General features: G+C 44.0%; 1 protein-coding gene across 1 annotated transcript; it reads right to left on the bottom strand.

The window, feature by feature from the left end:
* Window positions 1-42,434: 42,434 nt before the first annotated feature.
* On the bottom strand, window positions 42,435-71,770 carry SPP2 (secreted phosphoprotein 2). Its single transcript, XM_045867686.3, has 8 exons — window positions 71,420-71,770; window positions 64,991-65,188; window positions 64,766-64,890; window positions 60,435-60,557; window positions 59,186-59,293; window positions 54,440-54,494; window positions 50,197-50,294; window positions 42,435-43,590 (listed from the first exon to the last, which is right to left on the bottom strand). Exons 2-7 carry the CDS (start codon window positions 65,070-65,072, stop codon window positions 50,224-50,226), a joined length of 564 nt encoding a protein of 187 aa, XP_045723642.1. The 5' UTR covers window positions 65,073-65,188; window positions 71,420-71,770; the 3' UTR covers window positions 42,435-43,590; window positions 50,197-50,223.
* Between the last annotated feature and the right edge of the window lie 319 nt (window positions 71,771-72,089).

Here is a 72,089-nt window from a genome sequence, read left to right as displayed (position 1 = left end):
CCACGGGAATTAAGTAGGATGGTGTGAAATACTGTTGAGATCTTTCTTTGCCCTCAGAAGTTACTCAAGAATGCCCCCTTTGCAGTGAAGATGGCCCCCACAGTGAATTGTTACAAACCTCCAGGGCCACCATCAGAGGCTCTATTGCTTAACATGAAACTTCCTGCGTACCATGGGACAGAGAGGCCAAACTACACTTGGAAGGGGTCCTACCCTTGGAAGCAGGACTGGAAGAGTCAAGGTCGAGTGTCTTTTTTTGTGTGTGCGGACAGCTTTCCATGTCAATAAACATATGGGTGTAGTTGGATATTCATCCCTGTCAATGGTTGCATAGCATTCCACTTTACCAGCGTGTCCTAATCTATTTACCCCAATCCACTATTTCTTTCTTGTTTTTTCAAATTTTTACTTAAATTCTAGTTAGTTAACATACAGTGTAATATTGGTTTCAGGAATAGAATTCAGTGATTCATCACTTGCATATAACACCCGGTGCCCATCATAACAAGTGCCCTCCTTAATCCCCATCCCCCATCTAGCCCATCCCCACCCACCTCCCTCCATCAGCCCTCAGTTTGTTCTCTATCATTAAGAGTCTCTTATGGTTTGTTTCCCTCTCTCTTTATTTTCCCTTCCCCTATTTTCATCTGTTTTGTTCCCTAAATTCCACATATTAGTGAAATCATATGGTATTTGTCTTTCTCTGACTAACTTATTTCCCTTAGCATACTATACTCTAGCTCCATCCATGTCATTACAAATGGCAAGATCTCAATTTTTTTATGGATGAGTAGTAATATTCCATTGTGTGTGTATATATATATATACACACACACAAACACACCACATCTTCTTTACCCATTCATCAGTCGATGGACATTTAGGCTCGTTCCATAGTTTAGCTATTGTTGATAGTGCTGCAATGAACATCTGGGTGCATGTACCCCTTCAGATCTGTATTTTTGTATCTTTTGGGTGAATACCAGGTGTCTTTTATGCAGAAAACTCTGAGTTTGAAGACCCAAACACATACATTCCTCCTCATCTCTCCATGGGACCTCCTTACTTATGCAGATACTTTTTTTCCTTCTTTACTTTTTTTTTTTAGAGAGGGAGATTGGAGGGGAGGGGGAGAGGGAGAGAGAGAATCTTAAGCAGGTTCCACATCCAGGAAGGAACCCAATGTGGGGCTCCATCTCACAACCCTGAGATCATTGCCTGAGCCAAAATCAAGAGTCAGATGCCTAACCGACTGAGCCACCCAAGCCCCCCTCCTTTTCTTTACTTTAATGTCTCATTTACTTTTATTCTTTTTTTTTTTTTTTTAGTGATTCAAGTGTTTCATGTTTTGAGGTTCAACAATATTCCCTGGCCACTCTGGTTCTCAAAGACAAGCCTGGGTTTAGTGGTGATAGTGGGGGGCAACCACAGATGAAATAATCACACACATCAGTCCATGATGACAAACTAAGATGTTGTTTTTGGGGGGGGGGGTTTCAAGATTTTATTTATTTATTTGACAGAGAGAGAGAACACAAGTGGGGGGAGCAGGAGAGGGAGAAGCAGGTTCTCCACTGAGCAGGGACCATGATGCAGGGCTGGATGCCAGGACCACAGGATCATGACCTGGGATGAAGGCAGATACCCAACCACGGAGCCACCTAGGTGACCCCAAACTAAGATGTTGTTAAAGGACAGGAGCACAGTGCTGTGAGTGTCTCAGAGAAGAACTTGCCCGAATGGTGGAGGGGTTATAAGGCTTGGTCATAGGAGGCTTCCCTAAGAAAGTGACATTTTTGCTAAAGTGGTCTTGCATCATCTTGCCAGGAATTTAAAATTTGATGCTCACACAACTTAAGTCAAAAAAGAAAATATTTTGAATCACAACAGCAACAGCAAAAGAAACATGATTTTAAATTCTTTCCAGCCCGTGTCTCCTGGTGGAGGCTGGGCACAAGAGGGTGTCCCCATGCTGCCTTGTGCCCTGTCTGCCTCTCCCCTGGAGAGGACCATGGGGACAGAGTCCATCCATGCCAGCCGGGGACCTTTAGGACCAGGAATTGGACTGAGCCCAGAATGTCTCAGGTGGTAGCCCGGTACATCTCAGGGGGGTGTGACTGCCATTGAGCTGGCCCCCAGGGGCTGTTCACCTTCGTCATGTCACCTGGTGAAGTTTTACCTGACTTAAAGAGCTTTTTAAAGCTTGACCTAATTGCCCTGGGCTGTGGGATTCTTTGTGGTTCCCATTCAGTGTTCCCACCAAGAACCAACTAGTGTCAAAAACTTGACATCATTATAGAAAAAAGAACTCACTTCAGTGAAGTGAATCATGAGTTGCAAATGTAACCTCAGGCATTTGAGGGTGAGGTAGTTCTAATTTCTCAAAGAACAAAGGCATGGCAATTTGACATCTTTTGTCGAGTGTCATAGAAATTTTCCGTGTGAGGAAGCCCATTGCTTCATCCCTAGGAGGTCCAAAGAAGCTTTATCCTGGCCTTAAAAAGGTGGAACTGTAGCAAACAAGGAGTTCTTCTTGACAGTAATTCTGTTTTCTGTCTCAGTGCTCTCTACAAAAGATAGATCTTGCTGATCTTCAGGCTGTTCAGAAATGTTGGCCAGCACTCCTTACTGTGCAGACTCATGTGGGAATCTTCTAGAAAGTTCTCTGACCAACTCATGCCACAGCCTGGGGAGGGAGCTGCGTGTGTCCCACTAGTTGAATTCATCAACAACTCACCCCCAGGCCCTGCTCCCCACCCTCCCAGATAGGACCATTCTGATGGCTATAACTTCAAGGCCAGGGAAAGAACCCTCCAGTCCATAAATGAACTGAGTTGAATAAATCTGTCCATATTGGTCATTTCAAAAGCAACACAAAGCAATGCAGAGTAATGACTCTGGGCCAGGAGCCTTAGGTCTGAATCCCAGCTCTGTCACCCACTAGCGGTGTGATTTTGGTCAAGCTCCGGAATTCCTCTGCTTCCATTTCTCCATCTGCAAAGTGATAGAGAAGACAGTGCCTGCCCCACAGTGTCAGTGTGAGGATTAAATATGTTGATATATGGAAAGTGCTCAAAACAGTGCTTGGCTGGTGGTAAGAGCTTCATAGATGTTGTTACTGTTAAAGCATCCTTAAGAACCATCTGGATGATTGCAGGGCAGTCCTGGGTGGCAGGCTTGGAGCATAGCGCCTAATGGGACTTCGAATGCTCATCACCTCCCAGGCTCATGGGACAGATTTCCAGCGGCTGCAGAGACCTGCTCCTCTGTTCCCAGCTACACGGCACCTCGACCACTCCTGCTCCCTGGCCTAGCTCACTGGCAGTGCCCCACAGCCTCAGGCGGGGCCGGGAGAGCCCACGGAGCAGGCTTCGTCATGCCACTTGGATTAAGAACCAAGGGTATGATCTTCAGGCGATGTCCTCGGCCCCACCGAGGCCCTCTGGTCTCCTGCCCACAGTCAGGATGACAGTGCCTGGCTCTCTGGGGCCACCAGCCCAGGCCAGGTCTGCAGGTCCCAGGCCTGGTTGATGCCTGGCTGCCATCTAGTGCCCAGGAAGAGGAAGTGAGCCTCTCCCGGCACAAAGGGCCCTAACTCCCGGAATGCATGAGGAGGGCAGAGAGATTGTTCAATCTTGAGGACCACCCACTTTAGGAAGCCCTTAAAGAATCCCAGACCTGGCCTTTGCCTAAAGTCCCCCCAATACGGGGACCCCCTACTGCATTTTCAGACAACTCTAAATGTTAGAACCCTAGTCCTCAGCTGGAGTCATTCCTTACATTTTTAACATGCTGCTTTACCCCAAAGTTCCAGAAGAATGACAGTAGGAAGCAGGGAGGAATGCGAGGGGCTGGGTGTGTAAATTGCTTGCAAGCTTTCACATCTGTGTCATTTCTTTCCCCTGCTTGCAGAGCACCTGCCACAGTCCGTCCACAAAGATGCAAGAATAGAAGGGTAACAAAAAAGGCACAGCCTCACCCTCACGGCTCACTGGGAGAGAGCTGCAGTACCTCAGCCGGGAAGGAGGGGATTAGGGGTCCTCATCCCTACTGCACATTGTGGCCACCTGGGAGCCCTCGAAAGCCATGGCCAGGCTGTCTCACAGAGGGTCAAACACAACTTTCCCAGTGTGGTTGCCTCACGGAGGGCAGGATTGACCCCCATCCCACACTGGTTAGGATGTCGAGACTGGGCGCCGGGAGGACATGAAAAGGGATATTACTCACAGAGTGGGATTTGTAGGGAGATCAGCCAGCCCAGGGGCTTGAGCCAAGCAGCGCTGGCGGTGCTGACTTTGGATTTCATTGTGGTTAGGCGTGCGCCAGGTTGGGGGTTCCTGCGCACATGCCAGGCTTTGAACTTCCCACAGGCCAAAGAAGGGGCCATCAGCCTCCCCGTCAGCTTTCCCAGATGTGGGGCAGCTGGGGAGCAGGATGGGTGGGGCCTGAAGGCTGTCAGTGGCTAAACATCACAAATGGGGTCTTTGTCTTGATTACACCCCCAGGCATCCTCAGCTCAGAACCACCGGCTGAGACTCGTGTTTCCTCAACGCCCCAGAGAGAAGGATTATCAGAGGGAACTTGTTAAAACACAGATTCCTAGGTCCCAACCCAGCCCCACGAAACGAGAATTTCCAAGGAAGAGGCTGGTAATCTGCGCCTCTATCCAGGGGGTGCTCAGCCTCTGGGAGTGCTGGGCGAGATGCTGCGGATGGGCTCAGCCTCACTGCAGCTACTTGGCTCTGTGAGCCCCTTTACAGTTTACACAGAGCTTTTACACACCGTATGACTTGACCTCCACATGAGCTATGAGGGAGAGAGGGTATGTCCATGCTTGTTAGAAGGCACAATGCCGTCAAAGGCCGGGGGACCCGGCTTCCGAGTCACACCCCCACAGACATCGGCAGCCCCATCCGGTCATCTGGATGGGGGTCCCAGGACAGAGTGCCTTTAGCGTTCTGACCTCACACCTCATGGGTGGGCCGTGTTTTCTGCATTTCAGATCTCACTGTTTTCAAGCTGATAGGCATGACTGTAAATCGGTAGAGTCTCCTATCAAAGGGAGCACAGGAGGTGAATGCTCGCCCCTTGGGGCCTCCCAGCCACACTGTGGTTCTGTGGTCACCAGCCTGCTCATGTGAGGGATCAGTTGGATTTGGAGAGTTTGTGTTAGTAATTTAGCCACTCCAGAAAGAACGTGCCCAGCGCTAAATCAATCATTACGCACACACGCTGTTGCCGAGCCAACACCTCTGACAGGACCAGACTTGCTTGGCCAGGCAGCAAGCTACATGTTTCTAAGGAGTTCGCTCACCTGGCCAGTGGACAGGTCTGTGAGTTCCTGCTGGCCCACCCCACGGTTTCGAGGGAGGAGGACCGTGATGGTAGTGGGAGGCCAGGTGTAAAATAATAGCCTCAGCACATTGTGTGTTTGAAAGGAATGAAAGTCTGGTTGGGTCGGCACAGCCACTTCTGAAAACAGTTTGTCAGTCTCTTAAAAAGTTAAGCACACACTTACCCCATGACCCAGCAGCTCCACTCCCACATACGCATCTGAGAGAAATGAGGACGTGTCTACACAAAGACAAGAATGTGAGTGTTCACAACGGCATTACTCATGACCGCCTACAGGCAGAAACAACCCAGAAGTCCTTTTGTGGGTAACAAAATGGCGTATATCCATGCAACGGGAAATTACGAAAAGGAACAAAGTACTAATACAGGCAACAATGTGGATGAGCTCCCCAACCTTTGTGCTGAGGGGAAGTAGCCAAACACAAAAGACTGCACATCTCATGATCCCATTGATATGAAATCTCTAGAAGAGGCAGAGCTGTGGCAGCAGAAAGCCGGCCAGTGGTTGCCTGGGTGAGGATGGGAGGAGGGACTGACCACCATTTTGACTGGATGATGGAAGTGTTCTTAAATTCGACTGTGAGGATCATTGCACAGTTGTATAAATTGACAAAATTATTGAACTGTATGCTTTAAAAGGGTAAATTTTACCTCGATAAAACTGTTGCAGAAATCTAGTTGAGTAAAGCAAAGTACAAATTAGGAAGTGACTGGTGATGACATGGAAGTCCTCACATTTTCAGGGTATTGCTTAATTGTGATCCATCTTTGTCTTCCCCAAAGTAGATTACACAGTGTCTGTGCCCAGAAGGACATCAACAATGTGCAGAATGGTGAAGATACGTGTTGGAATGCATGCTCACCCTGGGCCAGGCACTGATCTGAGTGTCCCACATGTTAGCGTCCCAAGGTAATCCTAGGGGGGCACCATTTTAGCATTATTGTCTCCATTATACAGCTGGGAACAGAGAAGTTGTACAGCTGGGAACAGAGAAGTTGTGTAGCTTGTCCCAAGTCACAAGCTGGGAAGCAGGAGGCTGGAACGGCCACTCAGAGCCACCTTCCAAGTTGTCCCTATACACACTGTGCCCATTTATTAAGGGCTTCAGCCTTTTCCCATTTTTGCATTTTGCCCCAGCCTCGGCCCTGTGGGGTAGATATCACTGCACACGAGCCTCATTCTGCATGGGGCTATGTCCAGAGTCTGTCTGTGGCTCTGAGTCAGCCCCACCAGCCACAGCCTTGCTGCTTGCAGAACCACGGCATCACCTGCTGGGTGGAGGAAACCCCGTAGGAACACCCTGCTAGCAGCTTCTCCTTGCAGGGGCCAAAATCAAGTTGTTTGCCTCCTCTGGTCCTCCTCCTCCAGTGTCTGTGCACTAGTATGCTTGGGCTGCCAGAGCAAAGGACCACACACTGGGTAGCCCAAAGAACAGAAATTTATTCTCTCACACTTCTGGTGGCTGAAAGTCCAAGACCAAGGTGTCAACAGGGTTGGTTTCTTCTGAGGCCTCTCTCCTTGGTTTGTAGAGGGCCATCTTCCCATGGTCATCCCTCAATCTGTGTGTTTCTATGTCCTAATCTCCTCTCCTTATAAGGACATTGGTCATATTGGATTAGGGGCCACCCCAATGACCTCAATTTAACTTAATTACCCCCTCGAAGGGCAAATACCGACACATTCTATGTGTACTGTAGGTTAGCACTTCAGCATATGAATTCGGGGAGGGCGGGGAGGACACAGTTCAGCCTATAACACCATGCCTCAGTTAATGGCACCATCACCCTCTGCCTCCAGGACAGAAGCCTTGGGCACTGCCTTCTCCCTCCCTCCTCCTTCTCTAATATGCCCACACTCACTCCACCCCTCCATTATGAGCACCAACTCCTTGGTATAGACTTATTACCTCCTTCTAGATGGTGACAACAGCCATCCCAATCCACTGATGTTCTGCTTCTGAATAACCTCTCTGCAACACAACTCTCTGACCTGACTGCAGATCACCTCATGTGTTGCACAAGGGCCTTGTCTTGTCTTTGCCCCCAAACCCACAGGATCTGTTGTGTCCCACTTCTTCCCCTCCCCTACCCCATTAAGTTCTGAGTAGCTCTTCCACCTCACTGACGATCAGGACTACCAAAGCCACCTACAGATGTTTGGTGAATGGCCATTGAAGATAAGAAGGGACATTAGGGTAGTTGACAGCAAATAAGAGATATCCAAATGGAAGGAGGCAAGTGAAATGATCAGGAAAGATGCTACCAAGAAGGGCCAGAGGATGTCTGTGAGGTTTGGCCCAGAGATGATGAGGTTGCAGGCTGTGAGCAATGCCATGCATCCAAAGCTCACTTGGACTCTGTGCTCATGAGGACAAAGAATGAGCTGTGGTCCTTTGAGTGGCTGGTTCTCTGCAGAAGAGCACAGAAGTGACAGGAACCATGCAGTCTTACAAAGATTCCAGAAATCCAGGATCTACCAGGGATCTGTGGGAGCCATGACAAAGACTGGGATCACAGAAGAGATGTTTAAGGGCACTTTTGAAAATGTGGACAATCAGGAAGAAAAGGAAGAAGTAGCAGAATTGGAAACTGACAAAATTCTATGTGAAATTGCGGGAGGGCTTTGGGCAAAGCACACAGTCAAGGGACCAACACACCTTTCTAGGGCCAGGACCTCCAGGAGTGATGCCCGCCTCAGAAGAGGAGCAGGAGGATGAAGAGGCACTGCCTGGCTATTCACTGCTGCTAGCAAGCACCTAGCTGTGCCCATCCCTAAGCCCCCCACCCACAATCTACCCTCTGCAATGGTCACCATTGCCTATGTCTCTTGCTCTGCACCTGTCACAAGGCATTGCATTTTGGAGAAGATTCTCTGCTAATATCTTCTCACTCTTGGCAGAGGTTTGGGGACTGTCTTGGATCCCAAAGGTGTTTCTTGTGAGAGATGGTATAATTAAATGCATTATTTCCAGGAGTATAAACAGAAGTATCTTGCTTGAGGCAGGGCAAAGAATTCTGCCTTATCACAAAGTAGTTCTGAATGTTCTTGCCTGAATGTTGAGAACTCTGCACATTTTTTACATCAGTTAAACACTATATAAATGGATTTCAGTACATTTCTGCTTTACAAAGAGGGAGTGGTACCCAGGGGTTGGGATATACCTGAATGCTGGTCATATCTTGAATGTTCCATGTGCCCAGCATATAGTAAACACTAATACTAATAATAAAAGTTAAAAAAAGCTAACTATGAAACAATGATGATGATGTTAGTAGTGATACAAGAGTTGATTCTGTTACTGATCTAGTCTCACCTCCAGTCCAGGCCCGCTCTGCTCCCTTTGGCCTCCTTGTGTTCCTGATGCAAGATGCTCTTTGCCTATTTGAGGCCTCATTCTGGTTTCTATCTCTGCCTAACCAGCTGATGGACATCTGGAGTCTCCTCCTAAGAAATTCTGTTCCTTTCTTCACTTCCTACCTTCTGATCTAGCCCTACATTTTTTTTTTTTTTGGTACCAGTTTCCCCCTGAATTTCTTTTCTACGTTCCAAAATCCTTACCTTGAGATCTTTGGGTAAAAGTTCATGAATCCTAAGTCATTTACATGGGTCATAAATAGAAAGAGAAGGGACTGGAAACTGAGACTGAGAAAGATGGTGGAGTTAATGGCAGAGATGTTTACAAAATGTCTTGGAAAAGATGAAGAAAACAAACCAAGGCTTGGGCACATACCTGGGCAGTCTGTAAATGGGGCCCATGGCCTGGCTTTGGCGTGAAGCTCTCTCATGGGCAGAGCAGGTGGATATTAGCCTATGTCTGCTGGTCAAGGGGTCTGAGAAATAGTGAATGGGAACCAGAAAAACTCATTGGGAAGCTTCTCACCTAGACAAGGACCCTTACATCTATCAGTGCCTGGAATTCGTACAATTAACAAAACCTTTGTGGTTTGCTGCCCTCTTCTTAGTGCCATTTGAGCTGAAGCAGCAATGGCCACCCCATTCTACCACAATCTCATTCCCATATTGTCTATCTTTCTTCTCCTCTCACTCAACTTTTCACTCTTCCTCTGTTTCCCAAATAAATAACCTCCATGGTTAATACACCAGCCTATACCATGAAATACTTCACCAACTGTTCCTTCTCCACCCTTGCCTTTACAGAATTCTGACTGCATCTTGGGGGCAGTGCTCCCCAATCATCTTTTAGCGGAGACTGATGGTTCTCCTATACCCCCATATTCTCTCCCTTCCATGCTACACCAAGGCTATTATTCCTCCCTCTTTATAGCAATTTTTCACCAGACATCTTGACCTGAATGTCCTACCTCAATTCACCATGGCCAATCTTAACTCACATTCTCATTCCCCAACCTGCCTTTTCCACCATGTCCCCATCTGAGCAAATGACTCGCCATCAATCCAGTTGCCAAACACAGAACCCCTGGCCCCATTCTTGATTCTTCTCTTCCCCCTACAAGTGGTCAGTTATCAAAGCCCTTGGCTCTGCTCTCCAGATATCTGTCACAACTTCTCCACTTCTCTCATCCACCCATACAAGCACTATATTAAATCAGGGTCCCATTACCTTTCTTTTGCAAACTGCAACAGCTTGGTATCATTCTACCTGCCTTCCCTCTCCCCTGACAATCCATTCCCCACATAGCTGAAGATTTCTAAAATGCAAATCTGATCATGCCATTTCTCTGCTTAAAACATTTTAATGACTCCCCACTGCCTAGAGTAAAATTTAAATTTTTGCCATGGATTAGAAGGTCATTCATAATGGAACAGGGATAAAATAAAATCTACTAGGTAAGTATTTACATTCTTTCTCCCCAGTGAGCCCTCCTGCTGCCCTCCACACACATGCACACCTTCTAGTGAAGGAGGTAACTGTGATCTGAGCTTTAATTTGGTGCTCAGGGCAATGAGTGAGCAGCAGAACTGGAAGAAATCCAGAATGCCTAGATTGATTCACTTCAAAAACAAATGAGAGCAAGCTGCTAACAAATTCAAAGATCTGGCTCCAGGTAACCAAAGGGAAGGTGGGCTCAGACCTCTGGCTTTAGGTCTACCTGGGAAGTACAGCCAGCTTTGTTACAGGGGCCTGGGGTCCAGGGGCAGTGCCTGAAAGAGGCAACTTCCAATGGGATCCCATTACCACAAACACCAAAAAACAAATCAAAGCCACTACCTGGAGAACTTGCATAATTATTTGAGATGTGAAGAAAAGCATATATGTGGAGCTTAAAACTTTAATAAACATATTTCCTTGAAAAGTGTGTCTACAGACTCACCTTTCTTTTGGAAATAACAGTAATAATAAATGTCCCAGGCACTTACTCTATGAGGTGCATTTTAAACATGTTCTCTCTTCACTCCTCTTACTTTTGTTATGTCCATTTTACTGGTAGGAAAACAGACTTACAGAGGTTAAGCAAAAAATATACATAGCTAGTAAGTGGCAGAGCCAAGAAACAAGCTCCAACTTGCCTGGTCCCAAAACCTAGGCAGGTAATGGCTGCACTAGAGTACCAGACATTTCTTTTGAAACAAGACAGATGTCTCGGGTGAAATTCCCTAGAAGCAGAGCCTGAGTCAGAGATTCAGGTACAGGTGATGCATTGAGAAGGTTCTCTGTAGGAGACAGCTATAAGGGAGGGAGAAAGCAGGAGAGGAAGGGGAAGATGCAAAGCAAGAATGTGCCTTCAGATAAAATCTAGCCTTGGATTAATCAACAGAATGGAAGTAGGGGTGTCTCCATAAAATTGTTCCACCTGGAGGCAAGGGGAGCAGGCTATGTTAGTCAGCATGCTGGAGGATGAGTGCCCAGTAGGTAAAAAGTATCTAGAAGATTCTGTACTCCAAAAGCACATGAACAATTAAGCAAAAAAGCTGCGAAATTTCTCAAATTCTCTAAATCTGAGTTGGGAATAAAAATGCCATTCTTCCCTGTCCATCAAAACAAGTTTGTAACCCCGTAGATATTCCTAAAGCATTGGGCTGGAATCACAAAGAATTGGCCAGTGGTAAACAGAATCCTAAGGTGGCCCCATCATCTCCAACCCTGCATTGATGCCCTGAGTAACCCCCTCCCCTTGAGTGCTGCAGGGAGATGCAGATAGCTACATTGTGAACTGGCTATGGAGAGGGCCATGTGAAAGAAAGCATGGGAGGCATCTGGAAGCCACCAAGAGCAGTTCCCTGCTAATGGCCAACAAGAAAACCAGAACCTCTATCCTATTGTCCCAAGGTCAGTCTTGCCAAAAGCAGGAGGGAGCGTGGAAGCAGATTCTTCCCCAGTCGAGCCTCCAGATGGGAACACAGCCTGACCAACCCATAGAGTGTGTAGCTTTGTGAGACACCAAGCTGAGGACTCAGCTAAGCCATGTCCAGGCTCCTGGCCTATGGAAACTGTGAGATGATAAAAGTGTGCTGCTTTAAGCTGCTAAGTTTGTGACGATTTGATAAGTAGCAACAGAAAACTAATATAGGGCAGCATTGAGTATTGGGCTAGATTTGTGAGTCATGTGATGATTGACACTTATATATGTGTAAGTATATTCCAGAAGTACAAGGGCTATTATTATACCTGTAGGAAAAGGGCTCAGAAAACTACTGTCAGGGATAGTGTAATGTGTTCATTGAACAACATGCAATTAAGTGCAACAAAGTTCATTTTGGAACTCTATACAAGACTTCATACATATAATTTCAAGCACATCAGCACACAGCAAATCATAATTTAGCATGCTTCAGAGACATTTTGATTCTCTAATTTGTTAATAAAACCCCACATTTCACATCTCAGATAATTGCTCTCTATCATTTATATTATAATTATAATTGCATATTGTAGCAGTAGGAAATTTCCCATTTTATTTTCTTTTTAAGAAATACAATTTAAACCTTAAGGTTAGAATAACAAAAGTTGACTCGCTATATTTTAAATGGCTTCAACCCACTTCTCATTTTAAAAATTGTAAAGATAGTCAGATATGGAGAGGAAAAGCCAAAGGTCAATTTCAAGGTGAAATTTCTGCTGTGGTATAGACTATGTAGGTGGATTGGGAAATATATGCTCCATCTTCTGAACTTAAAAAAAATATGTAATTGATTTTCTACAATTTCCTGCAGTCTATTTTTTTTTAATCAGGAAAATAAACAAGAGTCAGAAAGCCACGTAGCCATCAGTCAACTTTACAGACAATTTTTCCTGAATGAGGCAGGTCAAGGGCATCTTCCTTGGATGGATGGGCATCCTCCCCACACTCCCCCTTGCAGACTGTAACCCTCTGCAGGTTGTAGAAGGGCAAGAGGGGGGAATGTGCCAAGGCCCTACTTTCTGGGATGCTCTCTAACCATGAGTAGAGTAGCTTCAAGCCAGGAGCCTGGACTGCAGGGGAAGCCCATCCTGACAGCCGCAGCACCTAGCCAAAGAACCACACCCTAGGCATCACCACTGATTTAGTTATGAAAAATAAAGTGACTGATGGAGCAGGACATGCATCAATGATAGTCATGCACTGGAAGTAATCAGAATTTGCTTGCTGTAGCTCTGCAGCTGTGCTCATTTGGTTGAGTTTGGGGTCTAACTCCACAGCCTGGACTCCAAGCCACCAGGCCATTTGGCCTCCCATAATTGGGATTACCTGAAAAGCTTTGCAAATTGGCTATGGGCCTAGATACATAAATAAATGGTAGATAGATAGGTGATAGATAGATAGATAGATAGATAGATAGATAGATAGATAGATGATAGATACAGATGATATAGATAGATGGTGTAAATACAGGTGTAGGTATAAATTAAGCTGCATTTATGTTTAGATCTGAATGCTGGAAGCTGCCTGCCTTGGAGAGGGGCAAATCCTGCTCCAGCCATCCTGTCTGTTGGCAAAATCCTCAGCCTAGGTGGAAGTCTCCACATTCCTGAATGAATGGGAGGAAAAAAAAACCCAACAGCCTCTGCCCTCTGTAGCTTCTGACTCATAATGGTATGCAAATAATGATGCAAGTAATTAGCATTAGTAATTAGAAAATGTGCTGGAGATGCTGACGACCTCTCCCAGAGATGCCGTTTGCATTCCGAGCAGAGGAAAGATTTGTTCGCAAATTACTTCCCAACAAGTCTATTAGAATTTCATTTCTGGGCCATTTATTTATTTATTTATGCTGCTCACGATAGTCAGGAATCAATTTATTGCTACCTGGAGATGACTTTCACTGATGAGGACAAAGACATTTCCCTGTCACTCTTAATACCGTCATTAGCATGAGTCCCAGTGGCCTCACTAGCTGCTCAAGAGCTGGTTTTGACTCCTCGTTGTGTGATTTGCAAATTCAATCTTTGCTGAGATCTCACAGCTCTCCAGGTAGAGCCTGGGTGTGTTGCCAGGAGAGCCTCTGGTACCCTTGAAATCCCTGCACTTACCCCCCACCACCTCTGCCTCAGGGCAACCTTGACCCCGTTGGAGGGCCACCATGCCCCTCTGTTCCTAAGCGACCTGGCAGACAGCTCTGGCTCTTAGGACAGATCTCCTTTCCTTGATTCCCGGCCTGCCTTCCATGACTCACACCCCAAAATTCTTGTTCTGCGGCCCTTGCAGAGCATGGAAGGTGCTCAGGAATCCCCGGAGTTGTGAGAAGGAAACACAACTCCCATTCAGAAATGAGTCAAGTTATTTGGCACAAGACATGCCTCGGTATACTGTACAAACAAAACAAATTGACAAAATGATGAGGGAAGCCCCCAGGGAGAGCCGGTCACAGCTCGGTGCGGAGGCTGGTGATGAGTGGCAGGGCCAGCTGCAGGTGATCGGCAGCATGGAGAGCCTTCTTGAACCCAAGGACCCCCAACCACGGGAAGGGGGAGATGGCAGATGGTGGACACCCACCCAAGCTTCTAAGGACAGCAGCAGGGCGATGTGAGAACCACCCCCTTCTTCCACCACGGACTCCAAGAAGATGTGATTGGGCAAGAAAAGGCTAAAAAGAGCTGGCTTTGCCATATCTATGCTATGTTCAGAGCATAGATATTTATGGCAGTCCCATAAAGTGATACTTTTATAATCATCGCTGGGGGCAGCTGGAAAACCAAAGGACTCCCCCTTAGCAGTACTCTTATTTTGAAAAAGATGGCCCTTCAAAGTATGGAAAAGTTAGTTTTGATACCTACGACCATTGTTTTATGTAATGATCTAACTCGTGTACTACTAATTAAAGTCTTTTAAAACTTATTATTATTAATTGTCCTTCCTCCTCTTAAGTGAATCAAAAGAGGCCATCTATTCCTCCCCCAAGAGGAATCTGGAACCTTTGGCAAATATCTGTCTAATGGATAAGAGGTATTTAATAAAACTCCAGGCTTGCAAATAAAAATATAAAATCCACTTAGCTCAAATGATCTCTTCAAAGGCCTTTGACTCCATCAGATTTGGCTATAGAAATCTGCATACTCAGTCAGGAAGCTAAAGAAATGGAGGCAGAATGGGGCTCAGAGGGGTGCTTTGGATGTTTCCTTTTCTCCTTCTTTTCTGGTTCAAGCTTTTTCCAGACTCCTGCTGTTTATTGGTTGTTTTAGCAGTCTGATACAATCAACCAGACCACACCAGGAGCTACCCCGTGTGATGAAGAATGGACCATCACAGCCTGCACTCCTTCACCACACAGATGAGGTTTCTCCAGCTACGGGCTCCTTCATTCTCCCCATTGTTCAACTACCTGGTTTCTTATCTCACCTTTCCTCCAGAGATTCTCTAGAGATCATTTATATGATTCTATGATAGCCTTGCAATATCCAAATTACCGAACATCACAGGGAGTGGTCTCTGAGGAGCATCTGCAATCAGAGCTGTGAATGTTGATCTTTCATTTCAAGACGTGTAAATCATGGATTTGTGTTGCTAGGGATGAATATCTGTGTCTTTCTTCGTTGTAATTGGCAACATGGATTGTTTAATTCGTTACAGGGCATCCATGCCTTCAACCTTTCATTTGGATGTTACAGAAATTCACATCCCCATCTTTGCAATATTCAAAACAAGCTTGACATGGAAACTTTCCCACTTTTAGATTTAAGCTGAAAGTCGGGCTAAAAGCAGGGGAAGAGTGCCAAGTGGCACAGAATTTGCTGTGCTGACCATCCTTGTGCCCAACACCGTGCCGGGGACAGGACACACCACGTTCCGTGTCAGCTCTCCTCGTGGCTCTGTCCAAACACACAGTTTGTACACATTCATCTTCCCATTATCCGTGGGAAGGGGCGGGGTGTGCGGAGAGGAGGAGAGGCAGGAAGTTACACAGATGTCAAAATCACCCCGGGTCATCCAGAAGGTCTGGGCCACATTGACTTCCTTTAAAACACAGGGGGAGGGGGGCAGGCTCATCTTCCCAGTGGACGGTGTAATCAGGCAGTGCCGGCCTGGTACTGATTTCTTAGGATCGGGCGCTGGCAGGAAAATGGGTGGCCAAGCCGGTGGGATCAAGTTCAACTGAAGCAATTGTAAAGCAGGTTCAGGACCTCTCAGACGCGTGGGAGAAATGGGGGCCCCACTTGGGCATGCCTGAGTATGCCACAGATATTACTGAAAGTGCCTAAAGCCAACTGAAGCAGTATTGTTGAATTAGGAGAAAGCAGTCACTCCTGGATAAACACAGCAGCTGTTGGATGCTTTAAAGTTAACATAATGGGGCACCTGGGTGGCTCAGTCAGTTAAGCGGCTGCCTTCGGCTCAGGTCATGATCCCAGAGTCTGGGGATCGAGCCCCACATCAGGCTCCCTGCTTCTCCCTCTGCCCCTCACAGCACTCATGCTCTCTCTCTCACTCTCTCTCTCTATCAAATAGATAAATAAAAATCTTTAGGAAAAAAATTAAGTTAAAATAATGAAACACAATGATACCCGCCCTTTCTAGCCCCTGTCCTAATTCTGGACAGTGAGCTAAAGTGCTTTGTGGACAGTCACCTACTTAATCTCAGAGCAAGTCTATCCGGTGGGCATTTATACCCCATTCGACTCAGGAGGAAGTGGTATGACCCACGCAGTTCTGCTGAGGTCACACAGCTACCAAGCACCAGAGCACAGGGGCCAGCCCAGCCTGCTGGACTCTCCTGTCAGTGCTCCCCGGGAAGGCGGGCTCCAGCAGGACAGTTTCTCAAAGGGGCTCCCACTCCAGAGCCCATGACAGGCAGGCTGCCTCCACTGGCCCGGAAGAAGGAGAGAGTCGCCGACACTGTTAATTTTGAAAAAAACCAAATTTCTTCAACTTAAAGAATACTCCTTTATATTGCCCTTCTGAAGTTTTCCTTTATATTAGAATGTCCTTTTTTCAGTAAATTGATAGTGCTAAGGGAAGGTAGTTTTTTTGAATATCATTTTTAAAAAAATAGAAATCTGCCATCATATATGGTAACCCCAAATATATATCTACACCATGTGAGCCAGGTTATCCGAGGGTCTGTGAGTGACCCAGCCAGCATCTGCATCTGTCACATGTGTTGGCAAAGAAAGGATGGAGACGGGTGAGGGGCAGGTGTTCACCATTGTCCTGGCCTCAGGGCCATCCTCAGGCCATCCTGAGAACATCCCACTATCTCCCGGTCAGAGGTAGAAGATCTGCTTCACATCCCATTCCTGGTACCAGGTGCCCAGGTCCACCTTGTACTCAGAGGCAGGATTACAAGTGGCCTTGCCTGCTAGACAGCAAAGGTCTCCAGAAGATGTGTCAGTGGGGTCCATACTCAAAGAGGCTAAGTGGCTGTTACGTTCCTTCTACTCTGCCCTCAGGACAACCTGCAGGTCCTTCTTCCTTTTGTGCTAGGAGGATTCTGCCCCTTCTTCTATCTACCCAGGACCTCTTTCCAGCAGACTTCCCCTCCCCGCAGCTGACCTTGCTAGTCCCTGGGAGTGGAGAAACTGGTTCTCCAAGAATCCTGTGGCTTTATGCTTTTCTTGATTTTTCTCCAGAGATTCCTTTGAGTCTTTCTCTCTGCTTTGGTGTAGGCTGGGGTGACCTGGCAGATGGGGAAAAGCAGAGGGGAGGACCAATATTCCAGCTGTGCTATGGACTGAATGTGTGTGTCCCCTCAAAGGCATACACTGAAGCTTAAATCCCAATAAGGTGATGGTACTTGGAGGCAGGGCCTTTGGGAGGTGATTAGGTCCTGACGGGGGAGCCCTCAAGAATGGGATCGGCACCTTTATGAGAAGAGGAGGAAACTCAGGGTCACCTTATCTCTTCTCTCTGCCACTGAAGACACAAGAGAAGGCCATCTACAAATCAGGAACCAGGTCCTCAGCAGATACCATGTCTGCCAGCGCCTTGATCTTGGACTTCCAGCCTCCAGAACGGTGAGAAATAAATGTCTGCTGGTTAAGCCCACACCCCCGCTCCCAGGTTGTGGTAATTGTTACAGCAGCCAGAACTGACCACTAGAGGCGCCACCTGGCCACCACCTGAGCAACACCTGTCGTTGTTCGTTGTTCGGGTGGGAAGAAGACTTGCGAGCAGATGCTGAGCACTGGCCCAGCCCCGGGTGAGGCACTGACTTGCACTTCATTTAGCGCTAACAACTCTGTGTGGAAACTTTTATTATCCTGATCTTGTAGATGAGAAGGCTGAGAAATGATGAGTTTGGGTAAATTTTTCCAAAGGGTCATAGTTGGAGAATCAGGATCAAGTCTCAAATCCACCTAACTCCAAGGCCAGCTGGTCTCAGTCCATGCAAACAGCAACTGTGCATACAGCGCGCACTAGTCTCTGCCACGTGCCTCCTCCCCCTGCCTGGAGGCCCTTCCCTTATGCATCACAAGGTGCCTCTCCTCTTGGCTGGCTGAGCAAGTTCAGCTCTGCGCCTACTACAGCAGAGCCCCTCCAGAGGGGAAGTTTCCATGGTGAGAAAATTCATCAACAGGGCCTGGGCCTTCTTGTCTTCCTCCTTATTCAGAATCCCAGATGCTTCATGGGAAAGTGTATTCAGAGGATAAAGCTTCCCCGTGGCCTTCCTTACAGGGTCTCCCTCCATCTGCACATTGAACTTAATCTTATAAAAAAAAAAAGCCTCCTCAGCATTTTAAAGCCCTTGTCCTTTGTAGTCAAAGGATCACAGACCTTGGGACTCCTTGTTGTCAAGAGTAAGAGCGAGATATCACTTACCTCCCTCTACCCACCTACTTTCACTACCTCTCTGGGGAGGTATTTTTTTTTTTTTTTTTTTTTACTTGAGACTTGGATGCAATTCTGTCCACATGTCACCAGTGATGACAAGACCAGTCAGGGGTCTTTGGGTGGATCCAGGGTAAATTGCAAAGACCGGTGCCTTTTGCCCAGGCAGTCTGAAAATATCACATGGATGCTGGGAATCCATATATTGGAGCAAGGCAGAGGCTCTGTGCTTCTATATCTGGTTTATGGGGATCAAATCCAGAGCATAGACCCCCAACCTAAAGATCGGGACACATGGACACAGGGTATTTGGGTCATAGGTAACAATGAAGTCTTCTTTCAGAATATACATATAAAAAAGATTTCAGGCCAATTGCAAAATGTCAAAGAACCCTGAATTTCAGATTTTCAGTAGTTTGAATATAGTCACTAAGGGTGTGTCCCTTTAACATTTTACTCATGCCAACTGTTATGCCAATAAGAAAATCAGTTGTGCGAAAGAATTATTTATAATACAAGGAGTTTCTATCTGGGGGAACAACTCTAGAAGTTTTCGACAAATTTGAAAAGAAATATCTGAAATATAACAGAAATAATGACAATTTTGGAGTAGGAATTCTTTTGAAAATTAAGGATTTGTAGATGAAACTATAGCTAATAAATTACCATCTACTCACTCAAAACAAGTTGAGAAAAATAAAATAAAATATACCTGAAACAGTTGAAAATATTTATTTTTTGGAAATCTGTGTTTGCCACATTTTTGTTTTTCTGGAGGATTTTACAAATTATTAGAAATTGACCAAAAGGTAAAAAAGAAGAACGAGCTCAAATGATGAACTCAGTTTGATTCCTATAAAAACATCCAAAATTCTAAAATGTATCATTAGCATACCTATTATTTCCTATTGCTATATAACAAATCATCATAAAATGTAGTGGCTTAAAACCACCATAATTATATTTTGCCTCTCATGGATTCTGTCAGGAATTCAAGAGCAGCTTGGTTAGGTGGTTCTGGCTCTGAGTTTCTCGTCAGGTTAAGTTAAAATGTTGGTTGGCTGTAATCAGCTGAAGGCTTGCCTGGGACTGGAGGACCCAGTTCCAAGGTTGCTCCCTCATATGGCTGGCAGGTTGGTAAAACAAGTTATTTCTTCACCATGTGAACCTCAACATGGGGCTTCCTTTACATGGCTATGGCTTCCCCCAGAGTAAGTGATCCGAGAGATCAAAACAGACACTGAAATCCCTTTCATGACCTAGCCTCAGAAATTACACGTTGTAATTTCCACCATACTCTACTGGGTGCACAGGGCCAGCCCTGAGTAATGTAGGTGGGGAGATACAAGGTGCTCATACAGGGATGAGAATCATCGAAGGCCATCTTGGAGGCTTGTTATTACAGAATAACAACTGAAATGTATGGGTGAGGTCACCATTATCTAAGATTATAAGATGATACATAATAATATATTTTTCAAGTGCAATGAAAGAATAATAACCAATCTAATAGTGAATATTTTTTAAAATATTTTACCTATATATCTATTTATCTGAGAGAGAAAGCACGAGGTGGGGGAGAGGGGAGGAGCAGAAGGGAGAGACATGGAGGGGGAGAGAAACTCAAGGAGACTCCGCACTGAGCACAGAGCCTGACATGGGGTTCTATATCACAACCCTGAGATCATGACCTGAATGGAAACCAAGAGTCAGTTAAACCAAGCTTAACCCACTGAGCCACCGAGGTGCCCCAAATAGCTCTTTTTTTTTTTAAGATTTTATTTATTTATTTGAGAGAGAGAATGAGCTAGAGAGAGAGAGCATGAGACAGGGGAGGGTCAGAGGGAGAAGCAGACTCCCCGCCGAGCAGGGAGCCCGATGCAGGACTCGATCCCAGGACTCCAGGATCATGACCTGAGCTGAAGGCAGTCGCTTAACCAACTGAGCCACCCAGGCGCCCCAAATAGTTCATATTTTCCATGGACATTTTAGTAAATGTTGCTGTTGCTATTATTGATTTTACTAATAAAGAGGTAACTAGAATCTACACACATCAATTATAAAAGTATTTCTACCAAAAAAAATCAAAATTGATTTTGGTGAAATGGTGGCATGGTCTGGGATGCCACTACCCACAGGAGATAGGGCCACTCAGTTGGGGAGGAATTTTAACAAACTTCCTGAAAGATATGTTAATCACTATATATGTATAATTGCTCTATAAATATATATATTTCTTTTATATATATTATATATTTCCTTTCCATGAATGTAATTTGAGATTTTGTGAGAAGCTGAGTAATTTTCAAAATGATATTAAGATTGTTGTATTAGTATTGGTCTACGTTGTGTATTTTAGAATATGTAAAAAAAGTGGCTTTAAAAAACAGAATATCTCTCTCTGTTTTTAGAAAGAAGACCATAGATCAGCAGTCTAGGGCTGATATAGCAGCTTTGTGATCATCAAGGACCCTTCTCTCTTCCTGCTCTACCCTCCAAATGCCTGGTCTCCATTTTTATGTTTGCTTCATAGTACAAGAGAGATGACAGCTAGAGCTCCATCAGTCTGAATTCCAGGCTATAAAGGAGAAGGAAGAGGAGGAGGAAGAGAAGGAGAAGAAGAAGAAAAAAGAAGAAGAAGAAGAAGAAGAAGAAGAAGAAGAAGAAGAAGAAGAAGAGGAAGGAGGAGGGGGAGAAAGAAGAAGAAGAAGAAGGAGAAGAAAGGGAAGGGGAGCAGCAAAATAGGGGGTATACCTCCCAGTGCAGCTAGTTTACTTGAAGGAGCTTCTGAGAAGTCCCACTTGATACTTCTGCTTGTACCACACTGATAGGACTTCATTACATTGCCACATCTGCCTACAAGGAGAGTTGGGAAATGTAATCTTTGTTTTAAGTAGCTAAAATCAGGGTTATTTCTCTTAATTTTCTTTAAAAAGGCAGTAGAATTGATATTGCATAGGAAAATAGCAATCTTTACTATAATTGTCAATTTTTATAAGACGTGATTTATGCATTTATAAAAAAAGATTGACAAATTAAAGATATCAACAAAGGAAAGTAAAAATATATCATACTGGAATCTACCTAATAGTTCCAAACATGTTGGGTTGTTTGTTATTATAATAAGGATTGAGGACATTTTTAAATAGTTGAAATATTGGGAGTTTATTAATATTCTACAGTGATACAAGTGACCAATCTAAATTGTCATGTCTTTATCAAATGCTGAGTGTTCCATACTTTTAAAAATATGCTTCAAAGAAAAATAAGAGATATTATTTTTCTTTTTTTTGCAAAAGGAAAGAGGGAAAAGAAATACTGTATTTATGATTTGAGAGAAATGATAAAATTTTCAAAGTAACTTGGAGTATGTAATTGTACATGTAATTTTGTAATCAGTAAATATTACCAATGTCTGGAGACTTAGTATAAAAATACATTGTAATTGGGGCACCTGGGTGGCTCAGTCCTTAAGTGTCTGCCTTTGGCTCAGGTCATGATCTCAGGGTCCTGGTATCAAACCCCACATCAGGCTCCCTGCTTGGCGGGAAGCCTGCTTCTCCCTCTCCCACTCCCCCTGCTTGTATTCCTGCTCTCGCTATCTCACTCTCTGTCAAATAAATAAATAAAATCTTAAAATAAAATAAAATAAAAATACATTGTAATTAAATTTTTTTCATTATTTTTTTGTTGAAGTATAGTTGATGCACAACGTTACATTACTTTCAGGTGTACAACATAGTTATTTGACAAGTTTATACACTATGCCATGCTCACAGCAAGTGCAGATACCATCTGTCACCATACAATGTTGTTACAATACTATTGACTGTATTCTCTGTGCTGAGCCTTTTATCTCCATGACTTATTCATTCCATAACTGGAAACCTGCATCTGCCACTGCCCTTCACTCATTTTGCCCGTCCATCCACCCCGTCCCCTCTGGCACTACATTTTAATTTTTAAAGTAACTAAAAAATGAAAAAAAAATTCATTTACTGAAAAAAGAAAAAAACAGAATTATATTTAAATAAAAAGGGTCCCTGTATGAGGTATATAAAAAAATCAAATGTGTGTGTGAATTTTACAGATTTATTGCAAATTCCAGTCAGAGAAATGCAGTATGCTTGCACTCTGAAACTCTCTGTTGTTATCCATGTAAGTAATTTTGGCTGTTTGTGATATGGTCCTCAAAACAAAGTTACTGCGTTGTCAGCGCTACCAGATTTTGAGTTGACCTAGCCAATCATGACAAGTGAGGGCAGAGGGCTCATTTTCAATTCTAAGTTGCCTACTTAGAATATACTTACACTGCTCAAGGGGGAATGGAAGCTAGATGTTTGGAGACCTGACACAGATTCCTACTGAGTGGAAATTGTAACCACATTCATGGAGCCTGAAGGACTCGCTACTGGTGTATAAAATCTGGCTGCTACAAAAGAGTGAAGGTGACGGCTTATTAACTTAATTTCCCCGTGAGAGTTTTATACTTCAGTTACTGTGAGTTAGAGTTAGAAATGGGAGATAGAACTCCAAAATGTGAGATAGAACTCCTGCAATTGTTCCTGCGATTGTAATTGTGCATCTTTCCTTCTCTCTGTGAGATCACATTTTAAAAATTGAAAGGCCATTTTATGAAAATATTTAATACCATCCAAAAAGAAATAACTAGTTATTTCTGGCCAAGATGGATTAACAGGGAATGGTTTTTAGAAAGTAAAAAACTGAAAGTACAGACTCCGATACTTCAATCAAATAGTAACCCAGGTGGTGCTGTATTTTGTAGATGTCATTAGAGTCCATAATCAGTCAACTGTCAGTCAATGGGATTATCTTAGAAGATCTGGGTGGCTGGATTCAATCAGTTTAAGGTCTGAAGAGCAGAGCTGAGCTTTCTTGATGAAGAAGAAATTCTACCTTTGAATAGTAGCTTCACTTTGTGCCTGAGAATTCTGATCTGTGCTCCTGATGGGCTCTTCTATAACTCTAGATTTGTCTGGCCCGTTCCCACACTCACGTAAGCCAATTCCTTACCATAAAGCTCTTAATATGTATTTCCTACTGACTCCCTAACTCTAGTTGAACCCTAACTGATATGCCCTTCAATTAAAGGGCAGAGATTTTCCAAGTAGGTAAAACTGCAAACTCAACTATATGCTGCCTACAAGAAAACCACCTTAAAGATGAAGACACAGGGGCACCTGGGTGGCTCAGTCAGTTAAGCATCTGACTCTTGATCTCAGCTCAGGTCTTGATTTCAAAGTAGTGAATTCAAGCCTCGCATTGGGCTCCACAATTAGGTGTGGAGTCTACTTAAAAATATATAAATAAATGAATAAAAATAAAGATAAAGACACGGGTTAAAAGTGGAAGAGAGAAAAGATATACACTGATCAAAAGAAAGTTGGAGTGGTTTTATTAATATCACACAAAGTAAATTCCAGAGCACACAATAATAAAAGGGATAAAGAGGAACATTTCACAACGATAAGGGAGTCAATTCATCAGGGAGACATAGCAATTTTAAATGTGTATGCATCTAACTGAGCTTTGAAATACAAAAGCTGATTTGGCAAAAGCACAATTACAGTTGGATTTCAATCCTCCACTCAGTAAAAGAAAAAAATAGATTATAAATAAGTTCAAAGTAAAAATTAAAATATCTTTTATGACTTAACCTTAAAAGTAACACACTGTCACTTCTGCTATATTCGATTGGGTATACAGATCCAATGTGCAGGGTAGTATACAGGGTACAAATACCAGGAGATGAGAATCATTTGTGGCCACGTAGAGATGGGCTATTACAGAATAACAGGTAATATGTCCTGGGTGAGATCGTCATTATCTAAGATTATAAAGTATTACATAGTACTATACTTGCTAATGCAATAAAAACACTAGCCAGTCTAATAGATGATATGAGCATTTTAATCATAGCAATGTTGTGATTGTTTTTTTTCTCATTAATAAAGAGATAACTGGAATCAATGCACATTGGTTATAAAGATACTTTTACAACTAATCAAAATTTATTTTTTTTAAAGATTTTGTTTTTTATTTATTTATTTGAGACAGAGAGAATGAGAGACAGCATGAGAGGGAGGAGGGTCAGAAGGAGAAGCAGACTCCCTGCCGAGCAGGGAGCCCGATGTGGGACTCGATCCCGGGACTCCAGGATCATGACCTGAGCCGAAGGCAGTCGCTTAACCAACTGAGCCACCCAGGCGCCCTCAAAATTGATTTTGATAAAATAGGGGCATGGCCTGTGATGGCACTGCAATAGGAGCTGGGGCCATACAACTTGGAAGGTATCTTTATTAACAAACTCACTGAAGTGTATATTAATCACTATATATGTATAATCACTCTAAGTATATACTTTGTCATGCACCTCATTTGAGATTTTTTTGTTAAAAAACCCAACAGGACTTAGTGAGGCAACCTGGAAATTAGCATCAGCCAGGAGCTGATGCCATTGCTAGCTGGAGGAGCAAAGAGAGAAAGTGGACCTACCAAAGCCCAGAGATGGTGTCATGTGTTAGAAGCTGGGTATGTCTGGTCTGAGCTGGGTCCACGGAGGAGACATGGCCCATGTTAGTGGTAACACCAAAGGCAGAGAAAGAAGAGAAGAAATGCTTTGACTTCTCCATTCCCTCACCCTCCAGTCTCTCAACAACACCTCACTTTGGCCAAATCCATTTGGAAGCCAGTTAATAAATGTGTTAGTTTCCTATTGCTGCTGTAACAAATCAGCTCAAACTTTAAACACACCATGACATAAATTTATTTTCTTATAATTCTGAAGATGAGAAGTCCAGAATCAGTTTCATTGGGCTAAAGTCAAAGTGTTAGAATGACTGGTTCCTTCTGGAGGCTCTAGAGGATAATCTTTTTCCTAGCTTTTTTCCAGCTCTAGAATAATTCCCTGCATTTCTTGGCTCACAGCCCCTTCCTCCATCTTCAAAGTCAGCAGTGTAACATCTTCAAATTTCTTTCTCTCTGTCCCCACTCTCTGCTTCTGTTGTCACAACTTATTCTCTCTGATTCTATTGGTCACATGGACCCACCTTGATAATCCAGGGCAACCTTTCCATCTCAAGATCTCTAGTTTAATCACATCTGCAAAGTCCCTTTTGCCATGTAAAGAAAGATATTCACAGGTTCTGGGGACTAAGACATGGACATCTTTGGAGGGCCATTATTCTGTCTACCACAATAAGGGAGACTGGGAAGTGTCTCCTGCTCAGGCCTCCTGGGTACAGACATAAAAGGGATTGGAAAAAGAATGGATCTCAAGGCAAAGAGACCCCAAGCCAACGCTCATTTAGAGAATAAGTTCTCTAAATTTTCACTGTTGAAGTCTTACACAAACGACCTCATTTCTTTGTCTTTCTCTTCCTAAACACTATCTATTAAGGAATTATTGTCTTCATCACATCCTCTACCCAGAATAGAATAGACACAGGAGACAATGCTGCTCAACTGCAAACGATTCACTGGCAGGCAATGATAACACAAGCGGCAAGTTTTTCCTCTGGTTTTGAGCTTGTAGAAACCAAGTGGGTTTTTTAAAAATCATATTTGGATTTTAATCTTTCACTTATTCCTTCCTTTCCAAACTATATAGGTTTGCTTTTCCTATGTTGGGTTTGCTAAAGAGGAAAAGGAGCAATCCCCACACACTGTCAACTAGGACATTTAAAATCTTTAATCAAAAAACATGTTATCACAACAAGAACATTGGGTCTTCTTAACAGAGGTGGATCCCAAATTGTGACCCATGCAGAGCCTCAGCATCTCTCTGTACATCACCTTCTTACCTTCGTATCCAGGTTTCCATGATCCAGCATTACACCTGCCCACTGTCAACCCACCATCTTCCACCATAGCACTGTCCTGATATGCAACTTTAGAGGCTGACCCCTTGAGAAAAAGGGACCTTAGCAACTACCATGGTTCATTTGCTTAGGTCAGTTTTACTGTCTGTGTACAACTGAAAGACCATAACCCAAAATGGTCACTGGCATCTTACTCATTGATCATGCCAAGCATCTGATAGGGTCTAATTGGTAAAAAAGGAAGGTCAGGTAATGGCTAGTCTTCAGATAGTAGAGGAAATTTGTGATTGGTTACTCCCACTTGCATTATTCATTGATATCAAGAGTGGCCATGAGGAGCCAAAATGTTAAGACTGCCAATGAATTGTAGATGTTTAAGAAAATACTAGAATACAAACTCCATGAGGGCAGGAACTCTGATGGTCTGTTTATCATAGAATCCAAGCACCTAGGACAGTGTCTGGCTCAACTGAATGCTGTCTCAATACTCATTGAATGAATATATTACTTAATTTAACTTTAAAAAAATCATTTGCTACATTACTCCCTTTGGACTGAAAATCTATAAACTTTACCCATTACTACGACTCATTCTTTCTTTCCCCAAATCATGTATATAAAAAAGTTCAAACATACAAAAAAGTTGAAAGAATAGTAAATAAATATTCATACAGATGCTATTTAGTTCAGTAATTATTATCAGTTTATTGTGTTTATTTTTTTCAATATTTCATTTATTTATATTTGTAGACAGGCATGTGTACCAGTTAAAGTTCAGAGATACAGAACCACTACACGTCTATATATCTTCATATCTATATTTGTTTTTATATATCTGTAAGGCCATTATCTTCATGTCTGATGCTGGAGCTCGAAGTCCACAGGGCAAGAGTCAGAAGGGAAGACCGATGTAAAATGGAAGAGAGCAAAGCAGGAACCACACAAGTATGGACAGATGGCTACTGCTCAGAGAACAGCAGAAGCCTAGAGTTGGCAGACTCAAGCCATTCTTGCTGCCTCCAGCCTTGATGAGGCGGGTGTCCTGCAAAAGCCAGGTTCTTTCTCATGAAGCTGAACACACTCATCTGACCCAAGAACTGGAGAACCTGAAGGGAAATCCAAGGGAAGGTGGACTGGTTGTAGCCCCAGATGCTCATTCATGCCAATGAGGGGAAAGGTGAATCAGCTGCTCCTCCCCTACAATTGTGCAAGACCCAGAGATGGCTCCTGTGTCCCTGTGCCCTCAGAATCTCCCACAAATGTCCTTTGTGGGAAACATACAAGAAAGGTGATCCTGGGAAACAGGTCAGCATAGCCAAGGAAACACATTACAAAGCCACCATCTTGAATTAAGCTTCAAAAATGCTACCATTCCACCTCTAAATTATTCAACTTTCATCTCAAGTTTCCATTCCAAAATGACAGAAGAGCCACCTGAGGAATGAAAGTGGCAAATGTTCAGCTCTTGTGAGTGGTATGGATTAAGTGTTTGAAACAAGCCCTAGGCACTGTTGCAGTTCGATTTTACTCTCATTTGACACAGTATCTTCTGTTTTTGGAAAGATTTTGTTAAATTCACCTGGCCTGGTCTAGGATTGATTTTTACTTTGCTCCACCAAACAATAGAATAAGATCATCAGAATCATTTTGACAAATACTAAACTTTTCTTTTCTTTGGGAAAAACAAGTTAGCATAAAATTTCTGATGGGAGCCTGCCTCCCAACTAACAGCTTGAGTTTTAAAATGAATCTTTTGACAAATGGCTTTTCTCCTGTTCTCAAGCTGCTACGACAAAATCTCCATCCTGAAAAAAGAAAACATTCCGAATGTTTCTTCTCGAAGATCTGTATTATAGCTCTTACGAAGTATCACCCTCTCCTGTTTTGTTTTTGAAGGGGTTCAGAAGAAGCCTCCCCAAAATTTGCTACTATGGCATGTGGACTATTTTAGATTGAAGGCAATCAAGACCCAGCAGACTCAAGAAAAACTTCCATCTCTCCTTTAAACTACCTAAAAGAATTTGGATAGGGGTCCAAGCCCAGAAAGAGAGCTATTACCAAGCGATCACATTTTTATCTTAATGACCTATCCACATGGCAGGACATACATCTGATTACCAAACATCTGATCTCAACTTCCTGTGAATTGCCCTCCTCCCCTTTGAAGCCCCAGGCCCCATCCTTTTTCTCAACTCAAGATGATATAAGCCTCAATTGTCCAGCTTGTCCTCAGGTCTCATATTTTTAGAGCCCCCCCCCCAACATACATAATTACATTAGTTTTTCTCCTGTTAATATGTCTTATGTTAATTTGATTATTATACCAGTCAAAAAACATAGAAGGGTTTTTGGAAAGGAAAAAGGAAAAAATCCCCCCTACCAACATTTTCTTTTCTTGGCACTCCTTGGGTAGACATTGCTGGAGTGAAGACTAAACCTGTTAAAAAATTTATGTATTGTCTCTCATTAGAATCAGACTATCCCTTCAGCTTCTGAAACTCAAGTTGAATTAGGAACAACAGATGAAGAATTTGTAACCAAGCAAAACTCCATAGCAACAAGTAATTAAAGTTGATTATAACTGTAAGACATTTACTCAGGATTTTTTTCAATTCTTAAGAAAAATTCAATATGAAAGAACATCTCAGAATTTCAAGGCACATAAGTTGGCAACAAGTAAAAACCATTCATGTTAGGTTCAGTCATTCAAAAAATGGGTGCATATTTTAGGCCTGATAAAAAGCTTTGCTTTGAGAATTCCAACAAAGTCAGCTCCCCAGTGAAGCCTGGGATGAATTCCGTATGTATGTTTCTAATCTGCGTGCAACCCCGAGTGGATTCTTCTCTAGTGACAGCTCTATCCCTGGTGGTTTGGTTTCCAGACTAGTCCACAAAAGCTTGTTTCACCCACATACACCCAAATTACAGCTCTAATCATACTATTTCAACTACATCTAGCTGCATTGTTTCATGGAAAATGAATCTTGAATTCTAAGTTGCCATGCCAAGAACACATCTTCCCTGAACTTAAGAGCCAGAACAAGCAACTGTAATGGGTTTAAATTTTACTTAGTAAAATATAACTCTAGATTAGCACTTCCCAAAACATCCCTTGGAAAGTTCCCCAAAGTAGAAAGGGAGGGGAAGTCCAATCAAATAAGCTTAGGAAATTGTAGGGGAGGAAAAATTATTTCCCCCCTACCCTTCTGAGGTCCTAGTTAAGACCTCTAAATAAAAGACAGATGAACAAGAGAAAAACAAACTGAGGTTGATTAACATGTGTAACTCACATATACACAGGAGATACCCGAGGAAAAGTGAGTAACTCCCCAGGTGGCCTAAGATACCATCTTTAGCTTAGATGTCATCTTTAGCTAAAGATAAAAGGAAGAAAGATATGTGTTGGGGTAGGAGAGGCCAGTCACAGAGAGGTTGCTAGGAAAGCCATGGTAAACAAGGGCAAGGATGTTATGCAGATTTGAGTGGTGACTTCTCCACTGATAGAAGTTTCTCATGATTTAGAGCCATCCTTCTCTTCCTGGTACAGAGAAAGAGATACCCATACAAACGGAGATATCCTTTATACATGTTAATTTCCCTTTAAAAACGGTAATTTCAATTCCATATTCAGAGCTTTTCCTGTGTCGGCTGTGTCTCAAAATAATCAGCTCAAAATAATCCTTATGCCAAAGAAATATATTTCGGAGTAGCATATTCTGCTACCCTTCAAAATGCTGCACACCCTCTCTGTGTCTCTGAAGACTTCAGTTCATATTAGTATATGTTAAAGAATGATTACAGCAGACAATTTTGGTGATATGAACAAATTTTATTTAACACTCCATGGTGTGAGCAGTCTCCATGAGAACTGCAAAATGGGGCAGAAGGCAGGAAGCTTTCATAGCGTAAAGATCAAGGAGACTGGGCCTCCTCTTTTGCCTTTCAGCTGGAACCAGATGCCACCATCAGTTTATGACCGACCCTGTCCCAATCGAGCCTTCAGATGAGCACCCAGCCCTTGAGTGCAGCCTGTGAGGGACAGGGAAGCAGAAGGCCTAGCTAAGCCACCCTCAGGTTCCTGACCCATAGAAATTGTGAGATAAAAAGTTGCATTGTTTTAAGCTACAAAATGGAGGTAATTTGTTACACAGAAACAGATTAAGTAATACAGCTGCATTTGGAAAACTTCCACTTCCCAAACTTCTTTTTTTTTTTTTCATTTTATTAACATATAACGTATTATTTGTTTCAGGGGTACAGGTCTGTGATTCATCAGTCTTAACACAATTCACAGTGCTCACCATAGCACATACCCTCCCCAATGTCCATCACCCAGCCACCCCATCCCTCCACCCCCCTCCCAAACTTCTTATATACATATATACTGTATTAGTTTTCTAAGGCTGCCATAACAAATTTCCAGAAACCAGGTGGCTTAAACAAGAGATATTTATCTGCTCACAGCTCTGGAGGCTGTAAGTCTGAAATTAATGTGTGTGCAAAGACATGCACTCGTTGAAACCTGAAAGGGGATCCTTCCTTACCTCTTCCCACCTTCTGGTGGTAGCTGCAGTCTTTGGTATTCCTGGGCTCACAGCTGCATTACTGCATTCTCTGTCTCCACCTACACGTGCCCTTCTCCGTGTGTCTGTCTGCACACGGCTATCTTCTTATAGGGACATCAGTCATACTGGACTCAGGGCCCACCCTACTCCAGGATGACCTCATCTCCATCACATCTACAATAACACTATTTACAAATACGTTGGAGGCACTAGGGTGCAGACCTCACATATCTTTTTTATATATAAATTCCACCCATAATATATGAAAGGTTGCTTTTAACTACATGATGCCATTTTCTGAATTAAACAAGCTTAATCTGACCACTATCTTTTTATAGAGAGTAAAAGTTTATATTATTCCTGATCCATTTTTGACTGATTAAATACAAAACAAAAAGTGAGAATTGTCAGGGACATCAATCACTTATAAAACCCAATGATGCACAACGTAGAATAAATACCCTGGCCAGATGACCTTTATAATATTTCCGGTTGACACAATTATTATTCAGCAGAGGAAACTGGCAGGGCATGAAAAGGATAACGTTTTGTTTCTACCACTGATGTGAGTAATAGGGCAGCTGGGAAGTTTATGGATCTGGAAGATCCAGTTTAAGAAGAAATACAATGTTTGATACAGTTTCCAAATGAGGGTTTTTATAATGGTAGCAAGATACCTTAGATAATGCTCCACAATCTCCTTTTATACTTCCTCCCTGGCAATGTGCCTTTTACATACTGGACACCCAACGTGTGTCCATGAACTAAAGGATCAGCATAACAAGACTGGGGGTGCAGAACAGTTTGGGCAGAAGATGTGCTCGGAGAGTGTTGTTGTCCTCATTCTCCTATGAGTGAGGGGAAGCCTGGGAACATGAAGTGTTTCAGGGTGTCATGGAAATGACCTGCATATGGCCATTTCCAGGTGTTAAAACCACATTTTCTGATTCAGGGTCTTGTACCTCTGTCCTTTAATATATTGCCTAGAACAACAACAAAAGGTGTGCTATTGGGAGGTTGAATCAGGAGTAAGGTAACATAAGCCACGAAGAGGAGAGGAACAAAGAAGAGAGTGTCTACACTTCTCTGAAAAAAGTCCAGGCTTGTGGGAGAGGGGCTGTCTGCAGCCCCTCTTCTCCTCCTCTTCCCTATAAGGCAAAGGCTAGAATGGGTATGTGTGCAAGATGTCCTGAGGAACCTGAAACCCTTTCTGAGCATTACAACAGCAACAGTCAGAAACACTCTAATCAAAAGGCAAGAACTAATTGGAGAACAGGAATCTTAATTAGCTTGCCCATCAATAACAAAACTCTAAAATGTTATTCATTAGGCAAGTACCTTGGTGCGTGAGTAAGGATTAAGAAAATTCTCAGTAAATTGGGTCATCAAGATATGGTCTCCCAGACAAGCACTGCTCCATTGACTTTATCTATTTTCTCTGATTATTAAAGACCCTCACCAGAAAAGCCCATTGATCCACCAAAGCATAACATTCCAAAAGCATGTGCAAGATCTGTTCAAGCTTATACAGGCTGCAGTCTGGTCATCAGGAGACTGGACCCTGGTGCTGGTCTTTGTGTAAGTAGCTGATGATCTTGGGCAAGCCCTGTAGCCATGGCCTAATGGGCTCTGGTATCTTGTGTAAAATGAGATGAGCCAAATGTGATAGTCTATCACACAACCCCCTGCCATAATGGCCCACCCAAAATGACTTGAATAATAAAGAATGGATCGGCTCTGGAAGTACAGGGATAGGATGGGCTTGGGGCTTCATTGAACCCACTGGCTCTGGCTCCAAGCCTCAGATTCTTACCTCTGCCTTCTGCCTTGCATCAGCTTCATCTTTGTAGAAGAAAGACCCATAAGGCAAGAAGCCATGAAGCCATACCCAGCAGCTTCTAGCACACTCCCCGTTGCCGGTCCCTGGCTGGAATGGATTCACATGCCCCTTTCTGGAGCAGTCACTGGGTGGAGTTGGCAGTCTGGCAGCCCGCTATGGTCACTCTGCCCCCGGCTTCCAGGGGCACAGAAGACCTCCGCACTTCTGCCACAAGTGTGCTCTGAAGCCCACCCAACTCCGAAGACTCAGCAAATTTTATGAAATGACGTGAACAAGCCAAAACTTAGAAAAACTAAGGAAACCAGATAGCAACGTAATATGAAGGAAAAACGATTTAGCTAAGTCAACCCAGAATTTTCTAGTGATACTGCACACAGCCTGAGGACCCATATCTATTAGCTCCCCGCGAACTTCAAAAGGGTGTTACATGCACACGTCCTCTTCCTCTGTGACGGCTTTACCACCACAGGCCTTTCCTCATGATGCATGTGTGGTTGCCTCTTCCTAAAGAGGCATTGGCAGAAGTTGCTAAGAGGAAGGTTGCATACTTTTTAGTGTGTGTGGCTGTGCATATGTGTTGTGTTTCTTTCTTTGAGTCAAGAAGGAGGATTGTCCGATAGTTATTGACCGAACAAATAAGGCATCTCATATTTAATTACACGAATCAGCTTCTTTCTGGGCTAAATTTTTAAGGTCATTTTCAGATTCCAGGTCAGAATTATGTGGACATATTTTGTAAGTTTATGGCAGGACACAGTCTCTTATAAACTTACAAATGAGACGCAATAGTTAGTTCGGTAATGATTCCGTGATTTATTTTACTGTCTCTAATTATAACCTTTCATGTCAAGATGGTAGTTTGTATAATAATAAAATGTTTCATTTAGCTGAAAAACCGAGGTAGGCTCCCAGAATCATCGCTTCTGTTTAATACAATCATGATCTTTTTGATAGTGATTTTGGCAAGAGCTTGACTTCAGGTATCACCTTTGAGCACATAGGACGGCTTGGTGTGGCTCAGATACGTTTGCTCCAATACTTAGCAATGAACGTGCCAATGTCCTTCAAATGGGCCTTTCAAACATTAGCAGGGGAGCAGAATCTTGGAATCTTCGAGTTTATTTAGCCCACCGCTCTCATTGCCCAGATACGCCACCAAGGTGAAGTGAAACTTACAAACATTCCCAAGGTAAAAATAATTTGATGTTAGCCAAATACAAGTAGAATCGCAGATCCTTTGACTCTAGATAAATACAGTTTTCAGTGGTTTTTCTATGCTGTCTTCCTCAGAACAATGGTGCCCACAGACCTCTTGGGCTAACGTTTTGTGCAGTAGCCAGTATGTTCATGTTATTCCAACATGGGGACTAAGGATCGTCCCCATGCCACTGTTATTCCGGCTGCTTAAGGATGACTGGCTAGAGCTAAGGATTTGCTTTAATTTGTTTTTATTTTTTAAAGATTTTATTTATTTATCTGAGAGAGAGAGCACGCATGAGTTGGGGGGGCAGGGGCAGAAGGAGACGGAGAAGCAGACTCCCCACTGACCCCAGGACCCCAGGATCACAACCTGAGCCAAAGGCAGATGCTTAACCAACAGAGCCACCCAGGTGCCCCAAGGGTTTGTTTTTAGAGTGGAGACCCAATAAAAGAAGAGGTCCAAAGAAGCACATTTTAAATACGTGTCTGGCACCAAGATGGAGGGACGTGAGCTGATGTTGACTAAAACATATCAGAGGGAAACCCGGACAGCTAAGTGTTATGTTACCTGGTCCTCAGAGAGTTATTTTTCATGCTCACAAGGACAGCATTTGTAAACATTGTCATACAGATGAGTCAAAGAGTTATTACATGTCTTATACCAACTAGTGTAAAATAGTATGTACAGAAATTACAGGCTTTGAGCGGTCAGCTTCTTGCAAGAGAGGTGCGTGTGAGTGGAGGGTGTGTGCTTTGACCACGCAGTTCTACTTCTGGGAGATCTTCCTGAGGACATCATCAGATACTCAAAATGCATGTTATGTTCAAGTGTATTTAATTCCTTGCTATTTAGTTAGTTCAATTTTAAAATATTTAATAATTTGCAATAGAAGATTGATTGGCTTCCTCAAATTATAGAATAATGTGCTGTCCTTAAAGATAATTCCCACAGTGTCTAGTAGCATGGGAAAAATGTTTACAATATAATTTGTGTTAGGATTCTAGGGCTGTCATAACAAATTACCATAAATGCGTGGCTCAAAACAACAGAGATTTCCTGACTCACACTCATGGAGGCTGGAAGTCTGAAACCAGGGTATCAGCCAAGGTGTCAGCAGGGCCATGCTCTGACCAAGTCTCCAGGGGAGAATGCTTCCTTGCCTCTTGTAGCTGCTGGTGGCTCCAGACATTCATGGTCTTGAAGCTACATGGCTCCCATCTCTGCCTCTGTCCTCACGTGGTTTTCACCCCTGTGTGTCTCTGTCATTGGATTTAGGACCTACCCTAAAATTAAGACGCTCTCACCTTGAGATCCTTAAATGAATTCTGTTGGCAAAGACCCTTTTTCCAAATTAGGTCACATTCATGGGTTCTGGGCAGACATGTCTTTTGGGGGAGGGAGAAGTTATGATTAAATCTATTATAATTAGTCAGAAAGGCAGTCTATAAACTTTATGCAGTCCTACCTCAACAGTGTACATATATATGGCCGGTAACACGATGTTAGGACTGGATTGGGGAACTAACACAAATGTGAAAAGACCCCGGGCGCCTGGGTGGCTCAGTCGTTAAGCGTCTGCCTTCGGCTCAGGTCATGATCCTGGAGTCCCTGGATCGAGTCCCGCATCGGGCTCCCTGCTCAGCAGGGAGTCTGCTTCTCCCTCTGACCCTCCCCCCCTCTCATGTGCTCTCTCTCATTCTTTCTCTCTCAAATAAATAAATAAAATCTTTAAAAAAAAAAAAAAAAAGACCCCGCCACTGCCCCCCTACGCAGAGTTAAGAGAATGAAGGAGTCCTGGAAGCTGGAAGTCCCCAGTCAAGGTGTTGGGGGGGTTGGTTCCTTCTGGAGGCTGTGAGGGAGGATCGGGTCCAGGCCTCTCTCCTAGCTCCTGGTTGTTCCGGCAATCCTTGTCTTTCCTTGGCTTGTAGGCAAAAACTCCTATGTCTGCTCCATTGTCATGTGGACTTCCTTCCTTTCTCTGTCTGTTTTCTCTTAGAAGGACACCAGTCACTGGCTTAGGGTCCATTTGAATCCAGGATGACCTCATCTTAACTAATTACATCCGCAAAGACCCTATTTCTAAATCAAGTCACACTCTGAGGTTCTGGATAGACATGAGTTTTGGGGGAACATTGGTGAACCCAGGTCAGCTGGCATGGGGTCATCTCGAGTCAGTCCAGCATGGGGGCCACGGATGGGCAAGGAGACCCGGAGAAGGAGGGTGAGGTGTGACGCGGGATGCCCTGGGGATGAGCGATGAGTCACAGGGACAATCTCGAGTGCAGCTCTGTCTGCTCCAGGCCCAGGCCAAAGGAACCCAGGAGAAAAAAAGAGCACTGGGCATCATTTCTAAAGAGCCCTGAGTGGAAAAACCAGACATACCATGAGCCAGGCCCCAGGGCAAAGCCACCCAGCCCCCAGAACTGTCCGGTTCCCCCACACACACTGCTTGCAGGGCAAGTGTAAGAACAGAAGACCATGCCTGTCCCCTTCCCCATTGCAGGCTCAGCCCCAGGCACCTCTGAGATGAGAGAGAAGGTGGCGATACCCGTCTTAGAGTCTTGACTGGATCATAGGACATGGGCTAACATATATATATTAGTATGTAATACGCGTTACATATTGTATGCAATGCATTTTCTTGAAAATGTGAGTTTTGCTGCCACAAAAACTCACTTTGAGAGTTGAGACTGGGATGTCCCTAACCTGACGTGTGCCTTGGAATGGGAAGCAGCAGAATTCCCACCCTCTGAGCCGCCAGGTGTTAAACTAGCTGATGACCCAGCAGACGCCGGTCCACTGGGGGGACATCGCAGGGAAACACATGACAAAGCAGAAAAGAAAGGAGAGGAAGGAAGGGTGGAAAGAGCAGGCAGCCTTGCACGTTGGCTTCAACCATGCAGAGCTGTCTTGGCGAAGCAGGAACAGCCCTGTGCTTCTGCTCACAGAAGGACACACGTTTCCCAATTTCATTGTGACCTAGTTCCCAGGGCTCACTCACCCCGCTCACCGAAGGCCAGGCCGGCAGAGCCCAGCTTAGCAAATCCTGCCACCTAGCGCCCTCCAGCTCCGAGCGCCCCAAAGCTGCTGGGAGTCAAGAAACAGCTCATTTTTCTTCCCCTCCCCCACTGTACCCACAAAGCCATTACCTCCACCACATCCGAGTTCAGAGAAAAATAAGGCTCAGATGTCTTATCTGCTCACTAATTTTGTTTTTTCTTCTGAGGGAGGTTTTGTTTGGCTTTTAGGAATGCCAGTTTTCTGTTGAGTGAAAGCCAAGGGAGTGTCTATTTGGATATCCAAAAAAAAGAATGCCAAGGTCATGGGCACAGCAAAACTGGGAATGAACCCGGCTCCTCATCTAATTTCATAAACTGGGAACTCCAGGCCTTCAGTCTAAAAAGAATTAAGTAGATGGGGCAATGGTGTGAGTGTTTAACAGAGAGCTTTAGGGTAAATTAATTCCCCACCTCCACCTGTTTGGAGTCCCCATGGCTGATGCAGAGAACCATGCTCCCTGGCTTGGCATATAGAGTTGCTTAATGCACATTTATCCGAGGGATAGGTGGGTCTGCAGAGTGGGCTTGCAATGGTTTTGTAAGAAGTTACACTGGCAATATCTGATGGCCAAAGTGGTCCATCAGGCCAACAGTTTGGCTGTCATTCTCTTTGCTTCCTATCTACTGAGAGAACTTCAAACCCACTGGTTAACTTTCTAAAGATTTATTTATTCTTTTTTTTTTAATTTTTTTAGGGAAGGGAGAACACAATTCAGAGAGCTGAGATGTAAGGCCTGGGTTTGCCTCTTACTAACAATAGGATAAGTTTTCTCTAAGCCATGCCTTCCTCATTGGTCAAATTACAGTTATAGTGGTAGGTATCCAATAGGGTTATTTTAAGAATTACATGATGGAATCCATGTAGAGTGCCTGCCTGGTCTGTGGTGTCCAATAAATGATAGCTATTTGGCTGTGTGATTTGGTTATTGTGGTAGGGTGAGTAATGGCCCCCTAAATGCGTCCACATCCTAATCCCTAGAGACTGTGAATGTGTTATCTTATGAGGTAACAGAGATCTTATTTAAGTTAAAGATCTTGAGATGAAGATATCCTGAAATATATGGGTGGACCCAATGAATCACGAGGTTCCTTGTAAGATGAATGCAGGGTGGTCACAGAAGAGCCCATGAATGATGGAAGTAAGAGGCTGGAGCTTTGTCCTTTGAAGATAGAGGAGGGGCTCTAAGCCAGGGAATGAGGAGGGCAACCTCTAGAAGCTGAAAAAGGCAAGGAAATGGATCCTCCCTGGAGACTCCAGAAAGAACACAACCCTGCTAAAAATACCTTTATTTTGCCCCAGGAGACCCCTTTTGAACTTCTAACCTTCAGAACTGTGAGATGATACATTTGTATTATTTTAAGTCACTAAAGTTTGTGCTTTAGCAGCAATAGGAAACGAATATAGTTATAAATAGCAAAATACTCCCAATGTGGCTGGTCTCATGACACTGGTTCAGAATCTTGTTATAAAAAGGATTCCCTCCCTGTCACCAGCCCAAGGATCCAATCAGGGTGAACATATTAGTGAGTAACATATTGATTGAAAAAGCTGACCATTAACTATGGTAATACAGTCAAATTCAAATTGTATTTTAGAAATGAGTAGACACCATTTGGAAAAAAAAATAGGCCTGTGCCCCAAACAAAACAAAACGATAAAAGACAGAGGGGAGAAAGCTCAGCTCATGTGAACACTGACTCAAGATATAATAGAAAATAAATGTTTGATACTCAGCCTAATTTGGCACATGGAAGGAGAATGGCTGAAGCAATCTACTACCAAGGCAAGAGAGCATGGGAACCAATACAGACATTGGGACCAACCTTACGCCGCATCAAACATGGAAAGGCCTGAGAACACCAGGAGGGAGAGAAGCAGACTGAGCTGGGCAAGGGAGAAATCAGCTCTGGGGGCCTGCCAGAGCCAATGCAGAAGGTCTAGCAACGTGGAGGATGGAGAGGAGACTGGAGTCAAAAGGGGGAAAGAAGACAGAAGAAATGTGGGGTTTGGACAAATGTGCAAACTCAAGCATGTGAATTTGAGAAAGCTGAGGGTCTCAGATCTGTGGCTTCTCTCATTGATCTCTTGCTGTTTCATGTAAATTCTATTGGCAAATCCATCAGAATGAGCAGCTTTGGATGGCTTCTCTCCTTCTGCTTATTGACGTCTCCAGGAGGATGGGTGCTTACAATTGGGAGTCCATTCCCAATTGTAGGGTGGCAGAGTGAGCCAATGGGTGGAATCAGGATTACAGCATCCATGACAGCTCAGAGATAGAGCAGAAACATCCTGCTGTTCTGTAGAAATGGCTCTAGCCAGGGAACATAGTGGGTGGAGGTTGTCACAGATTAAATCGGGGATTTGGTGTCTCAAAGTTCCCAGGGTGGGGTGGAAGTTTTAATCCCTCTGATGTGTCTAATTCTCTCGACCACCAATGCTCACCTGTCTGCATGGGACTCTGGCAGCCCCCTGTAGTTCACTGCCTGATCCCAGCTAGAGATGTCATATGCTGTGTGGACTAGGGGTCACAGATGCCACCATGGCAACTGGCTGGGCTACATTATTTGCCCTTGGGCAGTAACTAGGGCAACCATAAGAAACCATACAACTTAGTGAGGGTGTTGGGCTACCACTCTGGAGAAGTCTAACCAATCACTTCCAGAAAGACTCCAGGGAGCTTCAGCTCCCACCATGTTCTAGGCTCCCTATGTCCCAAGACCCACTCACCCCTACCCACCCAGCCCCTACACCTGCCCACTGCAGCTGCAGCCCCAGCTGAATCCCCTTTGGGCTTCTCCTCCTCTCCCCACTCACACTCATCCACAGTGGGCCCCACATACCCTCCTTAAAATCTACCATTCACATAAACAGAGCTCTTCACATAGGACAGTTGAGCGAGATGGAAAAATCCTCATTTCCCTTCCTTGGTACCACAAGAAGCACAAAGGTACCATAGCCTAGAGAAGGAGAAGACAGGTGTTGAGGAAAGACAACAGAGAAAAAAGGGGAGACGGTCCAGAAAACTCAGGGTTGATCAAGCTGAGCTTCATTTTAAAAGGCCGGAACATGGCTTCTGCAGTGCAGAGCATTCTGTAGAATGTTTCTTACTTTGTCACTGTCCTACATCTCCTGAGCCACTAATGCCTAATAGTCGCTGAAGAAATCAGGCCATGTGTTGCGAAATGTATATAAAATTAATCTTAGGATCAGAATTAAATCTCCTGCTGCAGTCTGGGAGGAAAATAATACAAAACAGAAGACCCACAAAACAGTTTGGGAAGTTGCCCCAAACTTGAAGAAGACACCAGCAAATTTTCAGGCTAAGGCAGCCCCAAAGGTAAGACCTGAGCATACAGCTTTCCTCTCACACGTCCCCTGGACGAGGGAAAAGGGGCATGGTGTGCAACAGGTTGGCGACAAGCCAAGCCACACCGAGACATTCCAGGACAGAAAATGAAAAAGAATGTTAAATGTTGGAACCCTGGGCGATTTTTCATCCAAACTGTGAAGGGACCAGGGAGGTAAATGCAGTCCCTCTGTAGAGGGGTGTGCATGTTCCCAGGGGCTCACAAGAATGCAACATTGTTATGCTTGTCCACACGGCTAATGATTCCCTAGCCAACAAGTCACCTCATACAGATTGGCTCCGGTCACACCTGCCTCTGGAAAGAGGCCAAAATTGTTCTGCAGCCAGCCTCAGAGTGGCACAATGACATTTTTAAGGAGAGGTTTGTCACTGTTTGTCTTGTACTGGGATTTCTATAGAAGTGGGAGCTGGGAGAGGACATGAGTGTGCTGATCAAAGGAAACCCATGAACTCTCTTTGGTCAACAGAAAATCACTCACCTGAATTCTGGCCTGAAGGAATTAGAAACAGCCCCAGTGGAGCATGTGCAGAGCTTGGGGGTCCTGCACTCGGTTTGTATTTTTGTAGTCTCTGCCGTTGCCAACGGTGGTTGAGCCCATTTCCCCTGCTAAGTGTGTCTCTCCCTGCTGGTCTGCTGACGCCCAGGGTACATCAGTGCTTGGAGAGGGCACGGGCTGAGTGAGAGCACGGTGCCTGTGCTCAATGAGGAGAACGGCACACACAATCCCCATGCACACATTTACAGAACAAATCAGACAGTTTCTCTACCAGATACATGACCCAGCAGACTCCCACCCCAGCCCCCGTGAGGGTTGCTAAGCAGGGATTGACCATTTCAGGCCGAGGTCTGTTTCTTACTCTTCTCTCCTTCCAGAAGACAGTGGAAGAAATGTGTTGGCAAAAATGTCTGGGGAAGGCAGATGACAGAAATATTTAAATTACTTAAATGTGGTTAATATACTGTTGTAACCACTAAAGAGGTCACACCTACCCTCCATGGATGTTCCTTTATTAGACCAGGGCACAGGGAGATGGTGAGCAGAGGGAGGGACCACATACAGGCTGTGCGGGGTTTCACAACACTGATACCCAAACCAGGTAAGACAGCGCAACAGCACAAAAAAGAGACTACAGATCACTCTCACGTATGAAAGGTGATACGAACATCCTCAGTGAAGCAGCTGGCATCCGGCAGCATATTTAAAGAATAGTAAACCACGGCCAAGTGGGGTTGTTCCAGGAATGCAAAGATGGTTCAATTTAGGCAATATATTAAAGTGATTCACCATGCTTTGTTAACAAAGAAGAAAGACAAATTCCAAATCTCCAACTTTAAATTCACAAAAGAAAAATTTCAAAAGATGTTTGAGAAAGCTCCATATACATTTATGTTCTAAACTCTTAACAGTGGAAGGATGGATGCAACCTGAATAGGATTGAAAATATAAATACCACTTACACCAGACCAGGAGGCAGCATGGCGCTTAAGGGTGCAACACTGAAATGCTTCTCAGGACGCTATCAAAGTGAGGACTAAGACAGGATCCTTATCACCGTAGTGTTGTGGTCTAACCCAGTTGGAATATACTCAAAGGAAGTAAGAAAAAGAAAGAAATGACCCTGAAAAATGACGAGGGGGATGCAAAATTAATATTATTAGCAAAAGTTATATGGTATACCTGAAATACTCTGGAATAGCAACTGAAAAACCTACTAAAAACAATATGAAAATTGTTGAAGATAGACTAAAAACTTAACATATATTAGTGAAGTTTATATTATAAGATAGAACAACAGAAGATCTCATTTATAATAACAAAAAGAAAATACCAGTAAACATTTTTTTACAAAATATGACAAACACATCTCTTATCACAAAAAAACCCTCTTAAACTCTATTAAGGGTCACATAAGTAGACTTCGGTAAGTGGAAACGTATGGCTTATTCTCACAGAATAAAACTCAGAAGTCGAAAGATGTCAAAAAACAAGCTACAAATTTGGTGTAATTGATTTCAGAGTCCAGACTGCTCATCATTACACCATGGAACCTTGGTGTAATTGATTTCAAATACCAACAGAATTTTTTTTCATGCCTTGACATGCTGATCTTAAAGTGGAAATAAAATAAGCATATGAGAATATCCAGGAAAAATAGAGAAGATGGGGGGCAAGGCACTTTCTAGCCTCAGCAGATGCTGAGAAGCTGTAGGAAGTGGGGCAGTTTGCTACGGGAGGAGGAGTAAGCAGTCCACTCCTTTTTATATATATATATTTTTATTTTTTTATTATGTTCAGTTAGCCATTGTATAGTACATCATTAGTTTTTGATGTAGTATTCAATAAATCATTAGTTGTGTATAACACCCAGTACTCATCACAAGTGCCCTCTTTAATACCCAGCACCCTGTAAATGAAGGTGCAAATAACCAATAACGTCTTTAGTGTATCATCCATTCAGGAAATAGTTTTCAGGAGCTTGTGACGTCTTCGTGGAAAGCCAGGGGGATCTGACAAGGGTTTCAGTCTTGCCGGAAAGGGACTGCATTGGATTTGTAGATTCTCACATCCTATAATCCTCCCAGGACCTGCTGCAGAAGGGCCAGGCTCCAAGAGCGTCCCCTAACTGAGGCATTTGCCAAGCGGCCTGGGAACACAGACCTCTGTCCTTGGGTACTTTCTTGGCAATATCTGTTTTGACAGAAAGCTGGCTTTGCTATATTGATGCCCTGGACTGAGAAGTCTAGAGAAAAAGAATCCACAGAGACATTTTGGTGATGGGGAGGCGACTGCCTTTCATCCCTAATTCACCAGATGATTTATTATTTTTTAATTAAAATAAGTCACAAAAGGAAAGACACTCTTGACACCAAGCTGTCTGGACTGATAGTCTTTTTAAAAATAAGGAATTTACAATCATTGCATGTTGATCTAAAACATGCATTTGACATCATTATGCTAAGCATGGCCACTTTGTGAGTTCTTAGCTCCTAAAATCCTTAGGTAATATTAATCTCCTCATGTCATTGCTTCTTATCTAAAAATTTGATAGTTATACCTTTTTTTTATTTAATCAGGCAATGAAAAAAGAGGAAGAGTAAAGCATTTATTAAGGACTGGAACCGATCAAAAGAAAAATCACACAATTCATAAAGTATCTTTCTTCACTGGCACTTCTATTCTTCCCGATGCATTTTGCTGTGAAAAGAGAGAGGGGGGCGATTAGACTCCATGGCATGCATTCCACATTCTTGCTATGGAGACACAGGACCCAGCACTCCTGGGTGTATTCAAAGGGAATCCAAGGGGGCACTAGAGTCTGGAGCAACTATGCGAAGTGGCCAGCTCCTTGAACAAAGAAAGGAGGTAAGAGATACCTGCAGGGGAAGGGGAGGTCGCCCCAGAAAGGAAACTCAAGTTTCAAAAAAGGAAGGGCCAGAGGGGCCCTGAGCCAAAGCTGCAGCCAGGAAAGACAGAGCCACCTGAGCTGGTAAAGGGGTAGACAGACCTCAGCTACGGCCATCTGTGGGTATGGGGCTGAAGATGGGAGTATTCATTCATTCATTTATTCATCCATTCATCTGTCCAATAAACATGTATGCATTAAGTATTGGGGATTATAAACATAAATAAGGTGTAGCCTCTATCAAAGGAAGGAAGGAAGGAAGGAAGGAAGGAAGGAAGGAAGGAAGGAAGGAAGGAAGGAAGGAAGGAAGGAAAGAAGTAGGGAGGGGGGAAGAAATCATCAACCATAAAGAAGCCATAAGAGACTAGAGTACAGTATGGTAAATGTAATTCCAGGGATACTCGCGTGCAGGAGATGCCGAGGAGAGGGGTTCCTGGAGAAGACATGTGAGCTAGACCCCGAGGACAAGCTGGGGTGGGGTGTTGGAGCACAGCAGCAGGGACCTGGGAAGGGAGGTCAGAGCCAGCCTGGGGGCCCGGGGCAACAATCAGCCATGTGACTCTCCACGTCAGGTGGAGGCAGAGAGAAGCAGGGGACGCAGACACAGACCACACCACCGTGCAGAGGGCCCGATTCCTCCACTAGAGAGTTTAGACCCCACTCCCAACCCCACCAGTGTTAACATCACTCTGATGACACGTGGAGGTGACCTTGAGGGGAGCAAGATGGGACCATCAGGAAGATGCTGACTACACCAGGCTAGCAAAGGGACAGAGCTGGGAAACTCTTCAGAGGAAGACAGCAGAATGCAGTGGCTGGGCAGATGAGGGCAGGGAGGAGGTCCGAGAGGATTCTGTTTCAGATCTGCGTGACCAGGAAGATGGGTTGGTTACAGGAGGAAGACTAATCCTGAAGGGAAGAATTCTGGTTTGAGCATGTGTCCGTATATCCAGATGGAGGCGTCTGGCATGCTGTTGGCTAGGGCAGACCATGGGAAAGGAGGGTGGAATGCCCTCCCCCCGACGGATGGGCATCAAAGTGCCAGGGGTGCCTGGGATCACTGGGAAAGAGAAGACCGTGAGTAGAGGAAGAGCCAAGGCTGGAGTTCCGGGGACCACCCCCATTTGGGGCGCAGGAGGAAGAAGAGAGATCCGTGCAGAACAGAGAGAAGACGTGGCTAGGAGGAGAGCCAGGAAAGAAGCACCAAATGCAGCCACAAAGTTCAGTGGGCAAAGGGGCTGGAGGCACCAGGAGGCGGATGGAGAGCAGGGCAGAACCAGTGGAGAGAGGTCCTGGGATGCAGCACTGCATGTTGCCAGCCAAGGTCAAACAAGGTGATGCTCTGCCTCCTTATTTCAGCTCATACTGTAAACAAGTGTCCTTCTTGCAGACCATTTAGGGCCATACTTTGGGCATCTTGGTGCTTTTTGTTGGTGATTTCGCTGTTCCCAGTGGCGCCTCCGCATGGTGCCGAGGTGGTGTCTAGGACTGTTAAGCACAGAAGGCTCTGGCGTGCCTCACGGGGAATACGTGTGTGTTCGAGGAGCGTGGTTCAGGCCTGAGGTATAGTGCTGTTGACCGTGAGTTTGATATGAACCAATAGTGGATGTTAAATAAGGTGCCTTTCAACAGAAACACACATAAAACAAGGTCGTGTGCTGACCTGTTGACAAAAGGTGACCAGAGGCTCACGGGAGCCTCACCCTTACTTCCCACAGGAGCAACGGCTCAGTATTCGCTAATTCGGTGTTGGCAGCAACTTTGCAGATCATAACTGCCAAGATATGAGAGTGAACTGTCCTTCCTCCTTCAGGTATGCTCAGTGAAGGAGCATCAGAGCGAAGTGTAAGTGGACAGAGTCCCACACGGCTGGCTTTCCACCTCCCGAGCACTGGCTGGACTTTTCTAGCTCAGACGTTGGGCGGCGGGGGGGGGGGGGGTCCTGGCTCTCCCAGTGAGGGGGGGCAGCCATGGGAGATCATGACAACAAGTTGTCATTCATGGGTCTGACACCCAAATATGGAAATCACTCAGCCAGCTCACTTAGGGGCCCACATTGTGGGGTCACCCCTCCTAGCTAGCTGATGATAGGTAGGTGTGTGTTAACGCTTCCAGGTAACTAGTCTTTGACTTCCAGCTGGCAGCTGCCTACCTAGCTTCACCCAACAGGTGACAGATATAAATAATCCTTGGGCTTTTGGGGTGCATGGGTGACTCAGTTCATTAAGCATCTGGCTTCAGCTCAGGTCTTGACCTCGGGGTCTTGAATCAAACACTGTGCTGGGGGCTCTGTGCTCAGTGGGGAGTCTGCTTGTCCCTCTCCCGCTGCCCCTCCCCCTCTCTCAAATAAATAAATAAAATCTTTAAAAAAAAAAAATAATCCTTGGGCTTTTGCCCCCTCCTGCTGTTTCTTAAACTTGGAGATACTGACATGAGGTAGAGTGTCACAGGGCAGGGAAAGAAAGACAGACAGATGTCTGTAGCTAAAATCCCAATCTTGGAGGCACCTGGGTGGCTCAGTCGGTTAAGTGCCTGCCTTCAGCTCAGGTTATGATCTCAGGGTCCCGGGATTAAGCCCCGTGTTGGGCTCCCTGATCAGCGGGGAGAATGCTTCTCCCTCTGCCCCTCACCCCACTCCTGCTCTCTCTCTCTCTCAAATAAACAAGTTTAAAAAAATCTTTAAAATCCCAATCTCAACACTGCCTCTGAGAACAAGAGCCTCTGATACCCCCGCTTCCTCATCTACAAAACAGAGAAATAATGACGAAACTTCACAGGAGTTGTTGCAAGATTTATAAAAGGCAGTGCACGGGATGGGTCCAAACACAGACCCAGGCACCCCTGAGAGTTCTGATCTTCCCTGGTGCAGGGCCCAGACACATTTGTTGAGCAAACTGACAAACTCGTGAGACTGACCCTTCTCAGCATGCAGCTGTCCACCTCAGGCCTCACTAGCAACAGCCTGCTTTGCTGCTCTGGGCAGAGTTTCAGGGGTCCACAGGAATGACACTGCAACGCAAAGGAAAACGCCTCACTCATGCCGCTGTGGTTTGGGTGCACTCTGTGTGGTTTGTGGTCGTCTGGCCACTGCATAATTAGAGAGTGTGAACTAGTCCAGCTATAAAGATCATGCAAGGGCTAGATGCTCAGATAGATCCCTTACAGCGTGAGAGTTGGGACCTGATCTTCATGGCCCCTGTGTTAGAGTAGCAGATAAGAAAATATTCCAAAGCTGGTGGGCCCTTCACTCCCCTACAAGATGGACTTTCAACGGAAAGACAGAGGGAGCAGATACTCTGCCTTGAGCCCATGAAATCAGAGCCTCTGATAATAGATTGTCTTTTGGCTTCAGGGTAGGGCATGAGGACTGCAGACAAGATTGGAGTCACATTCATATTTGTTTTGCCTTTCTCAAGAGAGTCCTTATCCTCCCCCAGCAGGAGGCTAGGCGGTGCTTGCTATTGGGAAAATGATAATGAAGACATTAGAAATAAAAAAAAAAAGAAAGAAAGAAAGAAAAAATTCCAAAGCTCGTGTTGAAATACTACCTTTCGCTATCTACTCCTATCTATGAAATGATTTTTTAGCAACCTGAAAGAATCCTAGAACAAGTGTTTATTAAATTACAAAAATACTTACTCAGCCCCCCTATTAAGCCAGGCTCTGAGGGTTCCGTGCTCCCTGAACCAAAGCTTCCGTCTTCGGGGAGCTCCCCCCCAGATAAATGTCATCCACAACTTGAACACAGTCATCCTGATTTGGGTCATGCATGTGTTTCTTCCTTCCTTCCTTCCAACCTGATTGAACCCTTATTATGTTCTAGACATTGTTCTTAACTTTATAGTAGTAAACTAAAATAATTAATAAGGATGACGAGGCCATGCATCCCCAAGGAGTTCACGGTCTAGCGGGAACAAAAACAAGTACGAAAATAATAATAAACCTTTGAAGGAAGTGAGCCGAGAGGCGAAGAGACTGGAGCACGATCTCCCAGCTCCTGGTGGCAGAGCAGGCCTGGAGCCAGGTCCTCTGACTCCAGTCCCTGTGCTGGCCTTCCCAGGCTCATTTTGGGATTCTAGGAAATTCGGAGCCCAGTGGGGAAATCTGAAGGTCGCAGGAGTGCAGGGACAGAACTGGGACTTAAGTCAAAGTCGATGTCCAGGTGAGGGTGGCTTTGTCGAGCCTTTCATGGGCACTGCCTTTAAAGACACAGTTGGTAAGCAATCAATTTTGTTATAGAAATCAAATCAATAATCTATATTGCAATCCATGTATGTGAATATGCCCAATATAATCATATTATAAATAAATGAAATACAGACAGTTCATTGAGAATTCTATTTTGCCCCTGAGGATGCTCTATAAAGCAAAAGGAAATGATTTAAATTTGTAAAAAAGGAATACGATGAGTCCATTTCTTCATAATGAGTAGCTTCTAGATCTCCATATGAAGCCGGTGTTTATTTTTAGGAGGCACATAGATTAAAAAGAAAACCTACCATTTGCATCTTTCATCCAATACAGCCTCGCTGGTAAATTTTCCTTCTATTTTTGTAAAATGACAGTTGACTTCTTTCAAATTCCAGTGGTTGAAAATTAATTATACTATGCTTAACTGATTTTTTTTTTTAATGACAGTCTCAGGAACCTAAAGTGAAGGATTCCGTCATCCACTCAAAAATAGTTGCCGAGTGTTTGCTGGGCGCCAGGCTCTGTGCAGGGCACTAGGTGATGGTAGCATGTGATGTGCCTGCGCCCTGCACATAGGGAGTCTGGTGCAGCCTGGTGGGACAGAGAGGAGATGAGCAACTGCAAGCTCTGTGATGAAGACAATGGGAAAGGGGTCAGAGTAGACCTCCCATGAGACCTGACTGGTGAGGAGAGATTAGCCAGGTGGCTCTTCCATGCAGAGGTCTCAGCAGGACAAGCTATGGGATCTCAGTACTGCTGGAGCTTAGGATCGAGGCAGAGCAGGAGAAGTGGGCAGGGGCCAGATCACCAAGGCCTTTGTGGGCCATGCTAAGGAGCTCAGACTTTATCCTGATGGTATACAGTGTTATGCAAACTAAAGTCTGTGAAGGCTCAAGCTTTGTTATTAACGTGGGGGGGGGGGGTAAAAATGAATGTGCATTGAATCGATGTCTATAATTGCATCTGAAGATTCTTTTCAAGTGTGCCCTTTCTACTTTCAAGTGTCCCCTTACTACTTGGGAACCTTTAGAAAGACTTAGTTACATCTGCTTCAATCCCTAGTAACTGGGAATTCATATACTCGGTGATACTCAGTGCAGGTTTGGTAAACCAGGGCTCAGTCTTCAGCTCCCCACCACACTAGGGGCATATAGACTGTTCTTCCTTTTGGCTTAGTGTCTGCCTTTTGCATACCTCTGCTTTATCCCCAAATGAAGCGAGCATTAGGGGGTTTATGTGGAAAGGATCAGAGACTCCTCTTGTGTTTCAAGATAAGCTTGAGGATAGCATGTAAGGTGGACAGCATGAGATCAGGACCTGGGGCAAGAATGTATGCACTGGTCAGTGGTGATGGTACTGAAATGATTGGCCAAAGCCAGAGAGAATGTGTGGCCAAGATCAATAAGACTGGACCCCCGTGGATGTGGGGAGAAGAGAAAGGGGAAAGAAGAGTCAATGATGCTCTCAAATTTTGAGCTTGAGTAAATTAGATGGATGGTGACTCCCTCAATTAAGAAAGGCAGTTGAAGAAGGGGCCGGGTGAGTTCCAGGCGGTCACAGGTACCCATAGCAACTGCATCCAGTGAGCCTGGATCTCAGGACAGAGCCTGGTAAGAGATGTGTGCTCGGAAATAATTGCAGATCATTGATGAAGTCGGGTAGGTGGAAGAGAAGACAGAGCAATCTGTGGAAGGAGGGGGTAGGCTAAGGACATAACACAAGTGGTCACCAGTATTTAAATTATTGATTGAGGAAAGGAAGGCAAATCTGATTTCATGGATCTGAGGCCTGAAAGTCCAGGGTGAAAAAAGTAGACCACGAATGGGAGGTGAGCAAGGTGGGGCAGCAGCCAAAGACCACGACTGTGTGGAGAAGCTCAGTGCACAAGGAGGGAGGGAGGGCAGTTGCTGGGATAGGGGAGCGTCAAAGGAGGGGCTGTTCTGTCTGTCTGTTTGCTCTTCAACTGGACACTTGATCATGTCACTGGTGACAAATACAAAAGCCACAGGAGAAAGCTCAAGGTGTGTGGGATGGGAGAGACGACTGAGGGACAGAGTCTGGGAGGAGACCAGGCAGTGGGAAGGTGAGCAAAGATGAGAGCTGAGTGGCAGAGTTAGACATTTGAGGGCATGAGGGCAGCAGTGTGAAGGCACTCACTCCAAGCAGCTTCTATTTTTAAGTACACATTTTTAATTGCATCCCCTTACCTTGAGGCCATTACTCAAAGCCAGCATTTATTCTTGAAGTCTGCGCCACTTGTTCGGGTCCCCTCGATTCCCAGGAGGGAAGATCCCTCTCAGGCTCTCTACAGATGAAAGGACATATAGGTTCTGTCATTCACACCAAGGTCTGAGACAATGTGGACCCCGCAACTATGAACAGTGGGAAGAGGTGTGACTAGCATAACCAGACCCACACTGATGAGAGATGCCCAAGAACAGGACAGTTCTGTCTTCCTTACCTGGCTCTTCCTCACCCTCCCCTGTGTGATGTCACAGCTGAACCCATGCTTATTTCTCTCCATGTGTGATCTGTCCCAGCCACAACTATAAGCCTCGAGAGCAGGGACTGTCATATTTGCCTTTCAGTCCTCCATGAGACCTGCCCAGTGCTTGTGACACACATTTGGTGAAATAAATTAAATTGTTGTCTTCGAAGAAGTCTCTGAGATGGCTGCATAGCTGCATCCATGATGTTCCCAAGGCCCAAAATGTTTTTAAAATTCAGCTCTGGAATTACCTTCTGAGCCATATAAAAAGGATCAGTCACATTAATTTATATCCATAAAATATTTTTGGTCCCAAATGGCATTTTCCCAATGCAGTAGCCAGCCTCCAAGATGGCCTCCTGTATTCACACTCAGGTATTCCCCTCCCACACTGGACCAGAGCTGGTCTGTGTGACTAATAAAATACATAGTAGGGATAATACACAAATTCCAAAATTAGGTAACAAAAGACTGTGTCTTCTGTCTTGGGTGCTCTGTGTCTTGCTCATTCCCTCTCCCTCTCTCTCTCTTTCTCTCTCTCATCATTGTCTCTGGGGGAAGCCAACTGTCATGTTTTGAAGACATTCAGACAACCCTATGGAAAGGCCCACAGGGGGTGGAACTGAAGCCCTCAGTCCGAGAGCCCATGAAGAGCTGAGGCCTGCCAACAAACATGAATGATCTTGGAAGTGGATCTTTCAGACCCAGTCAAGCCTTCAAATGAGATCGCAGCCCCAGACAACATCTTATCTGCAACGTTTTTAGAGACTGAGTCAAAACCACTCGGTTAAGCTGCCTGTGGGTTCCTGACCTTCAGAAACTGTAATATAGCAAATGTTCGTTATTCTAAACTGCTAAGTTTGGGGATAATTCACACATAGCAATATACAACTAATGCACCCAAGTTGGTTGTTAATTTGATTAATCACATTTATTTTGGCTATTTCCAAAATCAAATCCAAGGAAAAATATTTTCCACCACTACAGTGATTCAAAAGAATGGGCCATAGATTCTGAAGGCAATGCCAAAAAAGAAATATTCAAAAATGTCCCCATCAATGGTCACACTGTTTGAATAACTGTATCTTCTCCCAAAGCGACAACTCAGAGGGTGTCTAAAATCTTTTTGTTTTAAATCAAGCCTCAGGGGGCACCTGGGTGGCTCAGTCAGTTAAGCATCTGACTCTTGGTTTCGGCTCAGGTCACAATCTCAGGGTGGTGAGATCCAGCCCCACATCAGACTCTGGGCTCAGCTCAGAGTCTGCTTGGGATTCTCTCTCCACCCCTCCTCCCTGCTCTTGATATCTCTCTCTCTCTCTCTCATAAATAAATAAATAAAATCTTATAAAAAATAAGTTAAAAAAAATAAAAAATAAATCAAGCCTCAGATTATAAGCCCCAGCACTTCAAATAAATTATAGTATGCCTAGTGAGGATCAAACATTGAGCTCAATGAAATATTAATATCTGTGTTATTCATTTTAATGAGGAACTCCAAAATAGGGTGAAATTCACAACTCTTCGGGAAGACGGCATTGCAAAAAACAAAAGCTGGAGTGTGTGACAGGTCTGTATCAAAGTCCTATCTCTGCCACTCACAACCTGGATCCAAGTCCCATGTTGGCCGTGTAGCCTTGGACACACTACAGATACTCACTAAGCCTCAGTTTGCTCATTTACAAAATGGGAAGGAACACAGTGCTGCCTCACAGGATGGTTGTGAAGAGAAAGCTGTGTCAAGCAATTAGCAGAGTTAAGTGTCTTGTGTATGATATAAACACCAAGAGTTATTGTTCATTTCTTCTATAGAAGCAGGTCATAGGACACGTGGTTCACAGATCTATGCTGAAAATTAAATGAGAGGGAAACTGATCTGTAAAAGGGAGGAACTATATTACCTCTAACTTCACTTGCTGGTCCCAAAGTACCGTTGAGGGTGGAGGGCAACGAGGGGTTCAAGAGAGTTTGAGCTTTTTCAGAAAATGCCCCAAAGTGAGGCAGGAGGAAAGGTCAACGCTGATATCCTGAACCAGATTTGCTATTTTGATTCCTGCTAACGTTTAAGTGAGTTGTGATGCCTCAAGTTTACCGTTTCAGTGATTTGCAAAGCAAGTTTATGCAGTACTGTTCTCTTCATTTTCATTTAAAATAGTTCGTATTTCAGGGGTTAATCTACTATGAAATCGTTTCAGCAGACTCTGGTTTGATCCGAAAGCGTCTGTTGGTGTCGTATGGAAGAAAGTAGGACTATTTACCAAGTGACCGCTCATACAATTCACTTCTGGATTTATCAGAACTGAAACCTGTAATATAGGAACAGTCATAAGGCAAGGCCCTTCTCTCCACTCCAGAATGTTCCGTGATCTTATTATTGATGCCCCCAATATACCTCTTAAGCAAGGAAGCAATGGAAGATCACCAAACAGTTTTGCTGCCATCAGCACCAATAGGGAAAAACCTCAGGAAAGTAAAAATGTCTCCTAACCCAATCCCACTTCAAATGAGAGGCCACACAACAAGGAAAGAAAGGAGGGCCCCCTCTCCCCCAAACCAGCCACTTAAAGCAATGGTTAGCTCTCATCACATGGCTGGAAGATAACAGAATTCAACCTCAATCACTAGATGAGCTTTCGTCTAGACAGTCCAGCCACACGTTATTGCACACCTGGGCCCTGTAAGTTGGGCTGTGCACCCAGGATGAAACAAGCATGTTCGAGTTAGGGGACCCTCTCAAGATGTAATCCAACATCCACCCTGTTTATTTGACACATGGGGCCATCAGATGGAATCATGTATGGAAAATCTCTGTATAAATATAAAGGGATACCTAAATGATAAGTTGTATCTTTGTTGCCTAATGGAAAGAAAGGAACAAAAACAAATAATCCAGTCAAGAAATGAGCAGAGGACATGAACTGACTCTTCTCCAAAGAAGACATACAAATGGCCAACAGACACATGAAAATATGCTCCACATCACTTGTCATCAGGGAAATACAAATCAAAACCACAATGAGATACCACCTCACACCAGTTAGAATGGCTAAAATTAATAAGACAGGGAAAAACAAATGTTGGCTTGGATGTGGAGAAAGGGGAATCCCCTTACATTGTTGGTGGGAATGCAAGCTGGTGCAGCCACTCTGGAAAACAGTATGGAGGTTCCTCAAAAAGTTGAAAATAGAGCTACCATATGACCCAGCAATTGCACTACTGGGTATTTACCTCAAAGATACAGATGTAGTGAAAAGAAGGGGCACATGCACCCCAATGTTCATAGCAGCAATGTCCACAATAGCCAAACTGTGGAAGGAGCCGAGATGCCCTTCAACAAATGAATGGATAAAGAAGATGTGGTTCAAATATACAATGGAATATTACTCAGCCATCAGAAAGGATGAATACCCACAATTTGCATCAACTTGGATGGAACTGGAGGGGATTATGCTAAGCGAAATAAGTCAATCAGAGAAAGACAATTATCATATGGTTTCATTCATATGTGGAATATAAGAAATAGCGCAGAGGATCATACAGGAAGAGAGGGAAAACTGAATGGGAAGTCATCAGAGGGAGACAAGCCATGAGAGACTCTTGACTCTGGGAAACAAACTGAGGGTTGTGGAAGGGGAGGTGGGTGGGGGGATGGGGTAACTGGGTGATGGGCATTAAGGAGGGCACGTGATGTGATGAGCACTGAGTATTATACACAACTAATGAATGATTGAACACTACATCAAAAACTAATGATGTACTATATGTTGGCTAATTGAAATTTTTTTTAAAAAGGTCAAAAAAAAAGAAAGGAACAAAAATAAAAGAAAATGTTTATTTTCTGGAATTAGTATAATGTTCAAAAGTTATGTATCGATGTTTCCAGTTTTAAATGACTCACTAACAGAGCTTTAATATGAAGTTGTTTCAAGAAAAAAAATCATTAAAAAGAACAGATCTCAACTTACCAAGTGGGTAGTTGTTTCTCCATCTAGAGGATCCCAATATGTCCCCCAAAAACATCTAAATCAATGTAGGCATCGGGATATATCAACACATGAAAGAAAGAAGGAGACACTGTAAAATATGCAAATATTATCTGGAGGACTCTGATGCATTACATAATTCATTGTTAATGAAATAAGGCAACATATTTTATTAAATAATTTTACATGGAGTCAAACGTGTGTCTAAGAAAGCACATGGAAAGAGTAACTTACATGAAGTTTAAATTGCCTAAAAAGTTTTCCACTGGACTCAGAATGTGCTCCCAAATATTAGGGACCAGAAAGATGGAACCTTTTATGTGGACTTGCAAATAGACTGCATTTAGATCAGATGTGGAGGTTTCCTGTCTATGAAGTTCCCATAATGTGTTCAGTTTGGAAAAGGCTTGCACAAGTAGTCTTCAGGAAGCCACTGAAAGCCATAACAACATAAGTCCACACAAAAACTCGCACGTGAATGCTCACTGCATCATTATTTGTAATAGCCAAAAAGTTGAAGGAACCCAAATGTTGATCAACTGATGAATGGATAGATCAAACATAGTATATCCGTACAAACACTAAAGAGGAACAAAGTTCCAATACATCCTACAACAGGTATGAACATGATACTCAGTGAGATAAGCCAGTCACAAAAGGATACCTAATTCCATTTATATCGAAATGGCCAGAATAGGCAAATCTGTAGAGCCAGACAGTAGATGAGTGGTTGCTGGGGGCTGGAGGAATGAGGAACACACAATGGGGGCTCTTGGGGGTGAGGTGTCTTTTCGAGGAGATGAAAACGTTCTGGATTTAGATAGTGGTGACCATTGTACCACCTTATGAATATACTAAAAACCACTGAACTGGACACATTGTAAGGGTGAGTTATATACTATGTGGATTATGACCCAATAAAGGTGTAATTTATAAAAGGTGGCGGGGGGAAGGGGGATCACATGACCAAAGCCAGGCCAACGGGAATCATGTCAAGAGGCATCTCCAGTAGAGCAAGAGAGAAATGCTCCCTTTTCCTCCTAAGTTTAAAGGATCTGAATCTGGAGTACATTGTGACCCTGCTTCCTGCTACAAGGAGAAAGTTCATCTGCAGTAAGAGAGGGAGAGGAGAAGGGGGTGGGGTGGGGCAGGGCAGAGGGGGAGGGGGAGGGAGGGGGACAGAGGGGGAGAAATAAATGTGGCACAGGTGGTGTTGAACGCTCCTAAATTAACTGGTCCTTGAGGCCAACTCTTTCCAGTCCTTTCTGGGAACGTGATCCAGGGACTTACCCCACTGGAGCTTAGGCGACTTGCAGTTGAATTTCTATCATTGGAAATGGAACGCAGTAAGTAAATCAAATGCCTGTCACCTCCCCTTCCCTGAGCTCAGAATTCCGTATTAGTTCTGCTTCCTCTTTCTCCCTTTGGACTGTTTCTAGGTCTCTTTGCTAAAGCCTTAGCCAGATCTCATCCCATCTACTCGAAACCAGGGTTTGTCAAAAGTCAAGTTCACTCGTCAACCTATAGGTGTTAGCATCACACTCTGGATGGGGATGAAACGACAAAGTGTTTGGCTGCGTGCTCCTGTCCTGTCCAGAGCCCTTTAGCCTCTATTTCACTTTCAAAAATAACACATATAGTGGAAACTACCCTCAACACAGATATGTATTTGGTTAAGGAGAGAAGGATATTAGCAAATTTAGAAACTTTTTTCCTCAAATTTCCTTACAGCTTTTATCCTTTTAAATATCATGTAAAGGGGAGCGCCTGGGTGGCTCAGTTGTTAAGCGTCTGCCTTTGGCTCAGGTCATGATCCCGGGGTCCTGGGATCGAGCCCCGCATCGGGCTCCCTGCTCGGCGGGAGGCCTGCTTCTCCCACTCCCACTCCCCCTTCTTGTGTTCCCTCTCTCGCTGTCTCTCTGTCAAATAAATAAATAAAATCTTTAAATAAATAAATAAATAAATAAAAATAAAAATCATGTAGGGAAAAATCCAAACTTCGTATATGCAGCAATTTCTCGCATTATATCCTTAGGAGATACTTCCCATTTGATCGAAGTCCTTATTCTTCATATTTTGGATTTTTAGTCTTATTCTCCATGGCTTACACCTTTCTTCACATTAAGTTCCTTTCCCTGGAAATTTTTCTAGAACCTACATATGTTTTTCAAATGATCTTCATTTTCACTACTCCAGGATTTTTTTTTTTATTTCTTCCATTTCCTACTTCCAACAATGATTTACTTGTTTGATGACTAAATTCATCCTAGTCTATTCTCTTTTATGTTTGTAATATCACTGCTTATTTCACTGAAAATGGTTAACAGCTGTTTTCTTTTCTTTTTTTTTTTTTCTGTTTCGTATAAGAAATTTATGTCAGAGTTTCCAGGAATTACTTGAAATCTCCATCTGCTTTCTTCTTCTTCCTTTGAATTACAGCATTCTTTAATTTAAGGAATTCTTTTTTTTTAATTTGCTTGTAATTCTTTACAATTTCCTAATCTTTGAGGAACATCCACCTGAGAGTTTATTTTAAAATATTGTTTGTTTCAAGGGCCAATTTAACTTAATGTCAGACTCTTCTTACAAAATTCGGATTGGAAGAAAAGTGCATAGTCCTCACTAAGCAATGAGAAAGTTGCAACAGATTTGTGGGCTATGCGATCAGAATCAACTTCCCAAATCAGAGATGGAAGAGGGGTTAAATGGGGGGAGGGCAGTTACTGAATTCAGTTCAATGTGTTAAAGGTTATAGAATGAACTAGAATCCACTTCTCAACACTCACTACTAACTCCTGGCACTGGCTAGTGTTCCCTCACCTGTCCTTCCAGCTTCCTAGAGCCCTCTCCTGCTCTTATCCAATAGGCCTATTGCCATTAGAATGAAGCCAGAGATCCTAGACATGACCCCTGAGGTCCATCCTGACGTCCTCTCCAGATCAACCTTTATGCCTCTGTCCCATATTTTGCTCATTGCGGTCATAATGATTTCTGTCCGTTCCAACCCAACCAGCTTCTCATGCATCAGTGAATTCTTTCATGATCCCCTTGTGTTTAGAGTCACTCTTCCTCCCTCCCCTGCATACCTGTCCTCTTTGTCCTGATGGAAGTTCTTGATGTGAACATCAGGTCCCCCAGGGAAACTCTCCTGCACCCAGATGAGATTCTGTCCTCTTGACATGTGCCCCACATGCTGGCCTGGTAGTCAGGATCACTCTTGCTGAATGGACCCCCCACTAGTCTACAAATTCCTCGGGAGCTAGGATTGCTTGTCTCACCCCTCACTGTCTCCCTGGCTGTTCCCATATAAGCCACAAAATCAATATGAACAAAATGTTTGTGAAACACTGTGCTTGGTACTTGTCATTTCTGGATTAGCCAGGCCATGAGCGTGTGAAACACACCTGACTTCCTAGATGCTTCAGTGGAGTCTAGAAAAGGAGGCCCTTCGTACTTGCCCTAACACCCAGGAACTAGATCCTGAAACCATGGCTCCATGGAAAGCCCAGAAACCACCTGTGGATTGATCCTCAAAGGTGCCAGTGTGCACGAGATCAATCAAACACTTCTGTGGAGAAGGTCCTAGCACCTGGACTTAGTCGTCCTGCACCTGTCAAACTGTCCCCTGTCATGGGAGCTCCTAGCCATTAGCTTCCTCATGTCCTACCCTACAATGGACTTCCACGTGAAATATTTAAGGTGTGAGTATATTCATAATATAAGAACATTAATTTTTATATAGAATTATTGAAGGTGAATTTCCTTTACTCTTTTAACGTAATTTTTGCCTACAGAATGAAATCTTGAAAAACTGAATAAAAATCTGAGTAGAGAAAGATTGTCATTGGACAGATCCAGCTGTAGCATGGTAGAAATATTTTAAAATACCAGTCAAAAATGTTATCTCATCTTGAATAAATAATGTAACAATTATGTTTTTATGCCTAGTTGGAGTCAAGAGGTTTCCTCCTCATATCATATTCTTGACCCTCTCTTCCTACGTTCAACAAGCATTTACTGAACATTTACCCTGTATCAAACATTGTCCTAGACCCACAAAAACTAACACTCTTTGCCCTCAGGAGACATACATTCTAGTAAGAAAAGCAGTTAATAAGTAGACAGACAAATAAACATGTATTATATGTTCAAGTCGGAAATTTACATATTGTTAATTTTACAGAATGATTGCAAATCAATTTCAACACATTTGGGGTGGGGGAAGCCAGGTCCTGCCATTCACCAAGCATCTCTTGTGGACCAGATGCTGGACCAGGTCTTTCTTGTCCACCCACTTACTCAATTCTCTCTACATTATCAGGTGGCTTTTACTTTTGGCATCTCACAGATGAAGAAGCAGCAGATCATGGAGTCAAGCGCCCTGACCTAGACTGCGGAGCTGCTGGATGGTTTTGAACACTAGTCCGACAAAAATGCCCCTCCCCCTTCCCTCCACTAAACCACAGGGCCAGGGAGCTGCATACTTAGATCTAAATCTTTAAAGATTTGCCAACTATTGCTTTAAGCTCTCTGTTTCCAAATCTCTGGGAAATAAAGACAGAGTGGGAGAGAGAGAGAAGAGGTTGGAGAAGTAGGGGAGACTCCAGCCGAGTCAGCAGAGCTGTACTCGCCCCTGCCTGGGTGATGTTCCCGTGACTCTATCACACCAGTCTGGTTGTCACAGACCCACACAGACTGTTCTGGAGGACACCAAGCCCCTGGTCCTACCTCTTCGCTGCTGTTAGACTCAGAGCTGGAGGACCAGCGGCAGCGAACCCACACGTCCTGCACCTGCTCGGCAGACAACCGCACCGTGCTTCTGCAAATAGCTGAGGGCTGGAAAAGAACACATTGAGTTCAATCCTCAGCAGCTCATAGAAAGGGTTAGGACCTATGTGAGAGGTCAGGCAATGCTGTAAGGCCTGCCAGAACGATGCAAACAGAAAGGAAAAATTCACAGGGGCATTTCATGTTTCCAAAATGAAAATTTCTCAAGACTGAAGCAGAAACAAATGAAATATTTAAAGATCTGTTAGGCATTTGGTGTATCACGACTCCCCCAGGAGAGCAACCATTTCCTCCAGGAGCACGGAGTGGGCTGCCCCGAAGTTTCCCAATGGAGCAAAAGGAAGTGGGAAGAACCCAAAGGACTTTGTTCTCTACTTTGACCTCAGATTCTGTTAGGAACAGATGCTGTGACACTTGGGTTTGAGTCCTTCATAAAACAGTCACAGAGAAAAGTCTCATGAAAACAACAAAACAAAGGATTCCCTTTTCAGAATTTACACTCTTGTGAAGGGACCCTGACATAAAGTGACTCATCAAGTAACAAACTCATAAAGTAACAAAACCCGAGAACTCATACATCTGAACACAAACACCCTGGAGAGCAAGTGTTGGATGGTGGCACAAACCGGATCCCCCAGACCCTTGCCCATGGATGGTAACCAAGTGTTGGGCCCTGCTCTGGTCACCGGGGATACAAAACTGAACACACCATGGTCCTCACCCCATGGAGCCCAAGCCAGTGAGGAGGGGGGGGGCAGATATCATACAACAGTCAACTACAAAATAATGCAACTCACGCCAAGAGCACAGTTGGCATTTTAGATTCATTTAAAACAGAATTTGAAACATCTCTGGAATTTGCCTTTGGGATTGGCCTCTTTGTATTCACTTTGCCTGGAACCATCATTCTACCCATTTCAAGAAGCAGGAAACTGAGGCAACAGGGCTTAAATAATTTGCCAGGATCAGTCAAGATCACAAATTCTAGAGCCCAAGTCCTCAACCACGGAGCCACACTGCCCCTTCCCCAGGGGAACACAGTATGGACACAGCTCGTGCCTCCCAGTGTGGCCAGATGCCAGGCAGGGGCCAAGGTCTCCGTATGACTTGGAACAGCTCCAGGTCACGGAAGAAGCGAGGCGCTTCGTCCTGCTACTTTCTGGGATATGGCGTTTCCTGCCATACTTACCATGTAGTAGACCCTTTGGAAGTCACAGGTAGCGGGGTCTTTTCCAGAATCTCTCCTGCATGTTGTCTCCCGAATGCCAAACTCTAAGTCCATGTTCAAGCTGTCCTGATCCAGAACGTTGACCTTCACAAAGAAAAAGCATCAGTGTGCCTTGGTGAGATGCTGAAGTTTACAACGCTACAAATGTTTCTCCCTGCACAATGAGACAAAGTTACAGACTCCTTCATGGTGAAAGCTGTTAAGTGGTTTTAGCAATCCCCAGTTCCACCCCCTCAGTCTGAGACCAGAAGTGCTTTTCTAAAGGTGCATAATACCTCATTTAAAAAAATGGAACCAGAACTTAGGTGTCTGAACTGCAAGGTCAATGTTACTTCTGATGACTTAATTTACAGTTGATCTTCATGAGTCAGAGATTCCATTTTTGCAAATGTGCCTACTCACTAAAATGTATTCATAATCCCCAAAATCAATATTCAGGGTCCCTTTGCAGTCATCCACAGACAAGTGCAGAGTGGCAAAGAACTTGAGTTGCCCTGTGCACATGTTCCTAACTGAGATCAGACAAGGCAGCGCTCTGCCTTCTCGCTTCTGCTGTCATACTGTAAACAAGTGTCACTTTCATGGTTTATTTTAGACCATGTTTTTCTCATTTTTGTGAGGTTTTTTTCTTGGTAATTTTATTGTTTCAAATGGCCCCCAAGTGTAGTCCTAGAGTGCTGTCCGTGCTCCTAAGCACCAGAAGATCTGGATGTGCCACATGAGAGAACACATGTGTTAGACCAGGAGCAATCGTTCAGTATATACTAATTTAGACCAGGAGCAATGGTTCCAAATGTACCAATTTAGTGTGCATGGTGATTTTATAGAATACAACTACCACAAATAATGAGAATCAACTGTATTTTTTTTAAAGATTTTTTAAATTTATTTATTAGAGAGAGAGAGAGCGCGCGCGCAAGAGGGGGTAGGGTTAGAGAGAGAAGCAGACTCCCCGCCGAGCAGGGAGCCCGATGTGGGACTCGATCCCGGGACTCCAGGATCATGACCTGAGCCGAAGGCAGTCACTTAACCAACTGAGCCACCCAGGCGCCCTCAACTGTATTTTTAAGGGTCATTTTCCTAAAAGAATGTCCCCATAATTTCTTAATAATCCCTGAAATAAGAAATGAAGTGATAAGTACATCTCTGCTGTACAGTGCTACCCCATCCTGCTTCCTGTTTGATCAGTTGTGGTCCACAAATGAGTTCACACAGTTGTCTACTCCCTTCCACCAAGGGTGGGATACTGGGGGAAACTTCCAAACTTCGTGATGAATCTGGATGCTCTGATGACACGGAAGTCCCGTGACTTAATGAGCGCCCACAGTGTGTCCAGCCCCAAAGGCAGAGCAGGGAAGACTCCGTGCAGCTTAGGTTCCAGCTTAGATTACATACAGCCACACAGTAAACACCTTAAAGAGAAGTAAGCAAGGTCGTTCTAGAAGGTTATGGTGTTATGAAGGAACAAACAACATGGTAATGGGGGTGGAGAAGAGGAAGTAGCTGCTGTAGAGAAAGTGCCAGAGAAATCCTCCCGAGGAAGAAATATTTGCCGCTGAGGCTTACAGAATGGGAAAGAGCCCATCATGTGTGGAAAAAGCAGGGCCAATGTCCTGGGGCAGAATAAGTCCTGCTGTTGTGGCTGGAGCAAATGAACGAGAGGAGAACCATACACTATGATGTGTGACAGTCAGGGTGTGTCACGTAATTTATGGTCCTGTCACCCATGGGACGGTGTTTAGATTTCATTCTCATTGCAACGGGAAGTTCTCAGAAGAATTTAAGAGCTAAGATATAAATCACCACGGCTGCTGCAAAGAGCCCACACTGCGGCAGGAACAAGATGGCAGCAGGGAGGCCAGATAGGAGCTGCCATGGCCCAGTACCTGACCACACCCCCCAAAGTCCCAAACTCTCGTCCCTTTCAGTCCTTGAGCCCACCTTGTGACAAAGCTGAGTCAGCACACATTCAACCAACTTCCCAGTGAGGAGAGGGTGGGGAGAACCCTCCATGAGCACAGAGACCGCTCACATGTTGGGAAGGATGGGCACAGGTAGAACACTGCATTTGGAAATAAGTGACAAACTCCAAGCCTGGGATGGGGGACCTTCATGTCCCCTTCTAACACCGGGGGAAGAGTGCTCATAGAAGTAAAGTTTTCTGGAAACACGTAAGACTAAAACTTCAGCCTCAACAATATTTATTACCGCATTTACTCATAATTTTAAAATATTGGATAATAAATCTGAGCTTCATAAAAAAATAAAGCCCTCTGCCAGAGGGCTTGTTGGGGCCCTCCACCTAGATAGTGTTCCAGCAATTTCCCTCAAAGCAATCCAATGAAAACAAACTGACAAGACAAAGGCTTAGTTAAAATGATGAAAATGTGGGATTTTTTTGAGTACAGATAATTGTATTGAACTATGAGATGAATTTGCAACTTTTCTTTGCTTCTTTAAACACTCTGTTCAGAATAAGGAGAAAAGCCTAATGGTTTTGCTTTTTCATCCAAACTCACTTTCAATCCGCTAATTTCCACTCTGTGTTGTTTGAAAAAGGTGGGACAACCTAAATGCTTGACAGTAAGGAATCAACTGGGTAAAATCCCAAATCCAGCATTGTTGCTGAAGTAAACTGTGGGACTTTATAATTGATGTTACACTGTGCTCCTGTTTTTCTTTTTAAAAACATGTTTTATACCAATACATGGAAAGGATCCAAAAAGGCCTTATCCCACACGCTCACAGTGGATGTCTCAGAGGAATGGATAATAGATAATATTTTTGCTTTTTTCTTTCTTGTTATATTTTCTGACATTTTATAATGAGCATATTTTGGTATTTATTCCAAAAAGAAACAAAAATGGCCGAGCAATAAAAACCCATAACAAATTCCTTCGGGTGATTATAATGGTTAATTTTATGTGTCAATTTGCCTGGGCCACGATGCTCAGATATTTGGTCAAACACTCTGGATATTTCTGTAAAGGTGTTTTTTGGATGGGACTAACATTTTATTTTTTTAAAAAGATTTTATTTATTTATTCACAAGAGATGGGGGGAGGCAGAGGGAGAAGCAGACTCCCCACTGAGCAGGGAGCCAGACGCAGGACTCCACCCCAAGACCCTGGGATCATGACCTGAGCTGAAAGCAGACACTTAACCACTGAGCCACCCAGGTGCCCTGGGACTAACATTTTAAACTGGTGGATTTGAGTAAAGCAGCTCATCCTCCTTAATGTGGGTGGGCCTCATGCAATCAGTTGAAGGCCTGGATAGAACAGACTGTCTTTTTCCTGAGTGGGAAGGGATTCTGCCTGCAGACTTCCTTCAGACGTGAACTGCAAGAATCAGTTCTTTTCTGGGCCTCCAACCTGTCAGCCCACCCTACAGATTTTGGATTTACCAAACCTCCACATAGTATAAACCAATTCTTTACGATAAATCTCTTACTCATTCTCCTCCCTCTCCCCCCATATCTCTCTCTCTCTCTCTCTCTCACACACACACACACACACACACACACGCACATATATACACACAGTCTATTGGTTCTGCTCTGAAGAAGCCTGGCTACACAGAACTCTCATTCATAGGACCTGTGAGTTTACAGAACCTCTCCCACCTCCCATCTTAGCACCCACTAGCCTGGGGCAATTTCTGTTCTTACCGCGCCTGGACAGTGAGTAAGCCTCGAAGTCACCTGTAGACGGAGGAGGGGAAGGTGACTCGCTCTCCAGGCTCCTCATTTCCTTTGAAGCAAATTTCTGCATTTCTTTCTTTGCCAATCACAGACCAAGTCATTGGAAGCTCAAGAAAATTCACATTGCCCCGAGCTAACAGGAAACAGACCATTACCAAATTGACAAAGGAAGGTGGGATTTCTTGGGCTTAAAAGCCAGAATTTATTGCCTCTAGGTATGAGGAGCAAGACTGCTGAAATCGAAAAAGCCTCATTTCTAATAAACGAGCTCTTACTAAAACATCTCAAGAGGAACCATGGGGGCTGTGGATACAGAAGCAGGGTGCATGCAGGGCAACATCTGGAAATGGGAAGCCAGGCCAGAGGGTAGATACTCCAGAAGAATCCTGCATCAAAAGTGGCTTGGAGGGCCTTAGGACAGTAACTGTTATTAAATTCCTTCTCTGTCCAAAAACAGTACGAAAGAGAGGACTAGCTATTATCTTTTTAAACTGGAAAAGTGTTTAAAGTGTACCCAACAGACAGAAAAAATAAATAACAGAAAGCAGTACATATAAAGAGGAATCAAGAAGATATAATATGCACTTACTCTTTTTACAGAGCTTCTGAACGCCCGAAACAGATACGGGCTCAGGGACTGGGAATTCACTTTTGCCACGGACGCACGGAGGGCTTCCCTCAAGGAGGACGAGTCATAGTCATACACCGGGAAACCTGGACCCATAAGCACACGGCGACACAGTGAGACAAAGCACAGGGCCAGCACGGCGCCACAGCATTTGGGGCAGGGGGCCCGTGTCTTTGAGTTGCTTACCTGCACAAGAAGGGTAGTTCATTCCAAGCACAAACACGATCAATATCTTCATCATCATCTTCTCCGTTCTGGGAAGAATCATTTTAATTCAGAGGCAGCAAGATGGTTCCTATGCGTTTGGGGGTGACAAGTCCAGCTGAAAGCAGCTCTTTATCAACTGGGACCTGGCTTGCTCTCTCTGACTGGAGCCGTCTACAGCTTAAACAGAAACAATTGATCCTGGGGTCAATATTCACTGCTGGCTCTTCCTATGGAAAAGTTCCAGTTTGAGGCTACTTTTGAAGTTTTGACCTCAAGATGGGACTTTAGCCCACGGCGAAAGACATCAAGAGGCTCGGGACTCTGTGTGCTCAGTTTGTTTTTCTCTATTTTAATTTCATCCACATGTACTGTCTATTTCTCTTTATTTTAACGACATTTTTAGAAGGGAGGGGAGATGTAATCTTATTTTCAGCAAAACCGTGAATTTTAAACTGTTGTGTGTTTAGTTCTCTCTCGTGTTTCTGAAGATCTTGTGGTTAACTGTGTGTGAAAATTGCGTGGTTATTTCAAGATGTTTTTGGAAATCATGATCATAAAGGAGAGGACTTCATATATAGGGCCCAAATAGGTCAAGCACTGTGTACGTAGCCGTCAACCAGCCTTCTCTGCTAATGGAAATTTTTGCCCTTCACCTGAATGATAAGGCGTTTGTGCGCTGATGATTCTCACGTGCTATGAAAGCCCACCACACCTGGGGAATATTAAAAAGGAGAGATGATTTATAGTAAATAGTGTGTTATGAGCAGGTCGCTGTGTTCTCATCCTTCAAGTTCATGCAGGAGAAGCTGTACTGGTGCTGTGGCTCAGAAAGACCTAGCCTGGAATCTTGGCTCCACACTCCTCAAGTGTCTGCCCTTGGGCATGGTGCTTAATGCCTCAACTTCCACATCTGTAAAATGGGCATAAATAGTAAGATATAAAGTGTGTTATTAATCGGAGTTCTCCAGAGAAACAGAACCAAGAGGGTGTTTAGAGGGACAGACAGACAAACAGAGGGAGACAGAGACAGAGAGAGAGAGATTTGTGTTAAGGAATTGGCTCACACAATGGTGGAGGATTGGCAGAATCTGCAAGGTGGGCCAGCAGGTGGGAGACCCAAGGAGGGTTGCAATTCAAAGCAAAGGCAGTCTGCTGCCACAATTCCTTCCTGCTCCAGGGAGGTCAGTTTCCGTCTATTGATGCCTTCAACTGATTGGATGAGGCCCACCCACATTTTATAGAGACTATCTGCTTTATTAAAATGTTAATCTCATTTGAAAGTATTTTTGGAGAAACATCTAGAAAGAAATGTTCGACCTAGTATCTGGGCACCACGGCCAAGGTGATTCATAAAATTAACCATCACATAAGGATTAAATCACTAACACTTGGAAGAACCCTTGACCAATTAATTGCTCAATAAATGGTAAATGCTAGTAAGAATGGAATTCAATATATACTTTCTCACATCTGTTATGTATAAGGCAACAGGTCCAGAGAATAGCTTAAATGAACGAATGATCTAGATCACCCTGCTTACACAAGGCAAATATGAGTGCCAGCAAGGGAAGTATCCATTGCTGTAAGAGTTCTTGGCAGTTCACTCACTCCTCCTGACCTCACTCCCAGGTGGGTGTCTGAACTGGGCCTTGACAGAAGCAGAAGCACCCAGAGGGGAGGAGGGGACCAAGGCCAGGAAGACAGAACAGAAAGGAGACCTCTGGGAAGGGGACTGTGGCCGTTTACTAGGGACACAGTGTGGGGCAGGATGTTGGTTAGAGGCAGACCAGCCATTGTTACCAACAGGAAGGACAAAGAGGAGACACTGGGTAGAATTACCACCACCGGTGTGCCCTAGCAGAAGTGTGGTATGCAAGTATGAAATTAACGCTACCACGTGAGCCAAGGCGATTAATCAAAATATTGCCTCCGTTTTGCCCGCCCTCTGCACAAAGGGTCAAAATCATGCTTCTGATGATTTCATAGACTGGCTGGATCATGAATATTTACTGCTCTGATCCCAAAGATATTCTTTCTATGGGTCTTATTCATCAGCACGTTGCCACAGAGGTCATTAAAAATCCCTGGATAATCTCAGGGTCCGAATGTCCATTTGCTCCATGCAACATCTCTGGGTCCAGTAGCTTCTGGCCTCATCTGGGGCCACCCGCCTTCCCTCTCCAGGCTCCAGTCATACAGGTGTCCTTGCAGTTCCTTGAGGACACAAAACAACTTCCATCCCACAGCCTTTCCCCGATTCCTTCTACCAGACAGTGATGGCATTTCTCTTGCTTTCCCCAAGTCAGCCCCTTCCCATCATTCGGGCATCAGCTTAACGAGCACCTCTTCAGAGAGCACTCTTGAGCACCCCTCCACATCATCTCCGCTTGCCCCCTTCCTGCCACTTATCACAATGCCTGGTGGTCTTGCTTGCTTGCTTCTTATTGTCCTTCACTTCTAGGAAACTACAGTCTCCATGAGGCAGGAGGCATGCCCAGTCTTGTTTGTGCTACACTGCATCCCAGATAGGAACACACGTGGTCTCTCTGAACCTTAATCCGGGGCTTCCCGTTTGGAGCCTGCACTAATTTCTGTGGTGCCAAAGGTACACAAAGCAGTATGCTAAGAGATTTGTAATTCTCTTACTCTTAGCCTGGTTTGAACTCAATTCCATTAGAATCTTCCAGAGATAACTAAAGGCACCATCTGGCTCCGAACTCCAAGGTCTCATCAAATGAGCAATACTAATAAAAGTAATTGCAAAAGAATAGAGGAGATCAAGGAGACAACAATAAAATAATGTTGCCAGCACAGGGCTATTGGTTTTGTTTGTAGCTTGCTGGCGCGAGATAGATCATTTCCGCGCTGGATTCACTTGGCTGTAATAAACAATGCGCAGGGCATACAGAGCAGGGGCTGGTTGGTGCTCAAAAGTGATGATCTAAAACTGCATCATGTCTGGTAAACCTGGAATAGTATATATAAGCCATCTGTTGAAATTCAGGCCATAATGATGTATTTCCTTTTTTTTTTTTTTTTTGCCTATCTGCAGAAAGGTGTACAGGATCAATTCTAGCAGTTTTCTGCTATTTGAACAAAAACTATTTAGGTGAACTATTAAAAGTTATGTGGCAGTAAGTGAAGAAGTTTGCATAGCTTTTTTTTTTACATAGCCCCTGGACATTTGTATCTATCACAGGAAGCTTAACCAGCAATTGGAAAATGTTTGAGTAAAGATGGGTGGACATCCATATCACAGAGTAATAAGATGCATTGCTATCATCTTTATCATTTCTCTTGAGATTGTTTCTTTCATTTTGGTCATCTCTCTAGTGATATTAAACTTAAGAAAAGTTTAGAGCAAAGGTAAACCAAATCTTCTTCTGATCCATAAATCACAGATTTCGCCTCTGTGTTACAATCTCGTCTAAGAACACAGTTTCTCAACTCCTGAACTCCACTGTCAAGATGTACCTTGATTATCTATGGTCACAACATTTCCATGTCCTGGAAATGTCAATCTTATTGTTGATTTCATATTTTAGGGAACGATGTGTTTATTTGCAAGCATAAGATAATAGATCAGAAGTTCTCAAAGTGTGGTCCCCGGGCCAACAGCTTCAGCACCACCTGGGAACTTAAGAAAAAGGCAAATTCTCAAACCCCACCCCAGACCTATTACATCAGAAATGCTAGGGAGAAGACCCAACCGTCTGTGTTTTACATGTATTCTAGGTGATTCTGACGCATGCTCCAACGTGAGAACCACCATGTAGAGCAATCTTCTCGACCAGAGCTGAGTTTGCTCCTCAAGGGCATGTGGCAATGTCCGGAGATATTTTTGGTTGTCAATAACTAGGGCAGAGGACCTTCTGGGCATCTAGAAGCCAGAGATGTTGATGAACATCCTACGCTGCACAGGAAAGACCCCCATAAAAAACAATCATCCAGTCCAAAATGTCAATCATGCCAACGTTGAGAAACCCTGCTGAAAGAAAGAAGCTTCAAACAGCAGCCTTGAGTTTTAATTATGGTTTCCTATAAATTTTCGTTTATTTTGGTTTTGGTGTGATATGTCCTATGAAAGATTTTATTTTCGTTTTAAGCCCTACTCAACTTGTTTTTGGTTTCTACTAGTGTCATCTTTAGAAAGCCTTCAAACTTAAAGTCATAATTGTTTACCTATATGTTATAACTTCCTGTTTTACATTTTAATTATTTAATCCATTTGGAATGAATTTTGATAAAAGTTGTGAAGTAATGATTTGACAGTTCCTTTTTTTTGTATAAATCCCCTCATATCTAGGGTGTACAGTCACTTCTATTTCTTAACCAAACCACGATAGATAAGAGGATGCCCTTCACCAAAACAAAGGACTTAGCTAAGCACAAGGAAATTTCAGTTTGAATCAGCTTCAACTTCATGTGACCAGAAATTCAAAACCAGAGTAAATGACATTTAAGTTTATTTTTCACATTAAAAAAAAAAAAAGTGTGATGGGGCGTCTGGGTGGCTCAGTCGTTAAGCATCTGCCTTCGGCTCAGGTCATGATCCTAGGGTCCTGGGATCGAGCCCCGCATCGGGCTCCCTGCTCGGCAGGAAGCCTGCTTCTCCCTCTCCCCCTGCTTGTGTTCCCTCTCTCGCTGTGTCTCTCTCTGTCAAATAAATAAATAAAATCTTAAAAAAAAAAAAAAAGTGTGATGATAGGCAACCGAGGGCTTGTTTGGAGGTTCCACAATTATCAGGGACCTGGACTCCTTTAGGATAACCTATCATTATGTTCCAAAATAGCAGCCAGAGCTCCAGCCATCACATTCTATTCCATGCAGCTTGAAGAAGGAAAGAGAAAGATAAGTCTCTTCTCTTTAAGGACACTTTCCAAAGGTCACACACAGCATTGCTGCCTACATCTCATTGGCCAAAAATAAGTTACTGGGGGATTTATGCTCCAGAGAGGTGAAGAGAATCTCCAGGAAGACAATTGTGCAGGAGGCTAGAAGGCAACCCTTGAGTAGATAAAGGGTAATATTAATAGAGTCTCTGATAAAAATACTGAGAAGAGATTCAGACCCTTCGTGTAGACTTCAGAGTTGCATTTCTGATTGGTACAGAGAAAATTAAGCAAACTTTTTTAAATGACGCATTGCTATTTCCAGGAAAGATAAACATTTGGTCAGGAAAGAATTCAGTTAGGAAAACTTTGGTTACAGCATGGTAACCAACATCATCCCCCAAACCACAGTAGCTTAAAACAATCAGATCTTATCTTTTGCTCGCTGCCAGTTGAAAAAAGGACTCTCTTGATCACAGTCACAAAAGGACCCGGACCATGGAGCAATCATCTTCTGGAACGTGGCCAGATGCAAAGAGAGCCCTGGAGAATTTCACATCAACAATTAAATGGTCTGGAGTTTGTTGCCAGATCAGTCACATGACCCCACCTCAATTCAGAAGTCCACCCTGAAGGTAGACTTCCAAATATTTGACACAGAGCAACAGTGAATGACAAAAGGACATGCCGCGTTGCTGTGAAAAATACAGATATAACCATGATCACATGAGCACTGAGCAGTGATGGTTGGGAGGAAGGCAGCAGCTTGGGAAGTGTTTATTGCATGGAGGTGGGGGTGGGGAAGGGGCATTAAAAAAAAGTGGGAAGTCACAGGAATCAAAAATCAACAAAGAGCAGTATAAGCCTATTATTTAGAAATAAGAACTTAAAAAAGCAGAACAAACAGGCAAAAGACTTTTAAGGGTTTGTCCCCGTTCTTCGTTAGGCACAGATTGTTATTTTTCACTATAAGCCTCGCGGCGCTTTTCGGCTTTTTTAAAATATGTCAAATGTTATTTTGGAAGGGAAAGAAATTAAATTTCAAATTTCAAGAGTGGGAGGAAATGCCTCAAATATTTGATAGCAATCATCTCTTTATCTGTTGAATGCACAACACCACATGTCATTCTCTCGTGAAAAAAAGCGAGGAGCACAATGAGATGCCTCATTGCTGTCTTTGCCCCTCGACTCCGAGTGCTCAGATCTGGAACAAATCCTGTGTCTGTTTCCATTTCCACAAGCAGCAAATAAGCACCATTTAAGAGCAAAGCAAACTACAGAACTCAATAACCCCCAAAGGAAGGATAATTTGCAGACTTTTATACTTCCAGTCACCGTGTCTAATCCTATGCTAACTCCTTGGAAGCACAATAGCGTTTCTAAGAGACAGGAATCCAGAGAATTCTAAAACAACACTCTTTCCTTTTAAAAATGTAAATCAGTGGACATGTTTGCGGGCTCCAGCACTGAATGCACCCCGAGGATTTATCGAAAATCTTCCTTGGTGCTTCCAAAGTCTTGGGATTGCTTTGTCCCTTTCTGCAATTAAAAAGAGATAGCAAATATTTTTTCCTACCTGGTATGATACGGCTATTTGCAGACCAGTCGTTTTCCAAGCATATGCTTGTTTGAAGAACATGGGGAGCGGGAGCTATTTAGGGGCCAGCATGGCTCTGTCCTCCTGCAGGCTTCCGGAAGGGCAGCCAGCCCCTGGGGACTGAGGCTGCTCAGCTCTTTTCATTGACTCTCATAGATGTAAATAATGGGAGTCTGGCATCTTCCCGCCAGACGCCCTGCACTGCCCTGTCTTCCTTCGGACAACTGTGATGAAGGTGATGGGGGAGAAGAGGCAAAGTAGGGGAATAAAGAATCTGTAAAGCCACCTCAAGACGGTATCCTGCTTCTCAAGCCTAACCTCTTGTTGCCTAATCCTATTATGCCCGTTGGAAACTGAGAATTACCTCTAGTTCCCTGCAGGATTCTCGTCGCTGCTCCCTCCTCTCAGCCCAGGCAGATGGAGATCCTGGGCCAACTAGGGAGAAGGTCATGTTCTCAAAGAGGCAAAAACAAAGTCATGAATAATTTCCAAAGTGTTCCCCTAGTTTTGATGCAGTTGCTTGGCTGATTGCCATGTGCCAGGGCCCTGCCGAGCCCTCACATCCCACCACCACCCCCTGAGGGATACTGATACCATCCCCTTTGGGCAGACAAGAAGGCAGGGCCCAGATTATAGGGCTAATGGTAGA

Source organism: Mirounga angustirostris, unplaced genomic scaffold (assembly GCF_029215605.1).
Source record: "Mirounga angustirostris isolate CCGP_5_RB_7025 unplaced genomic scaffold, mMirAng1.0.hap1 SCAF_3, whole genome shotgun sequence".
NCBI lineage: Eukaryota > Metazoa > Chordata > Mammalia > Carnivora > Phocidae > Mirounga > Mirounga angustirostris.
This window is presented reverse-complemented; position numbering and strand designations above follow the sequence as displayed.

What these genes read in the sequence shown, in the direction of transcription:
- SPP2 (XM_045867686.3), bottom strand. Translation starts at nt 65,072, where the DNA reads ATGATTCTTCCCAGAACGGAGAAGATGATGATGAAGATATTGATCGTG. An exon ending in TCAGAAGCTCTGTAAAAAGA is followed by an intron (nt 60,558 to 64,765) that starts GTAAGTGCATAT and finishes TTCTTTGTGAAG; the next exon opens with GTCAACGTTCTGGATCAGGA. An exon ending in GAGAAACAACTACCCACTTG is followed by an intron (nt 50,295 to 54,439) that starts GTAAGTTGAGAT and finishes TTTCATCTGTAG; the next exon opens with AGAGCCTGAGAGGGATCTTC.